This window comes from Herpailurus yagouaroundi, unplaced genomic scaffold (genome assembly GCF_014898765.1).
Source record: "Herpailurus yagouaroundi ecotype Mexico unplaced genomic scaffold, PumYag 530, whole genome shotgun sequence".
Taxonomy (NCBI): domain Eukaryota; kingdom Metazoa; phylum Chordata; class Mammalia; order Carnivora; family Felidae; genus Herpailurus; species Herpailurus yagouaroundi.
In genome coordinates this window covers 9,790,808-9,848,107 of record NW_024412747.1, presented here as the reverse complement: position 1 = coordinate 9,848,107, position 57,300 = coordinate 9,790,808, and the positions used below count along the sequence as shown (strand labels likewise).

Genomic DNA, 57,300 nt, shown 5'->3' with positions numbered 1-57,300 from the left:
AAAAAAAAATGCTTGAAGTATCCAAAACTTGTTCCCTGCTTAAAGATGATTGTTTTTATCAGGTCTCTTTGTCTCTGTGCACCGCACTGGTCACTGATTTCCTTTTCGGGACAGTTTTGCACGTTGGGAGAATTCTTTCTGTTTTTATGTTATTACATCACGTAGAAAGCAACTAGGAACTCACAGCTTCAGTGCTGGTGGCTGACCAGGCTCATTCACCTGCTAACTACCTTGCATCCACACCCCCGGGCCCCACAGTGGATTTGATCCAAATGAGGTCTTCTGCAAAATCACAGAGCCCGTCACCGGACCTTGAGCAACCATCAGTCTGTGGTGCAAATGTTAAATCCACAGACGTCACGGTTCCTCTCTGCTGGCATTTAACTCAGAGTACCAGAGTCGGGCTTTAGGCTTTGCCTTCTTTCCCACCTCCCTTGCCTTATTTTTACCTGCCCTTCACAGGTCACGTGTTCTTCCACCGCCCAAGCCATCTCTCTCTCCCAAGCCAACACTTCAAGCTTTTGCAGCTTAATTCCTGCCTGACCAGCGTTACCAGAACGTTTTTCTCTTTGAAGCTCGTGCCATCTTGCGTTCTGTGCCCTACTCGATCCTGCTCATCGCTGTGACGTGATGACCTCGGGGCTATCCCTTATTCTACAAGGTCCCCTGGTGTAGCATCTCATGCCCCGCCCCCGCGCCTCACCGCTCCTGGGTGACTGCAGCGTCCGTGCAGAGGGGTCAGTCCGCAGCTTAGTGTCCATTTCGTCACTTCGTCTCTAGGCACCTTCTCTTCCCCGCCCCGCCCCCAGGTACTCACTTCCCCGGCTGCTCATTGGACACAGTCGCATGGCACCTGCTCCCCTTCTGTCACGTGATGAGCTGCTCTGTCTCCACACGTGATGCCGTTGCCTTTCCTTCCACCCGTCCCTTCTTGGTCCTTCAACCGTGCAGATCCCCGGCCCTGGCTTCCCAACCCGCGTGACCTGCCACCATGCAGACAGCGCTCTTTAGATTAAGCTCACTGCGGATATGGGGTCTGCTTCGAAGGGGCTCTCGGTAGTACTTGGCGATCCCCTCTCATCCTGGCCATCTTGCCCTTTGTCCCCACCTTCACTAGACCCCTTGTCTCCTGTCCAGTAGAAGACAGGGGAGAACATGCCACGCCCAGGAAACCACCTCTCCTCCCCTGCCCTTCTCCAACCCGTGAAGTGACTTACCTCCACGCTCGCTCGTCCTCTACCCTTCTCTTGCAGTCTTGGAAGAAGGGAGGTCTCTCTTCCTGTCTGCGACCAAGCCCTCCCTCCCACCTTGGACTCACCCCGAGTCTTCAGACTCGCACCACCGATCCACCCTGGAAGTTCCACTTTGTTCGCCCTACACTCTGCAATCCCCCCGGACGCCCAGGCTCCTTGTAAGGCTGTCAGTACTTTTCATCCACAGCGTCCCGCCTCTAAATCTTCAGCTGACTGGCTTTGCCCCGTCTCAGGCAAGGATGAATTCACCTGGGGTGCTGGAGCCTCCTCCCTTGGGAGCACCGCTCCCCCCACATCTCCACTGTGTCGGCTCACCGGTATTTTAAATTTCACCTCTCTGTATTTGCACTCGTTATTTTGCCACGAAATGGATTCCTCTTCCAAACCTTCAGTATCTCTTACCACAGGTGTTGGTGTCCCACACCAGCTGGTTGCCGAAGCCAGAAACCAAGGAATCCTCTCAGATGGCCCCACTGTTGCAGCACGCCACATTTCTTCTGCCCGGAAGTGAAACGTGGAACCAGTCCTGTGGCCCGGGCCACCAGCCCTTGCCTCCTTTCTGACCTTTGGAAATCTTAAATGCCAAACCATTGCTCATGGGAGAAACTAGGAAGGCAAAGGCCATCTTGTCTGCTCACTATGACTTAATTTTCTGGAAGACTCAAGGTCATCGTTGGCAATCAATTGCTGAATAAGTTTGCTGTGCTCTTAGAGGCACTTCCTGGCTCATTTCCTGGTCCGTGGTTGCCTTTGCTGTGAGCACTTGATTGTCCTTGTGCCTGAAGTTCACAGTCCTACTTAGTATATATGCTTCTAACCTGCTCTGGTCTGAGAAGTTAGAGGTTCTTGAAAGGAATGTAAAGACAAGTCAGCAAGTCCCCAATGAGTGAGGTTTCTCCCATAGAGTTAATCCTTTGGCTCTCTGTTAGCTATTTCACTTGGCATGGAGGCCATTTGTTCCTGATCTGTACTTTGTCCGTGTTCCTGAATTGCTGACTTTTAAATAGGAACTGATTTTTATTTATGTGATACCTTTCCTATTATCACATTTAAATTTCTTGTGAAAAATTAAAAGTTCATTGGTAGCATATATTCATTTTAGATTTTCTACTTTGGGATATGGTCTTTCTCCCACTTCTAGGCTTAATTCATGCCAAGGAAACCCTCATCAGGTGAATGTAATTATCATAGATTCGATGCAGAAAACTTCTTTGTGATTTTGAGCCCCCAAGTTAGCAACCATTATAATAAAACTACATCAGGTCTGCTTGAAGTAAACCTAATTATTTCACAAGTTCTCTTTAGGTTATCTTATACAACCCACCTGGGCATTTTTCCTTCCTTAATTACTCTGTAATATGGTTAGTTACCTGCTCCTAATTAAAGCCTTTTGTAGCCGTTAAGCACCGTCCGCTTGACATATAAAACGTATATGTGCTTTATATTTGATGTGTATGTCCTTCAGTTTCAAAGAAAAGAGAAAAAGAAAGTAAAACCCCACGGTGATAAAAACAAAATAAGTCAGTAAAATCAATTCAAATTCTACCCTACCATGGACATGGGGGCATGAGGCCATCAGACCTCAAATACTACCTCTCTGAAGAGAGAACATCAGGCTGTACTCCTGACCCCGGGGTTGAACATGAGCACACGGGGCTCCCGTCTCCTGGTGCTCAGTTACAAGGAGGTGTGTGAAATCCAGATCCCCTTGTAAACAGGAGGGGCATTAGCTGAAACTCCTCACAGAGTTGGATTCTTCTCACCTACAAAGAATAACTCATTACCCATTGTGGTGCTTGGTTTTATCTGTGTTGGCCAAACACCTCTATCTCCAGGCAGAAAATAACATACTGACTGGACCGCTTGGCTTTGTAGCTGCCCCCCTTCCTTCTGGGTACCATTTCCTTCTTGAAGTACATCCGTTGGTAACTCTTCCAGTTTAGGACTGTGCATAGTAAACTTATAGAATCATTATTTGATATGTTACCTATTCTTTTTTTTTTTAATTTTTAATTTCTATTTATTTTGAGAGAAGGAGACAGAGAGCACATGCAAGCACAGGGGAGGGGCAGAGAGAGAGAGGGAGAGAGAGAATCCCAAGCAGGCCCCATGCAGTCAGCACACAGCCTGACATGGGGCTCGATCCCCCCAAACCCAAGATCGTGACCCAAGCCAAAATCAAGAGTCAGATGCTTAACCAACTGAGCCACTCAGGCGTCCCTATTGTTTTATTTTTTTATAAAGCTTTTTATCTTGAGATAATTATAGATTCACATGCAGCTTTAAGCAAAATTACAGAGATCTCATGTCCCCTTTGTGTTTTTCCCTGGTGGTAACATCTCGAAAAACTTGTAAGACACCACAACCAGGATATTGATGTGGCCACAGCTGCAGGTACAAAACATTCCTATCAGCACAAGGATCTATTGCCCTTTATAGGCACACACTCTTCCTTCCTGCCCCCACCCCCTCTGGAGGCCCTGGCAACTACTAATCTGTTCTTTATTTCTGTAATCTTGTCACTTCAACGATGCTGTATAAATGGAATCATGCATGCATTGCGTAATGTCTTGGGATTGACTTTTTCATTCAGTGTATTTCTCTGGCGATTCCTCCAGGTGACTGCATATGCCAACGGTTCATTCCTTTTTACTGCCCAGTAGGATTCCCTGGTATGAATGTACTAGAGTTTGTTCACCTGTTAAAGAGCATCGGAGTGTTTCCAGCTTGGGGCGATTACAAATAAAACTGCTGTAAACATTCATGTGCAGGGTTTTGTGTGAACATAAACCTTAATTTTTCTGGGATAGATGCCTAGGAGTGCAATTGCTGAGTGATACGGTAGTTGCACGTGTAGTTTTTTAAAAACTGCTGTTTTCCAAAGCAGCTACACCATTTTACATTTCCACCAGCAGTGTGTGAGTGCTCTGGGTTCCGAGCATTCTTGCCAGCATTTGGTGCTATCACTATTTTTTATTTTAGCCGTTCTGGTAGGTGTGTAACAATACCTCACTACTGGTTTCAATTTGCATTTCCCTGATGAATGGTTAATGATGAGAGACATAGTTTCACATGCTTATTTGCCATTTCTCTATCTTTTCAGTGAAATATCTCTTCGTATTATGTGCATTTTCTAATTGGATTATTTGAGTTTTTATTGTGGAGTTTTGAGAGTTGTTGTTTGTTTGTTTAACGCATATAACCTAGATGCTAGTCCTTTGTTGGATATATGTTTTGCAATCTTTTCTTCCATCCTGTAGCTTATCTTTTCATTCTCCCAACAAAACTTTCTACAAAGCAAAAGTTTACAGTCTTGAGGAAGACCATTTGATCAGTTTTTCCTTCTCTGGCTTGTTTTGGTTTTTGTTGTTGTTGTTGTTGTTGTTGTTTTTCCGAGTCAAGTCTAAAAACTCTTTGCTTTTTCCATAGATCATGAAGAATTTTCTCCTAATTTTTCCTAAAAGTTTTATAGTATGATGGTTTTTTTTTTGTTTTTTTTTTTTTTCAACGTTTATTTATTTTGGGGACAGAGAGAGACAGAGCATGAACGGGGAAGGGGCAGAGAGAGAGGGAGACACAGAATCGGAAACAGGCTCCAGGCTCTGAGCCATCAGCCCAGAGCCCGACGCAGGGCTCGAACTCACGGACCGCGAGATCGTGACCTGGCTGAAGTCGGACGCTTAACCGACTGCGCCACCTAGGCACCCCTATAATATGATGTTTTACCTTTAAGTCTGTGATCTGTTTTGAGTTAATTTTGCATAAGGCATGAGACTTAAGTCAAGTGTCATTTTTTCCCCTTATAGATGCCCAGTTGCCACAGCACTATGTGTTGAAAAGGCTAACTTTCTGGCACTCAGTTACTTTTGCAGTTTAACATCAGTTGGATGACTTCGTGTACGTCTATTTCTGGGTTCTTGATTCTGTTCCATTGATATGTGTCTCCTCATGTCAATACCATTCAGTCATGATTACTGCAGCTACATAATAAATTTTGAAATCAGGTTCAGTGGTTCCTTCCACTTTATTCTTCTTTTTCAAAGGTGTTTCATCTACTCTAGTTCCTTTGTCTTTCCATATAAATTCTAGAATAAGCTTGTCTGTATGTACCGAAAAGTCTTGCTAGATTTCTAGTAGAAACTTTATTAAACATATGTATCAATTTAGGGAGAATCGACATCTTTACTGTGTCCAGTCTGCTAATCCATGAACATGGTATATCTCTCCCTTTATTTAGATTTATTTTGGTTTTTTTTCCATTATCATTGTATACTTGTCAGTATAGAAGTCCTCTACATGTTTTCTTATATTGAGACCTAAGTATATTTTTTGAGTGATTATGAGTGGCATTATATTTTTAATTTTGATGCCCACGTGTGTGCTGTTAGTATTAGAAATACAGTTGATTTTTATATTCTCTAATCTTCACCTTGATGAATTCGCTTATTGATTGTAGGAGGTTGTTTTGTTTGAGAGTCCTTGGATTTTCTATGTATACCGCCATATCGTCTGCCAATAGGAACAGTTTTATTTCTTTTTGATCTGTGTGGCTTCATTTCCCTTTCATGTCTTATTGCCCTGGCTGGAACTTCCTGTATGATACTGAATAATAGTGGCGGCAGCAGATATCCTTACTGTGTTCCTCATCTTGGGTGGGGGGAGTAATCTTTCATCATTGAGTATAAGGTTAGCTGTACAATTTTTGAAATGTTCTTGATCAATTTGAGGAAGCTCTATATTTATTTTTTTGAGGGTTTTATCACAAGTGAGCACTGACTCTGGTGAAATGCTTTTTCTGCACCAATTGGTATGATCGGCTGGCTGACTTCTTTTTAGCCTAAATAGAGTAGCGACATTGATTTTCAAATATCGAACCATCCTTTTATCCCTGAAATAAAGCCTACTTGGTCATAGTATATAATTTTATTTAAATTTGTAAATGTAAACATTACCGAATTCAGTTTCCTAGTATTTTGTTAAGGATTCGTGGGAGATATTGTGCTGTAGTATGTTTTGTTTTAATACTGCCTTTTTCCGGTTTTGGTGTCACTGTAATATATGTAAATAAAAATTTTTAATATTTTTATAATATGCAATTATGTATTTAATACATACTTAATGTATTTTTAAGCTTAAAATATGTATATGTATATGTATATAAAACATAACATTTAATATATAACATTAAATATATAACATTAAAATATTTAAATAAAAATGTATAATAAATCAGGTAATAATAAACATCAGCTTCATAAAATGACTTGGGAAGGGTTCCCTCTTCTATTTTCTCAAAGAGGTTATATGGAATTGTGTTCTTTTTTAAACATTTGGTAGAATTCTCTAGTGAAAGCATCTCAGCCTGAATATTCCTTTTTTGTGAGTTTTAAAATTACAGATTCAATTTCGTTAGTCACTGGAGGGCTATTCAGATTGTCTATTTTATGTCGGGTGAGTTGTGGTACTTTGTGTTCTCAAGGAATTGGTCCATCTCATCTAAGCTGTCGAATTAATGTGTATAGAGTTGTTCGTGTTATTCCTTTGTTATCTTTTTGATGTCTGCAGGGTCTCTGGTGACATGCCCTGTATCATCCCTGAGACTGACTATTTGTGTCGTCTTTTTCTCCTTGTTATAGAAATGGGTTAAAGATGGCCCTGTATATTGGTCCCTCTGTTGTTTTCTTCCTCCTGGCAAGCTGGGACATCCGTTCAGAGTCTACCAGCACTAACCTCAAATTCTTACACACTCAGTTGCTTAAAATTCAGCCCAAATAAGCATATTTTTAGCCATTTAGAGACTTCCTGCTTTGCATACCCTGTGAAATTACAGGCACCATCTGCTAACCTTTGACAAACTCAAGGGCTATGAAGGATCTCAAGCTGCTAGCTGCCCCGCCAGACTGCTGGTGACATCATCTAGACACATAAATCCCCTCTCAAATCCCTTCTCCCCCAAAAGTCCCCTTGCCCTATTCGCCTTCTGGGCATCTTGTCTGGAAGTTCTCCTGCTGAGAGGGATATCCCCTCCGATGCAGCCTGTCCAAGTGTGCCCAAAAAAGTTTATTGTGCCATCTCACAGTCTTGCCTTTTTCCTTGGTCAGACCTTAATTCCTTGAACTCATTACGGTTTTGCCAGAAGCTTATCAATTTTATTGATCTTTTCAAGGAGCTAGCTTTTGTTCATGGGTTTTCTCTTTTGTTCTCCTATTTTCAGTTTCATTGATTTCTGCTCTTTATTATTTCCTTCCTCCTGCTTGCTTTATTTTGCCCTTCTTTTTCTAGGTTCTTGAGTTAGGAACGTAGATAATTGCTTGTGACTTTCTTTTTTTCCTAATGTATGCATTTAGCGCTCCAAGTTCACCTCTCGGCACTGCTTTTGCTGTATCCCACAGTTTGATAGGTTGTATTTTTTCTTCCATTCGGCCCAATATACTTTTTCGATTTCCCGCAAGACTGCTTTAAATCATAGATTATTTAGAAGTGAATTATTTAGGAGCACCTGGGTAGCTCAGTGGGTTGAGCATCCAACTCACTTGGCTCCGGTCATGATCCCAGAGTTGTGGGGATTGAGCTCCACGTCAAGCTCTGTGCTCAGCATGGAGCCTGCTTAAGATTCTCTCTCTGTCTCTCTTTGTTTTCTCTTTCTCTGTCCCTCTTCCCCACTCGAATTCTCTCTTTCTCTCAAATAAAAATTAAATAAATGTTAAAATTTTTTTTAAAGAAGTGGATTATTTATAAGTATCCAAGTATTTGAAAATATTCCTTCCGTCTTCATCTTATTGATTTCTAGTTTGATTACATTGTGGTTGTAGAACACATTGTATATGATTTCAGTTCGTTTAAATGTGTTGAGGTTTGTTTTACGGCCCAGGATATAGTCTAACTTGATGGGTCCCTGAAAAGAATGTGTGTGCTCCTGTTGGGTGGCATATTCTATAAATGCCAGCTGGGTCCTGTTGGTTTACTGTGTTTTTGTTCTTTATGCTTGCTGATTTTCTGTCTCGTTCTCTTGGTTGTGAAGAACTCTCGGTGGTGTTGAAGTCTCCAACCATAATTGTGGGTTTCTCTGTTTTTCCTTTAAGTTCTCTCAGTTTTTGCTTGATAAGCTTTTTAGCTCTGTGATATACACATTTAGGATTCCTAGTCTTTTTTTTTTTTTTTTTGAGATATAAATGACATAGCATTGTATTAGTTGAAGGTGTGGATTCCTGCGTCTTACTGGTCGATTTATCCTTTTATCGTTATATAATAACCCTTTTGGTCGTAGGCAGTTTCTTTGCTATGAAGTCTGTTTTACCTGATAATAATATTGCTTTCCTTTGATTAATGTTTGCATGATACGGCGTTTCCTATCCTTTCACCTTCAGCCTGCCTGGGTCATTATAATCAAAGTGAGTTTCTTGTAGACAGCCAATAGTTATGGCATATTTTTAATCTAATCTGCCAATTTTTGTCTCTTAATTGCTACACGCATACATTACCCAATTATTGTAATTACTGATACATTAGGACTTATTTTTGCCATTTTTATTCTGTTTTTCATTTCTCTTTCCAGTGTTCCTGTGGTTTATGTGAACATTTTTAAGAATTCTTTTTTATTTATGTATACTATTTTTGAGCATCTCTCTGTATAGCTTGTTTAGCGGTTGCTCTAAGTATTACATTGTGTATACTTCTCAGTCTACTGGTGTCACCACTGTATGCATTTGAGGGAAATACAAAAACCTTACCTTCTTTGACATCCCTTTACAGTAACCCACCTTTAACAAAATTGTCTGAAATGTTTCCTGCACTCATATTTAGAATCACATTGGACAGTGTTAATCATTATTGCTTAAATAGCCAGACATAATTTAGAAAACTCAACAGGACAAGAAGAAAAAGCCTATTGTAGTTATCCATGGTTTTGTGTCCCATGGTCCTCCTTCCTTTGAGGATAGGTCTGTTGCTGACAAATTCTGTAGTGTTCCTGCCCCCCTCCCCAAGAACGTCTCGATTCCCCCCTTCATTCCAGAAGGTCACTTTCACCATATATAAGATTCTGGCTAGAGAGTTCTTCTGTTCCAGCCCTTGAAAAATATTGTGCCACTTCTTTCTGGCCTCTCTGGTTTTTTTTTTTTTTTTTTTTTTTTTTTTTTTTTTATTTTTTTTTTTTTTTGTTTTTTTTTTTTTTGGAGAGAGAGAGAGAGAGCATGAACGGGGGAGGGGCAGAGAGAGAGGGAGACACAGAATCGGAAACAGGCTCCAGGCTCTGAGCCATCAGCCCAGAGCCCGACGCGGGGCTCGAACTCACGGACCGCGAGATCGTGACCTGGCTGAAGTCGGACGCTTAACCGACTGCGCCACCCAGGCGCCCCTGGCCTCTCTGGTTTTTGATGAAAACTCTGCTGTCATTGGATTACTTTTTTCCCTGTTAGGTAAGCTGTGATTTTCTCTGGCCTGTCATTTTTCTCTGGCTGCTTTCAAGATTTTTTTTCTTTGTCTTTAGCTTTCAGAAGTTTAGTTATGATGTACATTGGCATGGATTTATTTGGATTCATCTTCTCTGTGATTTACTCAGCTTTTCAAATCTGGGTTTATGTCCCTTGCCCGATTGAGAAAGTTTTCAGCCATTGATTCGTTGAGTATCTCTGCAACCTTGTTGTCTTTTTCCTCTCCTTTTCTGACTCCAGGGACACAAATATTAGAGCTTTTTTTTTAGAGTCTCAAAGGTCTGTGAGGCTCTACTTATATACTTTCAGTCTATTTTCTCTTTGTTGTTCAGAATTGGATATTTTCTATCATTTTGTTGTCCAGTTCACCAATTGTTTCCCTGCCCCTTTCCATTTTGCTGTTGAGCCCATCTGCTGAACTATGTATTTCAGTTACTGTATTTTTCAATCTAAAATTTCTATCTGATGGTTCTTCCTTATGTTTTATTTCTTTGATAAGACCTTCTCTTTGCTGAAGATTTGTTTTTCATTTGTTTAAAGAGCAGTTAATGTGTAAAAGTTTTCTCTCTTGCCAGGTTGCCCTTGCCTAGTCCTATGGCCAGAGAGAGCTGACTTTTGTTTATGTTTTTTATTTAATGTTTATTTTTGAGAGAGAGAGAGAGAGAGGCAGAGCGTGAACAGGGAAGGAGCAGAGAGAGAGGGAGACACAGAATGTGAAGCAGGCTCCAGGCTTTTAAGTTATACTGAGCAGGAGGAATAGGGAAAAGTCTCCTATTCTATCTCTTGGAAGCAAAAGTCTACCGTGGCATTGAGTATAATAGTGTGTGCATTGAATTCTACATTAGACAGTTTTTGGTTTTGTGCTCCTTCCTTCAGTACTGGGAAGGTATTATCTCATTGCCTTCTCCTGTTTGGGGTAAGGAACTTAGTTTCTTTATAGGGAGTTTTTCCATTCTTTCTGATCGCCTTTATAGTGTTTGTCTGTAGTTTCACTATGGTAATGAGGTGTTCAAGTGTGGATTTACTCTCCCTGACAGTCCCGTATCTGGGCCCCTACTGCTTTTTTTCTGTTTCTTCTCTGTTCCAAGCGCCTAGAATTTTCCTTTCTTTCCTGAAAACTCCGCTGTGCATTTTTGGGGGGGGTGGGGGGAGCGGGAATGTGATCTATTTTATCCAGCATTTCTAGATGGTGACACAAAAGGGCTTTCCAGCAAAAGGGTTTTCCACTAAAGTATGAATACTTAACCTGTCTGAGCTACAAGACAGAGTATAAAGAGTTTTTGGAGGAGCTTTTACATCTGGAGACTACATATCTTTTGTCCAGCAAGGTGCAGCTCAGTGGATATGTTACCCTTTTGCCTTTTGGAGCTATGGGACAACCCGGGTAGCAGTTACCGTAGTAAAGTACATTTAGCAAAATTTCCAAAGGAGAAGAAAACAGTGGAACAAGAGTCAAGCCAAAGTCTATGTTTAGCTGTCCGAGTTTTTGTTCCAGGAGCACGTAGATTTGTGATCCTCAGTTTTCTGCGTAGACATAACACATAAACATTTCAATTTGCGTATACAGATTCTTTTCTTTTTCAGTACTTACTGTTGCCTGCATATTGGCAGCATCTTTATTTAGCCCTCACCCTTTTCTGTTTCTAACTTATAGGGTTGACTCTCGAACAACACAGGGGCAAAGGGTGCCAACCCTCTGGACAGTTGAAAACCTTCATAGAAATTTGACCACTCAAAAACTTAACTACTAATGTCCTCCTATTGACGGGGAGCCTTACTGATAACATAAAATACCAGTTGACATGTATTTTCTATACTGTACGTGTTATATATCACGTTCTTATGATTAGGCAAGCTAGAGAAAAGAAAACGCTACTAAGAATATCACAAGGAAGAGAAAATACGTTTACAGTACCGTACTGTTAAAAAGATCCACACGTAAGTGGACGCACTCAGTTGTTCAAAGGTCAACTGCACAATGATCGGGCTTTATATCTTAAGAAGAAGAAGATATTGAACAAGATTGAAAGATTCCAGTGTTTTCATTTTAACCTGGCAATCTTAACCATCTTCCCTTCGACGTCGTAGGTTATAGAAGCTGTTTGATGAAAATGATTAGATTTGGCATGTTTTAGTGTGTGTGTGTGTGTGTGGTAGAATTACGTAAGATTTGCCGTTCTCCCCATTTTTAAGTCTGCAGTTCATCTGCATTTAGCACATTCACATTGGAGTACAACCGTTACCACAGTCTGTCTCCAGAACTTTTTCATCTTTCCAAACTGATGCTCGTTTCCCCTCTTCCCCAGCCACTGGCAGCCACGGTTCTACTTTCTGTCTCGGAGTCTGATTACTCTAGGTACATTATAGAAATGGAATCATACAGTATTTCTCCTGTCGTGACTGGATTGTTTCCCTTAGCGTAATGTCTTTGAGGTCCATCCGTGTTGTGACATGTGTCAGAATTTCCTCACTTTCAAGCCTGAGTAATATTCCGCTGTTTGTATGCACCGTATTTTGTTTATCCATTTATTTATAAATAATGCTTCTTTCTGACTACTCCGAATAATGCTGCCGTGAACCTGAATGTGCATGCTTTCAAAACACACAACGAGAAGCATGAAACTTGTTATTTTTAAGCGCCGACAATTCTCATAGCACTATCCACTAAGCTCATTGCCTGTAACCTTGTGGAAATCGTGAGAGGTTGAATCGGCTTAATCTGGGAGTGATGATGAATATAGGTCTTAAGAAACAGGGCTAGGCTAAGCTTCAGCAAAGAAATGGGCTGTTTGAGCTTCCTTGGGGGAAAGAGGGAGCCAGGGCTCGGAGCGCTTGGTCTGGGTTCGGAAAGGATGTATGGAGGCAACACTTTCAGAGGTGCAAACCAGGGAACCCGCAGTACAGACTCATCAGGGCCACGCAATGAGTCCAGCAGCACGGGGGCTAGCGGTCGATGGCTTCTGATCAAAGTGGGAGGGGTCGGGGTGGGAGGGGTCCTCTGCAGCACCTGGGCTCCGCATAACTCAAGTTCTTTGCTAACAGCAAAAGCAAAATGGATTACTAAGGCATCGTGGGGCTACCGATGCTACATCATGCTGATTAAATAACAAATTGCACTGGAGAGTCTTCATTTCCATTTCGTGTAAAATAATATCCCAAATTAAACATATTACTCTGTAAAGAAGAAATGAGAAATTCTTTCTACGCTGAATGAGACAAATTTCACCCTTGGAATACTGACTCAAACTTGGCTCAAGCTGTCCTTCCCACAAGTTACAGACAAGGGGATAGAAGCAAGACCACAAAAATCCGCAAGGGCGGGAGGAAGCGTACCTATTTTTTTTTTATCTTTTTAAAAACTTTTTTTAATGTTTTCATTTTATTTTTGAGAGAGGGACAGAGTGCGAGTGGGGGAGGGACAGAGAGAGGAGGAGACAGAATCCGAAGCAGGCTCCACGCTCCGAGCTGTCGGCGCAAAGCCCGACACGGGGCTCGAACCCACAGAGTGCGAGATCACGACCTGAGCTGAAGTCGGACGCCCAACCGACTGAGCCACCCAGGCACCCCTGGAAAGCATACCTATTTTTAAAAGGAAAGGAGTGAACTTCTCAAAGCCTAGAAGTTTCCCAGGGTTTTCCGTTTGTACAGAAACACTTGAAATTTCTAGGCTATTTTTTCTTGTCACTGCTTATGCGTATTTCTTAGAATAGTGACTCGCAAAGGGACAAATTTTATACGTTACAAGAACAGTCGCCAGACTTGCAACATGAAAGGAAGTTGTCCCAGGAGCACAGTTTGGGAAACCACTGAATTGGCATGTAAGCCAAATATCCAAGAGGTGAAAAGGTAAGTTGACACGTGTATTGTTGTTTTCACAGGGTAGTTACCTCTCTTTTCTGTTAAGTCGGGTCTTACTAACTTTTCTTTTTTTTAATCATAGTCTAAGAATAAACATAGCACGTTTTAAAGGTTTTTTTCATAGTCTCTTTTTGTTTTTCAGATTTTTTGTTTAAGTTCTTGGTTATTGGAAATGCAGGAACTGGCAAGTCTTGCTTGCTTCATCAGTTTATAGAAAAAAAATGTAAGTGACATCAAACGGTCAGTGTTTCGTGCATGTCTTTTTCTGAGAGTGCTCCCTTGCTCAGATTTGTTTGTAGTAAAACTTGTGAATATTATTTCAGCAAAGAGTTCTAGTTTAAAATGTGTTAAAATAACGTTAAAAGTTTATGTCGTATTAAGCTTTCAGCAACATGCCTGTGGTTTTCGTCAAGTTATTTCAGTTTGATGATGGCTCATCATTCGGCATATTATCATACCATCCATTTTCCCACATACTCAGATACATTCCAGACACTGAGCTACAACATGGTGAAGCGGAAGGCAAAGGAGGAATGTCATTCCCTGACAGGGAGCCAGCCGCCCAAAGAGCCCTAGCGGCACATTGTAGATAAGCCAGTCATGTGGGGTCCTCGGCAGCCTTGTACTACAGTGAAGGCAGCTGTTGTCCTCAGTTCCGTTCCGCAGGTAAAAGGCGTAGGTTTAGAGAAGTGGGTGTGTGCTCTTGGGACGGTCATCCCACCACCTTGGGAGGGTAGTTGATTAGACTCAAGCCCGGACCTTTTGACCACAGACCCATCTTTTTGCCATTGACTTGGCGCTCTTTTGGTAAGGGAGGTTGGATTTTTTACTCCGAGGTATTGTAAGAGACTTGGTTAGACCTAGAGACCCTGAAAATAAACAGTGCTCTTAGAGCCATGGAAAGAATGGTGGGGAATGACCTGTTTCGCGGCAGGTGGGTAAAGGCACGGAAGCAGAATTAACTGCCCTTGCTGAAGTGGGGGTGGGTAAAATGGGCAAAGAGACGGCAGAGGGTATCCAGGCAAAGAGCTTCGAGGAGTAAAACTGTAGAAGCGTATTCCGCTATTTCCATTTTCAATCTCCAAGGACTTGTTGGAACCTCTGTCCAGTGACACGGCCCCAGCATGGATTAGTCACAGAGCCAGTCCTTACCGAGTGGAACACATATTCCCCCCCCCCCCGGGGGCCCAGCCCCCCTCACAGGTTGCCAACACTGCATTATAGCATCTCAGAAGAGAAGGCCCCCAGGACATTGGGCCCACTGCCCACCTGCTTATTAATCCTTGTGTCCTCTCTCTGTGGCGAGCTCTCCCTTGATCGTCCTCCCCTAAGGCCTCGCCACAGAGACCGGTACCTGTGTGGTGTTAGTCCACGTGGTCTAGAGCATCACGGGAAAGGTTTCACTTTATTCCTCTTGTGGCCATGTTGTAATCAGGATGCCCTCCGACCTTAGCCATCACCCTTTGAGCCTTTTACTCCAAGGTTTCTCGGTAGCTTGAATTCTACAATGTCCACACTAGCTCCACACTGTCTGGGACAGGCCTGTGTGGTCAGTATGAACCTGTTTTGTGCACCCACATGCGCGCGCGCGCGCACACACACACACACACACACACACACACACACCAGGAAACTCAGCACCCCGTCACGTGGCATCCCTGACTTTGGCCCTACGGCTGTAAAGTGGAAGCCAGTCACAGGCCATGGAGCCACAAAGTGGAAGCCGGTCATGGGCCGTGGAGCCATCCTCGGTGTTCATCGCCACAGCAGTGTTCCTTCACAGACCGCTTACTCAGGGTGGGCTTAGCAAGCTGCTTATTTTGCCCGCCTCCTGGCACAGAGAGTATTGACTTCTCCAACAAGTTCACTCCAAGTTATTGCCACACAGTACTAAAATCCACGATAATATGCATAGAGGCTTTGGGTTTGGGGTTTGTTTGTTTTTGTTTTTGTTTTTGTTTTATCTTTTCCTCTTTTTCCCTTCATCTCTGGTGTCCATCAGGTTTCTTTTGGGGGCTACAGTGTTTTTCCTCCCCTTTGATTTCTTTGGAATATTTATCCATTCAAATAGTGGGAATTCTTACCTCTTCATTACTGACTGAGGTACAGTGGGCCATAAGCCCTTTCGGGGGGCACCCGGGTATTTTATGCAGTCACCATTTGTGAGTACCCTCCCCGTGGACGGGTAGATGTGGTTCTCATGTGATGTAGCCATTTCCAAGCCTAGACTTTAAAATGTATGGTTTGTTTTGGGGGTTTTGCAAAAGAGCCTTATCGCCTCCTTCAGAAGAGGAAGTGTGTGTGTGTTCTGTTTAAAACAGTGAGTGCTTCGTATCAACTGACTGTTGGAAAAATGAAAGGCTACAGTAAATTACATTTCCGTTGACTTTAACCCTTGATTTCACTTGTTTAAATCTGTAAGCCTGTTTCCTTAATGTTCTAAAATTAAATACCTTGTTCTTTTTCTTTTTCAGTCAAAGATGACTCAAATCATACAATAGGAGTGGAGTTTGGTTCAAAGATAATAAATGTTGGTGGTAAATATGTAAAGTTACAGATATGGGATACAGCAGGCCAAGAACGATTCAGGTAGCTTTCTCTCTACCTTAATAAAAATATTTGAAAATTGGATTTGAAATAACCAATTATCGCCTTTTAATATGTGTAGTTGTCTTCTCCCCTACACAGATTTCAGAACCTTCACCTCTGGAAGCTTAAAGAGCAGCTTCTTGTCTTAAAGGACTGTTTTCTCCAGGTGACACTGACTTGCTAAAGAACGCGTTAGAATCTCTCTTGAGCGAACGCATCCTAACGTAGAGGCTGAGTTATTCTTTGGGATTAGCGAGTACATTTGGAGGACGTGACCTTGTGTATTCTGCAGTATACTTTGAGATTAAAATTAAGGCAAAGTAATAGCACAACAATTTCTTCTCTGTCTTCCACTTTTAAAGGAAAATTTTTAAAAACCTCTTTTGCGGTTTTCTTTTGTTTTACATTAACTAGCACGTGCTGATGGCTGGTATACGTTCCACCAAATATTCTCTCCTGCACATTTTTATTACACTATAGTCATAATTGATGTTTGAAATTATGACCCCAGATCACTGCATAGGAGGTTACATGTTTAATAGTCTGTAACTACTAAAGCAAGAAAGTAGATTGATATTTTAGGTGTGTTTTTTGAACAGATACACAAAGTCAAAACAGAACGGATATTCACGGTCTTAAAATTCAGTTAAGTAAAACTCACTCTCACTATACGCATTTCATTTCATTAAAGTCAGGAGTATATTATATTTTAAATGTTCAATAATTGTTTGCTTCAGAAATATCGAAACCATTTTTAATCACGATCATTCTTCTGGAACCACTCATCAAACACGCAGACTTGTGTTTTCTCAGCCCCGAACCCTCACCGGAATGACTATAAAATAACAGAAATGGCATTAACTCGCAAACACCCAGAAAGGGAGGGTACGTGATTAGTGGATGGTGACTGACTAAAAGCTACATCTAAGTGCCCATAATGGGGGAGGCCAGGGAGCTGGAGGCCACATCCTCCTGCTGAGTCCCGAGAAAGGTCAGGATTTGGAAGCTTCAGGTTCTACAGGAGGGAGGTTTAAAGTGTTTCTGTATGTGCGCACACACACACACACACACACACACACACGATGAGAAGTTCAGTCTCTGAGTTAAAGCAGGGTCTAGACGCGAAGTCATAAGGCGCAGCAGAGGACAGGGACGAGGGAAGGACTGAAAAGAAGGAAATCGGTGAAAGTCTGCGAACCCTCGCCCTCTTCTCCCACCTCTTCCCTGGCTGCTGGCCGCCAGGTGCGTATTCAGGAGAAACAATTTTTCTCTGCAGAAGAATGAGTAGCCCCAAAGGAAAGGCCTAAATATATTAACATGTTGGCGTCTCCAGTGGAATAGCCCAATCTCTGTGATTTTTCTACTGAAGAAATGAGATTCCAGATGTATCGGGCCCGCCTTAGACCAAATGCAGATGAATGGGGCAAAAAAATCCCAACTAGCGTGCGTGTCGTGTGAAATTTCAGAGGACAAAGAGGTAGTGGCGATACAAAAAGACCCCCGGAAGAAAACCACAGTCACATTAAAGGAGCAGAAATGGGGATTGCATTTCACCGTTCAGCAGCAGCAGGCAGAAGTCAGAAGATACTGAAGCCTCCCGTTGCCAACTCAGCATGAAAAAGCCCATTCCGACCTTGGAAACTTAGCCAAACTATCAATCAAGTGTGGCAGATACTGAAGTCAGAAGACCTTCAGATATTCAAGACTAGGGGAAACAAAGGTCTTTCACACACTCTTTCTTAGAAGCTTCGGGAGGGTATGCTTCATCAGTACAAAGAAGTGAACCCTGAAAGAGGATGGTGAAGTCCATCCACCCAGCTGGGGAGAAGAACAAGGAGGCACTGCAGGCCGGTTGGGGGCAGGCAAGGGTGCTCCCCGGGAGGAAGAGGAGACGGAGGGAAGGGGGTGGGAGGTCATGAGTGTGCTAGATTCTTACCAAAGCAGGAAAGCAGTAAGCCCTGAAACTCGCAAGTCGAATAGTTTCATAAGCATTTTACAGAAAGATGAAAGCAAATGCCGGAGAAAGGAAACGAAGATCCACGAGAGTAGGGACGTTTGTGCGTTTCTTTGTTGCTTCTCCAAAGCCCCGGGGAGAAGATAGCACGTAGGTGTTCAACATGTATTCTGTTAGTGACTTCATTTCGGAAAAAAGTCAAGTGCAAGGGAAGGAACTCGCCTTGGGAGTGGGGCTCCCAGGAAGAGTGAGGCGGGAGACAGTGGAGTTTCATGTTGAGACTTTCAGCGCTATTTCCTTTTGAAACTATGTACCTGTATTACTCTGTTTTAAATGACTTTTGAGAAACACTAACTGCCTCAAAAAAGTACTCTTAAATGCTTAAATTTGTATACTTGAATAATTTGTTAGACACCACATGTCAAAATACCGTGTTTTAAAGTGAATGACGCAGCCGATATAATTCAGTTTATCTTGAGGAAAACTCTTACCCCTTTCTCTGGAAACTAGATGTCTGCTAGTTTCTGGAAACTAAAATAGAAAAGAGTTGCCTCCGCGTATGTGGAGAAGAGGCCTCCCTCCAGTCCGAGAGGCGGCCCCAGGAAGCACTCACAATGCGGCCCTTCCCACGCTGCACCTGTCCGCCAGGTCTCCAAGCATATGCCCTGCAGAGCGCAGTCTACGGGTAGAAAGGAAAAGCCTACAAGCTATCTATGTGCCTTTGGAGTTTAAGAGCCGAGAAATACATTTAAAAATAGCTGCCCTTTTCAAAGTATCAAACTAATCATGAGTCATCTTGTTTGTTTTTGATAAGTTCCCCAGTTTTCTTTTTGCCCTAAAGATAGGCACTGTTCTGTGATGTGTATTTTCTGACACCAAACGGGGGGTTTTCCACACCTGTTCTCCAGTTTTCCGATACCAACTCAGTGTCCAACAATTCAACTCCAATTCTGACTCTCTCTGGAGTTAGCATCCGACCCCACAGGCTAAGGGGTCCCACAGACGTGCTCCCACTTCATACACTAGTCCTAAATTAGGTGCCCAGGCCATCCTCCCTTCTGCCCAGCAAAATACAAATTCACAGGTTCCCACAACACATCCCCCAGGTTCAGTAATTTGTTAGAACAGCTCACAGAACTCAGGGAAGGACTGCATTCACTGTCACCAGCTTATTATAAAGGGTACAACCCAGGAACAGCCAAGAGATGCATTGGGCAATGTATGTGGGAATTGGGCGCTGAGCTCCCAGGACCTCTCTGGGTGCTCTGCCCTCTCTGCCCCTGCAAGTGATCATGAACTCAGAAGCTCTCCGAACCCTATCATTCAGGGGTTCTTACGGAGGTGTCGGTGGGTGAACACGGTTGATTCAATCATCGACCGTTGGCAGTTGAGGTCCATTTCCAGCGTCTGAGCACAGGAAGCCTTGTAGGTGTTGACGAGGAATTTGGTTGCTCAGGAAAATGGACCAGGGGACGCAAGTGGCCGTGGGGACACGCGTGGTAGTGGGTGACTGCAGGGATCCAGGCGGAGACCGGTGGTTTGGGTTAGGATGGCCCTGGTGAAGCTGGAAGAACATGGACGATGCAGGAGACGTCAGTTAGTGAGCCAAGACCTGACTGGTGGGTCCAGTGTGGAGAAGGTTGAGGATAAAAGCAGAGTTTTCTGGCTGATAAACAGAGGGGCGGTGGCGTTCCCCACCCCCCAAACCAGAATGGACGTGGCGGGTAGGAGCCAAGACGTCCTGTCTTGTAAATGTTAAGTGTGACATGTTCATTAGGCAGTCACGAGGGGGTGTTGGGGCAGCAGCCGGATCTTCCAGAAGTAGCCCGAGCCGCAGATTACTCTCGGGTCAAGGTGTGACTAGAAGAGAGAACCGGGGACTGAGCCCCAGCTCCGAGGAACCCTGGGACAAACAGGGCAGGCTGGCTCGCGAGAGTGTGACCCCGAGCTGAAGGAGGAGAAGCGGCCAGTGAGGGAGGAGAGGGGGGCGGCTGGTTCAGGGAGGGGTGAGGCGGGGTGGAGCGATGAGGACCCAGAAATGCCGCCGGACTCGGAGGAGCGGACACGGACTCCAGAGCAGTGGTGAAGAGAAGGAAACAGCTGCTGGGGACAACTGCTTTGGAGGAATTGGGGTGCAGAGAGGAACAAACAGCGGGACGGTAGCCGAAAGGACTGTGCCGCACGTCTTGCTGTTCGAGATGGGACGTAGCGGAGCACATTTTATGTTGCTGATGGGGGGTGGAATCTAACAGAGAAGGAGAGACTGATACTGCTGGGGAGAAAGCGGGTTACTGAGAGAAAATAATCCTGAGGACCGTGAGAACGGGTAAGATGTGTCAGCGGCACTCGGTTGGCATAGGCGAAGCGGCCTTTCCTTGTTAGGAGTGGGGAGGGGAAAAGAAGGTGAGTACGGGGCGGGGGGGGGGGGGCAGTGGCTTCCCGGTTGGAAGATGCAGTGGCCTCCCACCCGAGGACTTCCCTTTTCCCGGGAAAAGAGGGGGGCAGCTACGCAGGGCCATGGAGAAGGCCTGAAACTCCCCAGAGGAAGCAGGGCAGGAGTGCGGGGTGCTGAGCGCCCGCCTAGGGGTTCTGATGGCTCCCTAAGACGCTTTGCCCCTCCTTGTAAGTCCAGAGCCTATCTTGGGTGCTGGGGGAGAGCTTCATCTACCTGTTAGGAAATGTCATCGTCTCAGCCGCACGTCCCCCCACCTCCCCAGCGTTTCCGTGACGTGATTTCAGACAGACGAGCCGCCCCCCGTGCGCTCGCTCAGATGTCTGCATCATTTCTGTTTGAATGCAACACCTGTCCCTGCGCGGTGGTCTGCAAAGCAAAAAGAGGTGACAGTGTTCAGTGGGAGAGGGTCTTGATTGGCCGGAAGTAAGAGTAGTGTAACTCTTTCAGGTCTGTGACGAGAAGTTATTACAGAGGTGCTGCGGGAGCACTCCTCGTCTACGACATCACCAGGTAACGTGGACCCCCCCCCCCCAATCCCCACCCCCGGTGGAAGAGGCAGCCCTGCTCCCCGGAGCCTGGTCTTGCCAAAGCGCACCTACGTGCAGTGTGTGCTTTGTGCCTGGGATTCTGGAATCCCCTCGGCCCCTTCATCCGGGGCTTTAGAGGTGTCTGAGCCAGCCGCTGCCGCCCCTTTGCCACGTAAGGAAATGCAGCAGTGAGGTTTTAGATAAAGCATCCCCAGCGGTTCATTAGGTTTCTTAGCTTGATGCTTTGACACATTCCTCAAGGTTCCCAAAGTGAACGTTTCCGTGTGGTAAATTATTAGAAGTCATCGATGTCGACGAAAGGTGAGGGCCCAGGCTCTGGGCTCTGACCGCCCGGGTTCGCATGCAGCTCTGGGCGGCTAGCTGGGTGGTCCTCGGGGAGGGTGCCGTAGCGTCTGGACTTCAGTGTCCTGGTCCGTTACAGGGAGCGCTGATAATTGCGTAAGACTTGGGAGGTTTGCAGCTGGTTAAATCGGTTGGTGTTAAGGCTCTTGGCACACCATAAGGATCTGAGTGCACTGTCACCCACGTATCACGAATTAAATTCGAAATCTGGTTCCTTAGTCTCACTTGCCCCACCTCGAGGGCTCAGTAGCCTCACGGGACTGGTGGCTGCTGAATTGGACGGTACGGATTATAGAACGTTCTTGTCCTTGCAGAAGTCCCATCAGACAGCACTGATCTCAGTGTGTGCCGGCACCACCTTAAAAATGTCATCTATACCCTATCATCTGGCAGCTCTTTCCGGTAGGAACTTGCCCAAAGAGTGTCACCTTGCTGCTGTGACACCCGGTCTGTGTGTTCGGAAGGAGGCACCCTGGCAATGAGGTGGGCAGCTCCTGGCCCGGCCCTGCCGCACTTGCTCAGGCAGTGAAAGGCTCAGCTTGCCAACTGCAAAGTCATCAGGCTAAGTAATCTGCCCGCAGGGCAGATGTGGCCCTGAATGTATCAGGACAGAAGACGGCAGATGGCGGAGCTGGTCCTGGAGTCCGACGGACCCAGTCAAGTCCTGGCTCCGCCACTGGCTGCTTGTGTGACTTTGGGCAACTTAATTAATCTCTCCGGGCCTCAGGCTTCTCATGGAAGAGGGAGGTAGAGTTTATGCACAGAGTCTTTATAAAGAATGTGATAAATTCTTACAAAGTACGAGCACGCCGCACAGACCTGCTACATGATAGCAGCTACCTGTTAGAACTAGAACTTGCTTCCCCACGTTGCACACAACTGAGCCTAGAGCTAAGAGCTCAATAAATATTAGCAAAATGAATAAAGGAACTTCTGTTTCCTTTTGCACCGATTGGGCAAAAACAAATAGCAAAATGTCTGACTTGCTGTCGCCATTTTTCTGGAAGGAAAAGAAACAAACCCTATGGCGTGGTGTGTAATTGAGCATTCGGGTTACCTGAGTAACCTTAAAGGTTGTTGACATTACCCTGACATGTTTAAAAGCAGTGTGAGTAGTGTGAATGATTGGAAAGAGTTGCTAGTTTTATAAAAAACATGTATTATTTTCACAATCTTATATCATGCAGCCGAGAAACCTACAATGCGCTTACTAATTGGTTAACAGATGCCAGAATGCTAGCGAGTCAGAACATTGTGATCATCCTCTGTGGGAACAAGAAGGACCTGGATGCAGATCGTGAGGTTACTTTCTTAGAAGCCTCCAGATTTGCTCAAGAAAATGGCAAGTGACCTTTTACTTAATACTACCGCTTTTCAAATGGGCGGATCTGGGGGTAACAACATTGCTTTGGGTTTACCGTATCTACTGAAATTTTAGGATTAAGCCGTACTTAAGAAATGTGAGATCTCCTGTGGTTTTTAGTAAATTTAGACTTACTTAACCTATTTTCACTGTATTCTGCCCGCCAGGTTACGATGAGGATAAAAGCAAGTGTGCTAATACCGTGTAATGACCTTTCAGTCCAAGGTCTTTGAACAGCCCAGGCTTTGGTCTAAAGTGAAATTTATACTAATAATTTTTAAAGGCCCTAATCAGGTGATGTCCTGTCCTTTTTTTTTTTTCCCCCCCTCTCTAATGTAATTTGGAGCTAAGTTGGTAAAATGTTAGATCTAAATAGAAGAGGAAGCAGTGGAAGAGATACTAGGCTTATTGGCTTTATTTTAGTTACATTAAATTAAAGTCATTTGGTTCTAGATGCCTTTGAAACCTCTATGATTTTCCATACAGAACACCAGAGAGCGACACATAAAATTAATGGTTGCTTATAGATCACAAAACGATCAGAATTTAGACATTTTAAATAATTTTTAGAACCAGTCAAGAACTAAAATATCCTAGCGCCAATTGTCACTTGGAGTCTAGGACTGCCAAATTATACTCTTACAGATTGGCGTTGTGCTAAGAAAATAAGCATGGGAGAAGAACCTAAGCCATCGTGAGTTTGGAAAGAAACCATTTAGAAATACAGAAGCAAGGCGAGCCCGCCTCCCCACTGGGGTAGTAAGCGCCCTGGTGGATACGAAGAGTGTTAATTCATAGAAGGCCTCTTCGCCGTCAGAAAGACAAGCTGCCGTGTAGTCCCCTCCAAAATGAAAAACCTTTCGGTTGTATCCATGGTGACATGAAGAATACTTGGAGGATCTCCATCTCGTGTCGACAGCTGGGCCCTTTCTAGCAGCCTGCTTCCTTACCGAACGCTGGAGCTCGCACGGTCTCTCCAGTAGACTTAAGTGCTAGCACAAGGCGTCTCCCGCTTTTCAGGAAAGCGTAGATGTCTTCTGACATTTAAAAAGCCGTATTTAGGGGCGCCTGGGTGGCGCAGTCGGTTAAGCGTCCGACTTCAGCCAGGTCACGATCTCGCGGTCCGTGAGTTCGAGCCCCGCGTCGGGCTCTGGGCTGATGGCTCAGAGCCTGGAGCCTGTTTCCGATTCTGTGTCTCCCTCTCTCTCTGCCCCTCCCCTGTTCATGCTCTGTCTCTCTCTGTCCCAAAAATAAATAAACGTTGAAAAAAAAAATTTAAAAAGCCGTATTTACATTTATTGATTTTATTTGCAGAAATATGTGGTTCGTAAGTAATAAATTGCTTTTTTGCCTGCCGTTCGAAGAGAATTCTGAACAGGCTGTCCATTATTGAATTGTGATCGTCCTCTAAACATGGCTTCATGTTTTGTTTGATGTCACTTTTAGAGCTGATGTTCTTGGAAACAAGTGCACTAACGGGGGAGAACGTGGAAGAGGCCTTTGTACAATGTGCAAGAAAAATACTTAACAAAATTGAATCAGGTAAAAAGTTTTCCATCAATAAACTTTTCTTCAGCATATTTTACTGTCTAGCCCGGTAGTATCACCTTTTAGTTTTCCAGGAGTGATTTAGTTCCGGAGTATTCTCTCTACATCCGCCAACCTCAAATTGCCACTTATGGTTTTGAAGGCGTTGTGCACATGGCTGAGGTGAAACCCCACCCTTGTTCATAGTGGCTTCCATGGCCCACTGGTGACAGAGGATGGGCAGTCGGGGCCTCAGTGGGTGTTGGCTTTCAGAACCCCGGCCTTTTTGGGATCCATCGCTTCGAGGAGGAAGATTGGAGCTCTGTTCGCTCTCTGACAACAGCTTACTAGCCCTGCTGGGCCACGGTCATGTGGCGTGATGGTGGACCGCCTGCGTGAGGTTAAGGAAGTTATGGGTACATGCACGATGTTGGTACTTGCAGCTTGTACCTCGTGGATAATTTATTTCTGAAGCTAGCCGAGCATGCTTCGGTAGTAACGCGTCTCGTTATTTTGTTGTATTTGTCGCTTCAGTAAAAATGAGTTTAAAATAACCTGGGGCTCCGGGGTGGCTCTGCCAGTTGAGTGTCCGACCTTGGCTCAAGTCATGGTCTCACGGTTCGTGAATTCGAGCCCTGCTTGCGTTCTCTGCTCTCGGTGCAGAGCCTGCTTCAGATCCTCTGTCTCCCTCTCCTCGCCCGCTTGCACACACTCTCTCTCTTTCTTTCTCTCTCTCAAAAATAAACAGTTTTTAAAAAAAAACATAAAAAAATAAAATAACCCTGGTTTAGGCAGCCGACAAAATAGTATGTAGTTGTCATTATTAAAGTTGAGTTTTGTGGGGCGCCTGGGTGGCGCAGTCGGTTAAGCGTCCGACTTCAGCCAGGTCACGATCTCGCGGTCCGTGAGTTCGAGCCCCGCGTCGGGCTCTGGGCTGATGGCTCAGAGCCTGGAGCCTGTTTCCGATTCTGTGTCTCCCTCTCTCTCTGACCCTCCCCCGTTCATGCTCTGTCTCTCTCTGTCCCAAAAATAAATAAATGTTAAAAAAAAAATTTAAAAAAAAAAAAAAAATAAATAAAGTTGAGTTTTGTTAAGATACCGAAATTATATGTAGACGTTCACTTTTTAATCGATTCACTCAAATATCCGAAGGTTGGTTCTTTGTCAGGTGCTAGCATACAAAAATGAATTAATCACAACCCTTGCCCTCAAGAAACTGTCTTTCATGAGACACATCAAAAGATCATTACAATACGGTGTGGAGGATACAATAATTGGGAGGCGCATAGAATCCTGGGGTCGCACAGAGAAGGGGACCCTGCCCAGCCAGGTCACGGAGGTGGTGACCCTCCAAGAGGAGGTGATAACCGAGCCCAGTCTTTCAAAATGTAGGAATGAGCCAACCTAGGGAGTGGAGAGGAGGGTAGTCCAGCAGAAGGGACAGCAGGAGTTGAGACTGGCAGAAAATGACCGCAAAGTTGAAATCACTAGAACAGTGGGGGGGGGGGGCAGAGGAGAAGGTTGGAGAGAGGCACCTGCCAGGCCAGTGATTCTCATCCAGGATCTGGAACTTTGTCCTGTGGGTTACTGAGTCTCACCTCTGGCTGTCCACTAGAGTCACCTGGGACACGAAACTTCAGATCCCAGGCCCCACCTCTTGAGATGCTGATTAATTGGACCAAAGCGTAGTCTGGGCATCAGCATTTCTAAAAGCCCTCGTATGTGATTGACTCTAGCGCTCCTCCAGGATTGAGAACCATGGCTGTATGGGATGGGAAGCTATTCAGGGATGGGATCAGTGAGTGGTAAGGTCAGGTCGCGACCTGAGATACATCATGCATGTAGGCGGCCACGTCGAGGACGGAGTGAAAGAACAGGACTAGAGACCAGGAGAGCAATTAAGGCATTTTTGAGTGATCCAAGTAAAATATGACTGATTAAAGCTTTAAGGAGGATGTGGAAGTAAAGATAAGGAGATATAGAGGAATCTAAGAAATATTTTGGTAGCAGCGTCATGTGACTCCAACGCTAAATAGTAGGGCAGTTGGTTTTGGGGTGAGGGGCGCGGTGAGGCGGTGGGGTCAGGAAGGCATGAGGAGCCAAGGATAACTAGATGTCACACTTGGGTAACTCGGTAAAGAGATGTCATTAAGCCAGAGGATAAGCGGGCTCAAGGGAATGAAGGGGAGTCCGTTTCTGATGGGTTCCCGTTGCAGTGCCACTGGCACAACAAGCACGTGCAGTTACAAGCTCTGGGGAGAGGTCTGGGCTGGCGGTATCCATTTGGGAGTCATCAGTACGTTGGAGTAGTCGAAACTACGGAAGGAACGTGATCATCCGAGAGCAGTTGAGAGTGAGAAAAGCAGTGATCAGAAGCAGAGCCTTGGAGGGGTGCCTGGGTGGCGCAGTCGGTTAAGCGCCCGACTTCAGCCAGGTCATGATCTCGCGGTCCGTGAGTTCGAGCCTCGCGTCGGGCTCTGGGCTGATGGCTCAGAGCCTGGAGCCTGTTTCCGATTCTGTGTCTCCCTCTCTCTCTGCCCCTCCCCTGTTCATGCTCTGTCTCTCTCTGTCCCAAAAATAAATAAACGTTGAAAAAAAAATTAAAAAAAAAAAAAAAAAAAGAAGCAGAGCCTTGGAGACCGAGAGAGAAGAGGAGGAACCTACAAAAGAGAAGGAAACGGTCGGAGATGTCTGGAAAGAGCCAGGGGAAAGTGGGTATCATTTCAGCCCAAACACTAAGCGAGTCAAAGACTTGTTCGCGATCGAGTGAGATGGAGACCAGTCTGATAAGCTAAGAACTAAGCTAAGAAATAGCCACAGGGGTGGGTAATAGGAAGTCACTGATCATCTTCATCAAGAACAGCTCCAGCAGAATTATGAAAATAGAAGACAACAAAGGAGGAACAAAGAGGAAGTGAGAAAGCAGAGTGAGTTTTCATTCCTCTCTTGAGGAAGAAGGTACTGGTATGGCAGGGTACAAAGGAGTAAAGAGGTTTCGGTGATGGAAGACATTTTAGCATTTCTAAGTGCCGAGAGAGAAAATGAGGTAGAAAGTAAAGGAGAGGAGGTAGGGAGAGGGCATGACAGAGAAAGTAGGGCACTGGGTGAGGTAGTGGGAGAGAGGGTCGAGGGCCCAGATACAAGAGAGGGAAACTTCATCCTTCTGGATTTTCTTGATCTGAGAACAGAATATTTTTTCTTTACGAAATTTGGCACAAAAACTGTTACTTTTAAAGACTCTATAACATACGTTGTTATTAAAATTGACTTGGTGTTGAGTGTTGTCAAGCTCAGCCTGAGATTTTATTTAATTACCTTGCCGCCTTAATACTGCATCCATGAATATAGTACACATAAGTTGACTCATATAAAACTTTCAAGGTCTATTTCTTCTGAGATCCTCAAAATCATAATTATGTCTAGGTGAAAGAATATGAAGATATTAGTTAAAATTTTTCAGCAGTATTTTTTAAATATGGTTCAAAAGCCATCATTTCCTCCTCTTTTTTTTTCTTTTTGTACACAAAAGTTAGCATACTATAAATTCTGCTGCATCTTGCTTTTTGTACTTACTAGATCTACGGATTTTTACAAATCAACATACAGAGACTTCCCTATACATACATATGCTAAGGTACACATGTACGTATTTTGTGTGCACATGTAATATTCAGTTGTCTGTGTTGCCATAATTTATTTAACCAGTCTACTTTGGACATTTGGATTATTGCCGACATCTTGCTGTCACAGATAATACTGCAGTGAATAACTTTTTATATTCTCGTTTCGCATGTGTGGAGTGTGTAGGATAAGTTCCCAGGAGTGGAATTGCCAGGTCAAAGAACCTAAGCATTTGGATATTAGGTCGAGGCTGTCACATTCCTGCTATATATGAGGAATGGAGCCCCACTAGAATGAATAGAAGTGCTTATTGCACTAAAGCCACGCCCACGGGGGATATTACCACACTTGGGTTCGTACCATTCTGGTAAGCAGGCAGTGGTCTCCTTGTAGTTTAATTTGAAATTAATTTAGTTTTGTGTACATACTACGTTCACATAATTCCAAATTCAAAAAATACAAAAGAGGATACAGTGAAAGTCTCCCTCCACACCCCTCTCGCGGCCCCTAGCCATCTAAAACTCCTTTTTTTTTTTTTAACGTTTATTTATTTTTGAGACAGAGAGAGACAAAGCATGAATGGGGAGGGTCAGAGAGAGGGAGACACAGAATCTGAAACAGGCTCCAGGCTCTGAGCCATCAGCACAGAGCCCAACGTGGGGCTCGAACTCACGAACTGCAAGATCATGACCTGAGCCAAAGTCGGCCGCTTAACCGACTGAGCCACCCAAGCGCCCCTAAAACTCCTTCTTAAAGCCAGCCGTTATTATCACTTCTTTATATATCCTTCCAAAGGTATTTTTATGCCCATGCGAGAAAATGTGTATATGGTTTTACTCCTTTATTCAAAACATTGGGTTTTTTTTTTTATGTTTATTTATTTATTTTGAGAGAGTGTGAATGGTGGAGGGACAGGGAGAGAGGGAGTGAGAATCCCAAGCAGGCTCCACACTGTCAGTGCAGAGCCCGGTGCAGGGCTCAAACTCATAAACCGTGAGATCATGACTGGAGCCAAAATCAAGAGTCAGATGGTCAACTGACTGAGCCACCCAGACCCCCCTCAAAACACTGTTTACACACAGTGTTCTGCACTTTGCTTTTTTCACTGAATGTATTTGGGGCACCACAGAAACATAAAAACTTCTTTTAAAGAAGACTTGCTTGGTCCTCAGGTGAGCTGGACCCAGAAAGAATGGGCTCTGGTATTCAGTACGGAGATGCTGCCTTGAGACAGCTGAGGTCACCACGTCGCGCACAGGCCCCAAGTGCTCAGGAGTGTGGTTGTTAAAAGCAGCACGGGAGTGCACAGGTAGGTGCTCACATCACAGCATCTTTGCTGACACAACCTTGTACTCTTCGTTACTTGGGCGTTCTATACATGCTTAGCTGTAAAGGTTGCTGTCACTTTTTGCAGCTACGTTGAAATGGAGAGGTGATTGTATAATTAAAATTAGGTATTTTCAACAACAGCGTTGAAACATTCTTCTCAAGCTCACATGGAACATTCACCAAGATAGACAACATTCGGAGCTATAAAACACACCTTAACAAATTTAAAAGAATAGAAATTACACAGTGTCTTCTCTTAGACCGCAATGGAATTGAACTCGAAATCAATAACAGAGAGATAACTGGAAAATCCAAAATCTGTGGAGGTTAACACAGTTTTAAATAACTCGTGGGTCAAGGAAGAAATCTCAAGAGGAACTTAAACACATTTGGAATTAAATGAAAATCAAAACACTGCTTATCAAAATGTGGAATGTGGTGTAAGCATTGTTAGAGGGAAATTTATAGCATTGAATGCATAATTAGAAAAGAAGAAAGATCTCAAAATCAGTCATCTAAGTGTCCACCATCAGAAACTGGAAAAAGAAGAGCAAATTAAATTCAAAGTAGGCAGAAGAAATAATAAGAACTAGAGCAGAAATCAATGAGATGAAAACCAAGAAATCAATGGAGAAAAATGAACAAAATCAAAGCTGATTTATTGAAAAAGATCAATACAATCAATAACCTTGTAGCCAGGCTAATTAAGAAAAAAGAGAGACATAAATTACTAATATCAGAGATGAAAGAGGGGAATCACTGCAGAGCCTATGGACATGAAAAGGATAGTAAAAGAACACTATGCCCACAAGTTTGATAATACAGATGAAACAGACCAATTCCTTGAAAGACCTATTTGCCAAAACCCAAGAAAAAAATAGACAATTTGACTAAGTCTACATCTATTAAAGAAACTGAACCAATGATTAATAATCTTCGAAAATAGAAAGCACCAGGCCCAGATGGGTTCACTGGTGAGTTCCACCATTTAAGGAAGAAATTACACCATTTCTCTACAATCTCTTCCACAGGACAGAAGCAGATGGGATACTTGCTACTCGTTCTACGAGACCAGCGTTACCCTAATTCCAAAACCAGACAAAGACATGACAAGAAAACTACAGACCAGTATCTCTCATGAATATAGATGCAAAAATCCTCAATAAAATTTTAGCAAATCGAAGCCAACACTGTACAAAAAAGAGTTCTATGCCACTTCCAAATGGGATTTATCCCAGGTATGCCAGGCTGGTTCAACATTCCAAAATCAGTTAATGTAATCCATCATCACATCCATGGGCTAAAGAAGAAAAATCACCCGATCACATCAAGAGAAAAATCATTTGACAAAAATCCGACACCCATTCATGATGAAAATTCTCAGTAAACTAGGAATAGAGGGGAATTTCCTCAACGTGGGGAAGAGTATCTATAGAAAACTGCTAACATCCTTAAACTTGAAGCTTTCCAATTCATAACAAGAAACAAGGAAGGATGTCTCTGCTCACCACTCCTTTTCAGCATCATCCTGGAAGTTCTAGCTCATGCAGTAAGACAAAAAAGGAAATAAAAAGTACACAGATAGGGAAGGAAGAAATTAATGTCTCTGTCCGCAGACAACATGGTTATCTATGTGGAAAATCCAAAAGAATCCACAAGCTCCTACGCAAGCGGTTATACGGCAAGGTTATATGGCAAGATACAAGGTTAATAGACAGAACTCAATCACTTCTCTATGTACCAGCAATGAACAAGTGCAGTTTGAAATTAAAAACACAATACTGTGTATATTAGCATTCAAAAAAAGGCAATACTCGGGTCTAATTCTAACAAAATACGTGTAAGATCTGTATTAGGAAAAACCAAAGTGATTCTAAAGTTGACACGGAGTGACAGAAGACCCAGAATGAGCACCACTGTATTGAAGGAGAAGAACAAAGCTGGACGACCATAGATCCTGGACTTCAAGACACTATACAGCTATGGTCGTCCAGACAGTTTGGTATCGAAAGCATGAACAAAGAGATCAGTGGACCAGAGCAGAGAGCTCAGAAATACACCCACGTCAATACAGTCAGCCGATCTTTGATGAAGGAGCAAAGATGGTCCTTTCAACAGACGGTGCGAGAACAAGTGGCTAGCCACGTGCAAAAAATAAATAAGACTCTAGACACCACACACACACACACACACACACACACACCCCTTACCCCCCTTTTCACAAAGATTAAATCAAAATGGATTACAAACCTAAATGTAAAACATAAAACTATAAAACCCCTACAGGATAACGTAGGAAAAAGCCTAGGTGATCTTCAATGTAATGATGACTTTTTAGATACAGCACCAGAGGCACCATCCACGAAAGAACCAGTCAATAAGCTGGGTTCCGTTACAAAACTTGTGCTCTAGGAAAGACACCAAGAGAGTGAGAAGACAAGCCACAGACTGGGAGAAAATATTTCTGAAAGACATCTAGTTAAGGATTGTTATCCAAATAATACAAAGAAGGGGCGCCTGGGTGGCGCAGTCGGTTAAGCGTCCGACTTCAGCCAGGTCACGATCTCGCGGTCCGTGGGTTCGAGCCCCGCGTCGGGCTCTGGGCTGATGGCTCAGAGCCTGGAGCCTGTTTCCGATTCTGTGTCTCCCTCTCTCTCTGCCCCTCCCCCATTCATGCTCTGTCTCTCTCTGTCCCAAAAATAAATAAACGTTGAAAAAAAAAAACCAAATAATACAAAGAACCCTTAAAACAGGTGGCAGTGAGTATACGAAAAGATCCTGCACATCATATGTCATCAGGGAAATGCAAATTAAAACAGCGATGAGGTACCACCACAGCATACTTACTAGAATGGCCAAAATAAAAGACGCGCACAACACCCGATGCTAGCGAGGGCGTGGAGCAGGAGAACTGTCATACGTCCCCACCGGGAATGCAAAATGGTCCGGCCGCTTTGGAAGACAGCGCGGCAGCTCTTACAAGACTAAACATTCTCCTACAATGTGATCCGGCAGTCTCACTTCTTGGTATTTACCCAGAGGAGTTGAAAACACAAAAATCTGCACGTGAATGTTTAAAGCAGCTTTATTCATAATTACCAAAACTTAGAAACGAGTAAGATGTCCTTCAGCAAATGGATCACTGAAGTATGGTACATCCAGGCAATGGACAATTCAGTGCTAAAAAAAAAAAAACCCCAAAAAACAAAAAAACTCTCAAACCATGAAAAGGCTACATATACTGTATGCTTCGAACAAGATGACATTCTGGAAAAGGCAAAACTATGAAGATAATTAAAAGATCAGGGGTTGGGGTTGGGGGGGATGAATAGGCAGGGCCTAGAGGATATTTGGGGCAGTGAAAATACTCTCTATGATACTGTAACGATGGATACATTTCATTATATATTTGTCCAAACCCATACAATGTACAGCATCAAGAGTTAACCATAGTGTAAATAATGGACTCGGGGGGATGACGATGTGTCAGTGCAGCTTCATCCCTGGTAACACATGTTCCACTCTGGTCTGGGATGCTGATCACGGGTGAGGCTCTGCATGTATGAGGGGCAGCGGGTATTTGGGAAACTGGGAAATCTATGAACTTTCCCCTCACTTTTGTCGTGAACTTCAAACTGCTCCCAAAAAGTAAAATCTCAGTAAGAAGAAAGTCCTAAAGCAACCACTACAATAACATGACGAAGAGTTTTGGCTCATTAACCAACATAGGAATGAGAAGGAAATAAACACGTAATTAATCTAAATAACCAAAAAGAAGGCAGAAAGAGGAAAGGGAGAGTGAGGAACAGATCAGACAAATAGAAAACAAATAGGAAATGGTAGATTAAACTCTACAAATTAAAAAAAAAACGTTCTGCTTAAAAGAATGTAAACTATAGGCTCTTAGAAAGGAAGGAAGGGTGGTCGTTGATGGGAGTAATTGAGATAGAGATTCTTCTGCCTTTGTATCAATACGGAGAGGTTTTTTGGTTAACTGGAGTCTAAATGTGTCTGTTGCTAAAATAGGCTTTTTTTTTTTTATAAAATTTGCAAGTAGAGATCGTAGCTTTGTAAAGCTTCCCTTTTCCCATTTGCCACGGTGGACTTTTTTATGCACCTGCAACATCGTCTAACAGGTGTACATGATGTTTAAGTGGAGTAGGCAGATCTGTTCGCCAAGTCCCTATGGGACTTTAAGCTGTATTTGTCTGCACATTTATAGTTATGCGGATTTCTAAATTGTTCTTCATATTTTTTAGGTGTTCAGGTGTTATTTGGGGCACAGTTGTCGGAGCTTGAAGAAGAAGTTTTTTACCACCGTCTTTTTCTACTTTATACAGAAGTAGATATTCCTGCGAAGAAGAATAATTTGGGGTAATATGCAAGCTAGTAGATGTGGCACAGCAAATCATATAATAAATCTCATTAAATGGACAGTACCGTTAGAGGTATACATGTATGTAAAAATTTTCTGGTCCATATTTTCCCTTTCATTTTTCGTTTAAATCCTCACTGTGTGCTGTATATAGACTCTTACTCAATACGTCTCCACGGCATGGTATCTGATGTAGGATCTGATAGAACGTTGCTCCCAGTGCAGTCTAAAATTTTATTTTCCTTAATCGTCTGAACTAAAACCTGTCGATGGCGAGTGTACTTTGATCATCCTGTCAGCTACATTGCACAGTTGGTTATATTGATGACCCGGTATTCGAAGACTCTGGCATTGACGGCCAGTGAGATGCTTATTTACTTCCCATTTGCCACGGTCCACAAAGTGTTTACGTAACCCACACTTGAAATACTAGACCAGTAGTTACTCAGACACGGAAATAAAATGGAAAATGGAGTTTTTCCATGAACTTGACGCTTTCCAGCACTCTGTTGATTTTACAGCACCTTCGTCCAGATCGATTCAGGAAGTGTAGCCAGAGTACCTGCTGTGTTTTAGGCACTGTGATCAGCACTAAGGATTCTGTTACCTTTACCCAAACTTACCAGGAAATCGATTCTACTTTCGGCTGTTGGTAAATGCGACGGATGGTATAACTGGGGCCGCTCACCTGTTCCCCGTTTGCTGCTCTGTCTGGTCTCCCTGCTGGAAAACACTGTTCGTTACTGTGCTTTTCCTAGGATTCGGTGTATGACGTCACTGCCTCTTTTTTCAGTCTTTTATTGTTTCGTGTTCATTTTAAGGAAACCCACTAAATCAAGTTAATATTAAAGGAATACCACTCATCAAGAAATTTCTGTATAGCTTTTGCTGAATACTTAAATGCCTTACTACGGTTATCGAGTTGACATGTTTTTAATTCACATAAGGTATATCGAAGTGTAATATATATTGTATTACAAAGACTTGTTCTAATATTTTAAAATGTCGATGCAAAAAACGTATAACAGAACTTTTCTTTAAAGTTGAAATACAGTATTACTTAAGGCCAAAAGGTTAAAAAGCATTCTTCACCTTATATATGTTCTTTCACTGTGACTTTTCGCTGCAGACTGACTGGTGAATTTCACTGCCTTTCAGTTAGAAGCTGCCACTGCTTTTGTTGTTCGATTTAATCAACAGAGCACAGTGGCACTAGAAACTCTGGGAGGTGACTTGGGTAAAAAGATCAGTATGTATCTGTGTTAGGTGTCTTAATTTTGCTTTTTTTTTTTTTTTTAATGCCTGGAATATTTTTGTTTTGAAAAGTCAGAAAATGAAGTAAGTTTTCAGACTGAACTACTACATGGACCTCGCTGGAAGAATGTTCGATTCGGCGTCTCATTTATGATAGTTCTGCAGGCTGCTCACTTTTGAACAGCTCTTTGCATGGGATAGGAGCATGTCTGTTCTGCCACATCGCTTGATTCAAAAGCAAGAATTTTTAAAATAAGATGTTAACTTGGTTTACAAATGAGCCTATTAATTAAACCACAGGTACTGCATAGAATTCCACATCGTTTGACCAATAAAAGTTGCTGGAGAACCAAACCATGGTGGTTCTTAATAAAGGCCTTTCAGGAAAAATGAAGAAGGGAGATAATTTAGTATATTGGTCAGTGGAGTGTTTTCCAACGCCCTCAACCAGTTCTCTGATTCTCCAGAGGTATGAGGGGGGCGGCCTACAATTCAGTTCCAATATTCTATACCTAGAGATAGCATCAGATCCCGCAGGTTACGGGCTTCGTCTGCCCCACCCCAACACACACACACACACACACACACACACACACACACACACTTCAGATACCACTAGCACAAGGATGTGTTCTTGTTCCCCAACCTGGAACCTCATCACATCTTGTTGTTCAAGAGTTCAATCTCCAGCCTGCACCCACCCTTCCCAAGTTGAGGTGGCGGGCCTGGAAGTTCCAGCCCCTCTAATCGTTTGGTCTTTCTGGTGACCAGTCCTATCCTGAGGCTCACGGGACCCCACCCTAAGTCACCTCATTAGCATAAACTCCAATGTGCTCCAAAGTGACACTTGGTGATTAATAGCAGACACCCCCATCGTGGAAATTCCAAGGGTTTTAGGAGCTCTGTGCTGGGAATCAAGGATGAAAACCAAATACACGTTGTTATATCATACGCCGCTAAATGTTATGTGTACGCTTTCCACAACTCACTACGTTTTCAGGATGCTCTCAATTCACATTTGTAGAGAAGCGTTTTTTCAGTCGTCCCTCCAAAATTCTCTAAACTCCATTTAGACTTGAAATTGTTTATTTTACAAGCCCAGCATTTAGTGAAAATGAGAGCATCCCAGGGTGGGAATCTGTAATGGGTTTTTTTTTTATTAAAAACATTTTTTGGGACTTATAAAAGAGTCTTTGAAGTCTCAAGGAACAGTGATATTACTCAGAGTGAAGAATCTGATGTTAAAATAAAAATAAAAAAAAAAAAAAAACTTAAATGATTAGCAATTCACACTGCAAGCCAGTAGGGGGTTCTTAATTTTCTGTGAAGTTTATCCGTTTTTGGTTTTTTGGGGGTTTTTTTGTTTGTTTGTTTTTTTGTTTGTTTTTTTGAGGAGAGGATTAGAAGGACTTTAAAACACCTGTGAACTTTTTCATAATTTTTTTTCTGTGCCACTTGTAGAGTGAATCTCTTTAAAGACTAATCATTCTGCCTGTCCGTGGACAGTCACAATTTGTCCCAGCTAGCCGTTGCTTGGTTAATTCCCAGTTGTATGAAATTCTTCAAGGAGTTGTTTTTAGACTTTTAGATTCAGCCGAGAACACTCACCAGACTCAGGAAGACCCGTGGCTGAGGAAGTGACGGCCATCACCCTCTCAGGTTAGAAAATACTGCTTGTTGGAAAAGAACAGTGTGATCAGGGGATCACCTTTGTTTTACCGACCTTTGCCCCACATTTTAATGCTGTAGCATTGGGAAACACCCAAGGCATCTGTCGTTTCACCCAAAAATAGTTGAGTGTGCATCTCTGAAAAGAGTTTGTGATTTTATATAACACCAGAGCATTGGGGACTTCTCGAAAGATATTGATAACAAAGCCAAGAGTGGTTATGTTTATTGTTACCTTGCACTTACGTAAAGTTTTCTGCCATGTGTGGAAAAAGCAAAATGCACGTCTTTCATACAGTATTATCAGAGCATGTGGCTGATTGTACCAGAAGCTCTGTCCCTCAGCAGGGACAGCAGGGCAGCGGGCCTGCTCCCCACGGCCAGCATAGCATCGGAGTGGTTGGTGACCTTGCCGTATTGGTTAAGTATTTCCAGTATCCCCTCTGCCGGTGCAGTAGCATGAGAAATACTTCATTGAAATCATCCTAATGTGCTTATATCCCATTATGAAGAATGCATTTGACTTCGACTTATGCCAGCCAACTATGAGGTGGGTTGAGCCACACCATAAACTTGCAATAATGTCAACTTCTTTGTGTTAGAGGACATCGTCCCTAAACTTCTGTGTAGACAAGCCTCTGCTCTGACTACTCGTTTCTGTAACTTCTGGGTGATGTGTTTCATTTTAAAGAAAGTTGGTGTGAAGCACACAGATTGCTAAGTTTCTGAGTATTTTGCAGCCCCAAATATGGAAAATATCCAAAACATGGAAATAATTGTGTTCACTAAATATTTAAGGACCAGCTAACAATGTATGAAGGTGACATGCTGATTTCTTTATGTTGGGTGGAGGGCCCTCAAATCATTTTACATTGAATTGTTTTGGTAAGTCAGAGTAAGTCTCCCACATTATTCTCTTTTCCAGAAAAGTCATTGTAGTAGTTTCCATGGCCATAAATCTACATCACATACCCCATAGTACCTGTTAGGCCCATTTCCTGGGGAGAATGGTGCTTTTATATGACACTCGTGTTTTTCTGAATGCCCCCTGCTTTCTCATTGCTGCGGTGCCTTTGCATGGACTGTTCTCCCTCCCTTGGAACGCACCCCACTGGCTCTCCAAGTCAGGTAGTGGCCCTGTTGCCCGATAGGGGGCAGCGTAGAACTTCTCCACTGGGAGCTTTCTCTAAGCCCCTCCCACCCCCGGACACCTGCAGACACGCTCTGCTCCTGTCATTCTCTGTCGTAACCTTTCTTCTGTCGTAACCTTTCATTTATGTATATGTTATCCTTATTTGTCTTCTCTCCTGGGCTAAGACCTCCCTGGGACAGCGCTGCATTTGTGCGCCCGCTGCCTGGCACGTAGGAGTGCTTGTGGGAAGGACACATGATGAGTCAGGTCTGTCCCCAAGGCTTTCTAACGTACTTGGATGTCCAGTCTGTCCACTGCAAGATCCCCTTGTTCAGACTCTCCAAAAGGTGGTCATACGATCCTGCTTAAATTCCTTTCTGTCTGGGAGGGAGTTTCATAACTCCTAGCTCGCCTTTCCAGATGAGAGCACCGAGACGGTGCAGTAGAAGTCCCCAGCCTCTGTCCCCCAACAAAGACCGACTTAGACAACATTAGACAACTGTCCACAAAATCCATTCCAAGCGATCTCAGGAGTCCACGGAAAAACTCCAGCATAGTGGGACAAACAGCCTGAGAATAACTACAAAAAAAGGGAAGGAAGAACTTCATTTTGCCTCTGTCATCTCATCCTCCAAGGAGGAGTGCCTCCAGCACTGGCTCAGCACCGAGAGAACTCCCCAGCCTTTTGGGGCACCACACAAAGGACCCACTTCGGGTCCCCCTGCCCCCAGACGCTAGCAACACTGAGACCTACGGGCATGGCTAAGAACGAGGAAGGGGGACAAGGGCTATAGTAGCAGCCACTCTGCAAGAGTAACCACGGTTGCCAGTGACCTGCTCTTCCGGAGGACCCCAGCGGCTTTCACCACTGAAGAAGTAAACAGCCCTCCCACCTGCATGGAGCCCCTACACATTTCGTCCTTTTTTGCCCCCGGGGCCAGATGCCTGAGTCCTGCTCTACTCCTTCCCGGTGCCCCCACCAGAGCCCTGGATCTGCACTGGCAGCCTGCCCAGGCCTCTGCGGCTAAGAGTGCAAGATGCCAGCCCGGATCCCCTACCCCCCCCCCCCACCCCGGCCATAGTTGACTCCCACTGCCATGTGCACCCTCGTGGCTAGCCCCACCAGCGGTGCATTTGCAGACTGCCAGCCTCTCATCACTGGCCGATCCTACCACCGTGGAAGTGCACACCGACAGCCAGGGACCCCCAGCTGCTTGCTTATGGGCCCGCAGTTGGCCTGAGCCCTTGCTGCTGGCTGCGGCCCCAGCCCCTGCCACCACACGGGCAGCTGCAGCTGGCTTCCACGGCCAAGTGCGTGCACACCACTAGCCTGGCCACCACTACTGCCCGCCCTGGTCCCTAGCTTCTCAACCTGGAGGCGGCACTGAGGATCCAAACAGCCCTGGAAGCCACTGCGGAACCCCCACGGCGTCCGCCAAGGCTCATGCGCTTGATGCTGCGGACCTCGTAGCAATGCAACCCGAACCAATGCAGCATCAGACCTGGAGCTGCCACACGCCCTTGCACTTGGACCTTGCACCCTGCGCTGCTAGCCTTGGAGACACAGCCTGCTCCAGAGGCCCCCACTCGCAGGTGAAGGTCTTTCCTTACTGAAGCCGGTCCATAAAGTTTGGAAGAGGTGACTGCTTCCTCAAACGCCTACACAAGGTAACGGGGATCACAAAGAATAGGGGGATCATAACACCACCACAGGAATACCATAAACTTCCAGCAACTGACCCCAAAGGAATGGAGATCTATGAGTCGCCTGATAAAGAATTCAAAACAGTTGTTCTAAAGATGCTCAAGAGGACGCAAACGGTAACAAAATCAGGAAAATACAGGAACAAAATGAGTCCAACAAAGAGAAAACCTCAAAACCAAAAAAAAAAACCAAAATTTGGAGCTGGAGAATACAATTATTACACCAAAGAATTCAGTAGAGAGCTTCAATAGCAGACGGGGCTGAACAGAAGACAGAATCCATGAGCTTGGAGGCAAGTGGTGTGAAATTACCCCGTCAGAGAAGCAAAGGGAGAATGAAAAGGGATGAAGAAAGTCTACGGGACTCACAGGACGCCGTTAAGAAACAATCTACGCGTCACTGGAGTCCCAGACGGAGGGAGGGAGGAGGGAGGGGGAGAACGCTTATTTAAAGTAGTGGCTGAGAACTTCCCAAACCTGGAGAGACATTTGCACATCTAAGTTCATGAAGCTGATGAGTCACACCAAAATTTCTTCTCTAAGGCACATAAAAGTGTCTAAAATCGTATCTCCTGGTGCAGCCTACACCCTTTCCACAAGTTGGGTAATGAACATAGGTACCCAGTTATTTTAAATTCTAGGGGCAAGAGCTTTGACTCTGGGGCAGCAGGTTTTGTTGTTTGGACTAGCGTTCTGTGTACCCTTGGCTAGCCTCTTGGCACCTCACGGCACAGCCCGTGGGCAAGCAGGTGGCCAAGGTCCACGCACAATTGTCACCAACCTGCTGCTGCAGTCACCGAGCTTTAGGCTTGAGGGCTGTGGGAAGCCATCGAGCATATGATCACCCATAAGCCCCTGCTTTCAGGCCTAGGCATGCTCAGCTGTCTAAGGATTGTATGCTGGGTCCTAAATGCTTGGGGCTGCAATGTGTCAAATCTCTCCACTTTGTTAATCACATAACCCTGTTAACAACAGACAAGTCCCCGTGTTGGAGGAGCCAGGGCTAGAGTCAGATCTTGAAAACTCAGTACCTGCAGCCTTGCCAAAGGGGTAGAGGAATGGCAACGTTCAAACTTTGTATTCTCCTTAAATTGTTTATACAGGTTTTTGACTGGTTCTCCGCACCTTCACCCTGAGCGATGAGAACTGTACTTTTGCACTTGGAGAAATCCAGTTCCCGTTGCCGAGCGCTCGTTGGGTCGTTCACGGTCTCTCTGATCAAAGTGCAGCCGTCCCCCCATCATCCACGGGTGTACATTCTAAGACCCCCCAAGTAGGTGCCTGAACCTGCAGCTATGGGGCTGAGCCCTACATACTGCGTTTTCTCCTGCGCGTACATAGCTACGATGAGGTTTAATTTATAAATTAAGCACAGTAAGAGAATGTCCAAATTGCCAGCGTCACCACCCTTGTGCTTTGGGACCATTATTAAATAAAACAGTACTTACTTGGACGCAAGAACCACGGTACAACAGCCAATCTGATCATCAAGTCAGCCAAGTGACTAATGGGCACGTAGCGTGCACAGCCCGGATATGCTGGAAAAACGGATGATTCACCTCTTGCGTAGGACAGAGCAGATTGGCACAGGATTTCATCATGCAGCTTAATTTAAAACTGATGAATTATTTATATCTGAAGTTTCACGTTTGGTATTTTTGGACCAGAGTGACCACAGGTAACTGAAACCGCAGATGGCTGGCAGGACAGGTGGTGGTGGTGGTGACCACTGATTCTTTAAAAAAGAGTTTATTGGGGCACCTGGCTGGCTTAGTAGAGCGCGTGACTCTTGATCTGAGGGTTGTGAGTTCAAGCCCTGCGTTCGGTGTAGAGATTAAAATCTGTAAAAAAAAAAAAAATTGTAAAATAAAAACACTCGTGAAATTACCAGAAAATTTAGTTTAGCAAGCTCATTTTTTTTAATTTTTTTTAACGTTTATTTATTTTTGAGACAGAGACAGAGCATGAACGGGGGAGGGGCAGAGAGAGAGGGAGACACAGAATCGGAACCAGGCTCCAGGCTCTGAGCCATCAGCCCAGAGCCCGACGCGGGGCTCGAACTCACGGACCGTGAGATTGTGACCTGAGCTGAAGTCGGACGCTTAACCGACTGAGCCACCCAGGCGCCCCAGCAAGCTCATTTTTAATACTGTCAATTAAAATGTCCATAACATTAAGCCCTGGAGAGAGCTCTGCGGTTTTTTGCAGCGGAAAAGTATTTTCACATTAACGCCTGATTTAGCCTTCAACACAGCCCTTTGCAGTTAGGGCCCAAAAGGCAGAGGGTAGCAGCCGGCCACCCCTAGGAAGTGACAGGAGGCCCTGAGTGCAGGCTGTGGACCCCACCGCACAGCAGTTGGAAAAGGCACTGGGATTTGTGTTGATTGGAATCCTTTCTTCCCTCAAAATTTCAAACACACATTTACTGGAGTTTTTAAGAACTTATAAAGAGTTTTTATTTTACATAGTAAAATTTTTTATTTTAAAAATAATCTTTAGTGGGGCGCCTGGGTGGCTTAGTTAAGTGTCCGACTTTGGCTCAGGTCATGATCTCGCAGTGCGTGAGTTCAAGCTCCGTGTCAGGCTCTGTACTGACAGCTTGGAGCCTGGAGCCTGCTTTAGATTTTATCTCCCTCTCTCTCTCTCTCTATCCCTCCCCGACTTGCACTCTGTCTCTCAAAAATAAATACACATTAAAAAGAATAATAACCTTTAGTACTTGAGGCGCCTGGGTGGCTCGGTTAAGCAACCAACTTCGGGTCAGGTCCTGATCTCCCGGTTCGTGGGTTCGAGCCCCGCATCAGGCTCTGTGCTGACAGCTCAGAGCCTGGAACCTGTTTCGGATTCTGTGTCTCCCCCTCTCTCTGCCCTCCTCCTCAGGCACCCTCTCCCTCTCTCTCTCTCAGTGAGTTGAAAATATTAGCAGGTGAAAAGTGCGTGACTGAAAGCGCATGCTAACTCTTTTCAGAATGCTTGTCACAATCTTCTCGTTGGCTCTTAAAGCTGTCCAGTCCTTGGGGTGACTGGGTGGTGCAGTCGGTTAAGCGTCCGACTTCAGCCAGGTCACGATCTCGCGGTCCGTGAGTTCGAGCCCCGCGTCAGGCTCTGGGCTGATGGCTCAGAGTCTGGAGCCTGTTTCTGATTCTTTGTCTCCCTCTCTCTCTGCCCCTCCCCCATTCATGCTCTGTCTCTCTCTGTCCCAAAAATAAATAAACGTTGAAAAAAAAATTAAAAAAAAATAAAAATAAAAAAAAAGCTGTCCAGTCCTGAGGTTGTTTGCGAGTTAAATATTTCTTTGGCAAAGGTAAGAATGTGCCTGTGAGGCCTGTGCTAACGGCGGTTGCCCCCCTCATGAGAGTGTCCTCTACCTTATACCTGGGGCTTACATCCCTCACCGCAACATTTCGTGTATTTCCTGTGGCCACATTCCTGCGCCGTGGGTGTGTTTGTGTGTGTGTGTGTGTGTGTGTGTGCACGCACGCGCAATAAACTCTGGACCCAGGCTAGTCATAGCCTCTGCTGCTTCTCATCTCTACTTATTTCACTTAGTCTTCGAGCAAGAGTAAAAGAGAAACCGCCTTACTTAGGATTTCACTTAATCTATACCTATCGGATTATTCTACTTATCCCCTTTTTATTTCCGGAAGTAATTTTGGGGGGGAGGTGCGAGCCTGTTGCTTCAAACTTTTACCAAATGTAGTTATATCTTGGGACCCGTCTAGTGACCTCCACTGTAGCCCAAGTCTGGGATTTGTTCACAGGGCTCTCCCGTTGGCGCGAGATTTTACCCCCATGTCGGGTCTGTTCTGTCACTGGGTGACACAGCAGAGTCCTCGGCTGCGGGTAAAGTAAAAGTCCAGTCCAGCGGGTGTTGTAGAAAGCAGGAAGGGCGGCAGGAATCAGGCACCAGTGAGCAGGGTGCAAAAGCCCCGGGTGCTGAGCCGGCGTGCGGGGCCCGCCCAAGAAGCAGGTGGCCATCCGAGCGTGGTGAGCCACTCGAGGAGGCTCTTAGCAGGAAGCAAGCATTTGATCCCAACTTCCCAGGGTTCCTCTCAATAGCAGGGCAGCACAAAGACAAGGTAACGCCCCAGTTGTGAAATCCTCAAGCCATAAGAATGTGAGAGAGAAACCGATGCTGTCATCACAGATATTAGTCAACACCTACGCCATAAAAACTAAAAGATAACTTAATGGCAAGGCCAATGGTTAGAAGTAGTTACTCTGGCCCGGGTCGGACTATCTGTCATAGTTCAACACAAACTGAAACCATATACACATAGCAAGATTCCTGCCCCAGGCTACCCCGTACATCTGTGAGCAGTTAGCAATGGTGCAGGGAGCCTGTATGCTTCAGGACTGCTGGGCACTTTCCTTTCTTCATCCCCGCACCACCCCCCCCCTCCATTGGTCTAGTTCATGGCGAGAGGCAGGCAGTCTGCCCGCTGTGCTACCCTGGTGAATTCCCTCGGCCAGCACACCTGCACTCAGGGATATACCAGGAAGTGCTTAAGAGTGGACCTGCCACGTCAAAGATGTGTTCCGATAAGGCCAAATTGCCCTCCAGTGAACTTAACGCCAATTTATACTCCCACTCCTAGAGCCAGAGGCCCAATCTTAAATCCACACATTAGAAAACAACAACAACAAGGTTTATATTTTGTCATTATTAACCTAGAAAAGGTTAGTCCTTTTAGTGAAAATTCAGGATTTATATCTCACTATTCAAAAATCCCAGTGTAGGGGCGCCTGGGTGGCTCAGTCCGTTACGCGTCCGACTTCGGCTCAGGTCGTGAACTCGCAGTTTGTGAGTTCGAGCCCCGCATCGGGCTCTGTGCTGACAGCTCAGAGCCTGGAGCCTGCTTCAGATTTTGTGTCTCCCTCTCTCTCTGCCCCTCCCCTGCTCATGCTCTGTGGCTCTCTGTGTCTCAAAAATGAATAAATGTTAAAAAAAAAAACTTTTTTTTAAATCTCAGTGTATACTTTGTTAACAGTGCTGCTGGATAGACTGCTATTTGCGGAGTGGAAGTATACTTTCTTCGTGACTGCTACAGTATTTATGGAAAAGCTAAAATGTAACAAAGACGAATCTTCAGTGGGAGGACCTGTCTTTGGAGAGGGGTATTTCGTTTGTGTTCTCTCTAGGACTTCTTTAAATACCGAATACGTTATTATCGTTCAAAAATCAAAACGGTATGAAACGTAAACATTGGCCTCTCTCCCCAACCACCACTCCATTCCTTCCCTCACCTCTATAGGTAACCACTTGTTAGTTCGTGCCTCTTTCCGGTTTCTTGATGTAGAGACAGATATTTTTTATTCTTTTTTTTTTTTCTTAAATAAAAGGTAACGTATGACCTACTCTCCATCTATACTGTATCCTGGAGCTCTTTGCCTAAACGCTGAGAGCTTTCTTCTCACTAAAGCTTCCCTTGTGTGCATAGACCATGTTTCTTTAACCAGTTCCTAACCGATAAGCAATTGGGTCATTTCCAATTCCCTGGTTCTTTGGAGGTAATTCCAAAATACTCAATTCGACAGCATTGTTAATTTCTCAGTCCTCGCCTACGTTCTCCTTCCCTCATTTATCAAAAAAGTAATAGCGTTCCTTTCACTTTAACCCCTTTCCTATATATAGGAAAGAACCATTTAGAAAATTTGCTGGAAGGGGGTGGGGGAGATCCAGCAAGAAACGCACAAGACATTTTTGCTGAAGACTTTTGAAATAAATATAAGAAGATTAACTCAAATGGAGACATACTATATTTGGGGATAGAAAGACCCAGTATTATTAAGATATGAATCCTTCAAAATTAGCAAATTTAATGCAGCCTTAATAAAACTCCCACATGGAGGCACCTGGGTGGCTCAGGTGTGCTTGGGCATCTGACTTCGGCTCAGGTCATGATCTCACAGTTCGTGGGTTCAAGCCTCGCGGCCGGCTCTGTGCTGACAGCTCGGAGCCTGGAGCCTGCTTCGGATTCTGTGTGTGTGTCTCTCCCTCTCTCTGCCCCTCCCCTGCTTTCACTCTGTCTCTGTCTCAAAAATGAATAAATGTTAAAAAAAAAAAAAAGTCTTTTTAAAGCTCCCATATGGAATTTTAGAATTGGTAAGTTCATCCCAACGTTCGTATAAAAAAAAAAGAAGATTGCCAAGAAAAGCAAAGAACAAGATGGGCGTAGAGAGGCTTGCAACACCAGATACTAAAGTATACTGCAAAATTAAATTAAACCAGTGGCAGGAGCTCAGATGTAGACAAATTGATCCACAGAAGAGCAAGCATCTAGAAACCTCACGCATCCGTGGCAATTTATGAAAAAATACGATGTGACATTTTATATCAGTAAGGGCTCTTCACTGGGCAGAGTGCATAAACAGGATATTCATCAAAGAAATGGATGATCAATAAACATGAAAAGATGCTAACCTCACTCTTATCAAGTAAACTGCCAATTAACCGCATTTTATTCCTGCTACTGGTAATACATGACTTGTTCTTTTCTGTCAGTCTGCCTAGATGTTCATCAACTTTCTCATTCTTTTTGCAAAACCTGCCATTTATTTTCTGTTTTTGTTTTCAATTTCATCGATTTCCACTCTTTGTCTTTCATTCTACTCATGTGGGTTCATTTGGCTCATCCTTTTCCGGTTGCTTAACAACTGGAAGCGTAGGTTACTGATCTGAGATCTTCTTTCCTAATATTAGTACTCAAGGCTCTAAATTCCCTTCTAGGCACTGTGCTGTTAGCTGTGCCCACAAATTCTAATATGTTGTAATTTCATTTTTCTTTCATGTCAGTGTTTTTTTATAATTTTTTAATGTTTATTTTTGTGGGGGGGAGAGAGAGAGAGAGAGAGAGAGAGAGAGACAGAGCATGAGCAGTGGAGGAGCAGAGAGAGAGACACACACAGAATCCGAATCAGGCTCCAGGCTCCGAGCTGTCAGCACAGAGCCCGACATGGGGCTCGACCCCACCGACGGTGAGATCACGACCTGAGCGGATGTCGGTCGCCCAACCGACTGAGCCACCCGGGGGCAACCTCATTTGAAGTATTTTTAAATTGCTTTTGAGACTTCTTTGATGGATTTTTATGAGTGTATGGTTTTTAAATTCCAACCGATCTGAGATTTTCCTGTTATTGTCCTCTCACTGATTTCCAGTTTAATTGCATTAGAGTCAGAAACACACTTTACGTGGTTTCAATTATTTTGCATTTGGCAATGTTTATTTTATGAACTCGGATATGGCCTGTCTTGATGAACGTTCCATGTGCTCTTGAAAAATGTTTTTCTGTTGCTGGGTAGAGTGTTCTACAAACGCCAGTTATTTGATAAATGATGTTGTTTAGCTCTTCTAACATCTTCGCTTATTTTCTGTCTAGTTCTCTTACCGATAGCGTCGAACTCTCCAACTAGGACTAGAAATCTGTCTACTACTCCTTTCGATGATCAGATTTGCCTTCATATATTTTACCCAAGCATGATCTTCTTTGCAGTTTTCACCTTTTTCTGGTAGCTCAACGCAGTCTGCCCCCCCAGAGCCACTCTTTCCTGTCAGAGCCCCGCTTTCCCTGGCCTTACAGAGAGATTCCTCGTCTTCTCACGTGCTGTCATTTTGTAGGGATGATGCTGGCCACGTTTCTTACAGAGGTCCGCCGGGTTTTAGGAACATTCACTGTGTCCATGACAGCACTATTGGGACAGAAGCTCATATATTTTAAAGCACTGTTGTTAGGTTCTTTTTTTTTTTTTTTTAATTTTTTTTAACGTTTATTTATTATTGAGAGACAGAGGGACACAGAGCGTGAGCAGGGGAGGGGCAGAGAGAGGGGAAGACACAGAATCCGAAGCAGGCGCCAGGCTCGGAGCTGTCAGCACAGAGCCGGACGCGGGGCTCGAGCTCACGAACCGCGAGATCGTGACCTGAGCCGAAGTCGGTCACTTAACCCACTGAGGCGCCCAGGCGCCCCGCTGTTGTTAGGTGCTGAGGAAAAATTCCTAATATGTGTCTTCTCTACTCTCAGTACTCTAACCAGAGCACTAACAACTTCACTTCTGACACTAGATTTGGGGGTTTTCCACACATCAGGCAGTTTTGTGACACCAGCGGTAGGCTACAATTCAACTCAATTCTGACCCTACCTACCTGAAAATAGCATCAGACCCCACGGGTTGAGGGCTCAGTCCCACGAGACAGCCCTTCTGTCTCCACTGCAGACGCTGATCACAACTCCAGATTGTTCCCTGTTCTTCTGTCTGACCAACTATAAACTGGAGGGTCCCATGACACCCTCCCCGGGTTCTATTAAATTGCTAGAGTGTCAATATCACTCATCACCACAGAAACTCAAAACCACACTGAGCTATCTTACACCTGTCAGAATGGCTAGGATAAAACAGACAAGAAGTAACAAGTGTTGGTGAAGATGTGGGAGAAAAAGGAACTCTCATCCACTGTTGGTGGAAATGCAAATTGGTGCGACCGCTGTGGAAAACAGTATGGGGGTTCCTCAAAAATTGTGAAAAAGAAACACCATCCGACCCAGTAATTCTGCTTTTTGGTATTCACCCCAAGGATACAAAACCACTAATTCAACAAGATATATACACCTTTATGTTTACTGTTTATTGTTATTCATAATAACCAAGACACCGAAGCAACCAAAGTTTCCATTGATAGATGAACGGGTAAAGAAGATATTCACAGCGGACTATCAGTCAGCCTTAAAAAAAAAAAAAAGGTGCAATCTCGCCACTGGCGACAACGTGGGTGGACCTAGAGTGTTACGCTAAGTGAAGTAAGGCAGAGAAAGACAAATAGCCTATGCTTTCACTTCCATGTGGAACATAACACACGCACACACGCGCACGCACACACACAAAGCAGAAAGAGTCCCATACATGCAGAGAACAGACCGGTAGTTGTCGGAGGAGAGGGGGTGGGAGGGAGCAAAATGGGTGAAGGGGAGTGGGAAGGACAGGCTCCCAGTTTACAGAATGACTAAGTCACAGGAATGAAAGGTACAACGTAGGGAATAGAGTAAATGGTAATGTAACGGCGTTGTGTGATGACAGACGGTGGCCATACTCGCGGTGAGCACAGCACGGTGTACAGACTTATTGAATCCCTGTGCCGTACCCCTGAAAACCGATGTAACAGGTCTTTCCTTTCTTTCTTTAGTATTTTAATGTAACTATATTTTAATTGTTTTTAAAAAAAGAGAGAGGCTTCTGGGGAAGAAGGCAGAGGAGGACTGTAGGCCCACCTATCCCATGGATACAACTCAATGGCACCTCAGTGTGAATAACCCAGAAAAATAATCCAGAGATGGGCAGAGCAAACTTCACAACCGAAGGTAGAGAAGAGGCCACATAAAAGAGGGTAGGAAGGGTCAAGGCTTGAGAATTAAATGGACCCTCGGGACTGTTCATGGGAGGGAAGGATGCCACGGGCATAGAGAGGGGAGAGAAACAGACCCCCACCCCGGGGAGCCCACGCAAGGAAGATGAATCCCCACAGCGTTTGGCTTCGAAAACCAAACGGGCCAAATTTCAGGAATCCTTACAACCAGTGGGACTTAAAACTATAATTAAAAAAATTAGTGGGCTCCGCTCTGGGAGGGCAGGTGGGCAAGAAGAGGCGGAGTCCCCGCCCTGAAAATGACAGCACAACAGGGACACCTGGGTGGCTCACAGGTTAAGCGTCTGACTCTGGGTTTTGGCTCAGGTCGTGATCTCACGGTTCCTGAGCTTAAGCCCCAAGGTTGGGCTCTGTGCTGACAGCTCAGGTCCTGCCTGGGATTCTCTCCCTCCCTCTCTCTCTCTCTCTAAATAAATAAATAAATAAATAAGCATTAAAAAAAAAAAAAAAAACACAACAAGTAGCCCGCGGAGACCCTGCGGCAGTTTGAAAAACACCTGGGGCATATGGGAGGGAGAGTTATTTACTAATCTCAGAGCATGCCCCAGAGGGACAGAAAGCACTGGGGACTTCCTCCAGGAATAAAGGAACCAGAAGGCACCATTTCCCGCCCCTCCCCCTGCCAGCATAAACACACAGCCCCCCGTAGAACTTACTAGCACCGCTGCTGTCCCCACCCACGCTGTGCCTCCCTCAATCCACCATCCTGGAGAGCCTGCCTCAATCCAGGCACCGCAGGGCTCCCCGTGCAGAGGGACAGCAGGGAGGCCAAACTTGCTGGCGCCCACCCCCCCCCCACCCCACACCCACCCTCCACCCAACCCCCCAGCACTGCCCCTCTGTGCTATACTTTGGTGGACCCGCCCTCTCGGATACACTCTTGACCAGGGTCCACACACAGCACTATCCCAGTCCTGGTGGGAGCGCGAGCAGTCCCTACAGTGGCCAGCGCCACCCCACAGTGACTCCTGCCCCAGAGAGAGAAAGAACGACACACGCCAGTCAGACGGAGGCCCCAGCAGTGGACTGGAGGCAGACAACTGGTCTGACTTCAGGCCCCACCCACCAACAAAAGCTTCCCCGGGGGGACAACACAGGAAAAGTGCCGCCACAGTTTAGTGCGGGGTGCACACAGGACCCGCAGGAGAGACCCCTGAAACGGCAGGTTCTAGCGAACAGGGGACCCTGCACAACAGGGGACTGCAGGACCCCTTCTTCAGAAGACCATTACTTTCAAGGGCAGGAGACGTAGCCGTCTTTCCTACCACACAGAAGCAGATACAGAAAGTTAGACAAAATGAGGAGGCAGAGGAATATGTCCCAAACAAAAGAATGGGACACAATCGGCGAGAGACCTAAACAAAATGGAGACAATACGCCTGAGAGAATTTAAGGTAATGATCATAAAGATACTCATTGCGGGGGGGGGGGGGCTCAGTCGGTTGAGCGTGGGACCTTGGCTCAGGTCACGATCTCGCAGTTCATGAGCTCTGTCCCCCTCTCTCTGCCCCTCCCCCACTTGCACTCTCTCAAAAATAAACATTAAAAAAAAAAAAAAAGATACTCACTGGACTTGGGAAAAGAGTGGAGGACATCAGCAAGACCCTTAACAATTGGATAAACACGAACCAATCAGAGCTAAAGAACACAATAAAAAAAAATTAAAAACATACCAGATGGAACAGTTTACTAGATGAAGCAGAAGAGCGAATCAGCGACCTGGAAGAAAGAGTAATGGAAAGTAGGGAAGCTGAGCAGGTAAGAGAAAAAAAAATTATGTAAAACGAGGATGGACTTAGGGCATTCAGTGACTCCATCAAGCATAACAATATTCACATTATAGGCATCCCTGAAGGGGAAGAGAGACAAAAGTGGGCAGAAAATTTATTTGAAGAAATAATAGCGGAAAACTTCCAGGGCACCTGGGTGGCTCAGGGGGTTGAGCATCCAACTCTTGATTTCAGCTTAGGTCCTGATCTCACAGGTCGCTCCATTATCCACAGGCTCCATTTTACTGTGGGGGAGGTGTCTGAGCAATTCAATTTCCTCTCTGACCTCCCCTGACTCTTTTTAAATGAGGAGGTTGGATTATATGAGCTCTAAGCCCTAACATGGATTCTCGCACCGTGAGAACGAAGTTCACTTCAAAGTCAGCAAAGGAGTTCGAGCAACATGAGGAGACCTCAGGGTATAAACACTATGTTCTCCAAAGGGACAATAAAAATGGCGGACACGTTTAAGGAATGTTTTTGGTAATAATAAATTGCTTCAGCGGCTCACAGAAATCAGGAAATTTTACATACTAGATTATTGGTTTATTGTAAGAGGCTAGAACTCAGGAACAGCCAGATGGAAGAGGCGTGCAGGGCAAGGTATGGGGGACGGGGTGTGGCGTTACCACGCTCTCTGGGCACACCACTTTTCCCACATCTCCCTGTGTTCACCAACCCAGAAGCTCTCTAAACCCTGTCCTTCTGAGTTTTTGTGAAGGCCTCATTACACAGGCATGATTGAGGGTTGGTCCTCGATGACTGAACTCAATCTCCAGCCCCCTCCCCTCCCCAGAGGTCAGGGCGGAGGTTGGCAGTTCCAACCCCCCAATCGCAGGAGTTCCTCGGGCAACCAGCCCCCCCGTCCTTGGGCACTTCCCAAAGTCACTTCATTAACCCAAATTCCGGGTGTGATTGAAACGGGCTAGTCATGAAGACAAGCCTTTAAGGTTCTGGAACTGTTCCGGGAACTGAGGGCCAAAGACCGAATATTATCATTGTTGCTTCTTCTTCACTCCCAACGGTCCAAGTTTCCTCTTTGGTCTGAAGAACATCTTTTGGCTCTTCCTTTAAAGCAGATCTGCCAGCTATGAATTCTCTTAGCTATTCTCATCTGAAGATGTCTCCATTTCACCTTCATTCCTGAGGGATATTCCACAGGATATAGAATCCTGAGTTCTCAGTTATTTTCAGCACTTTAAGAGATGTGTCCCTTTTTCTGCCCTCCTTAGTTTGTGATGAAAAAATGGACTGTCATTTGAACTATCCCCTATAGGTAACGTTTCGTTTTTTCCCGGCTGCTTTCAAGATGTCTTTTAGTTTTCGACTGTTTATGACGTGTCTGGCTTGGATTTCTTTGGGTCGAACCCGTTTCCCGTTCACTCAGCTTACTCGGGAGGTTGTCAGCCCCTCATTTCCGCAGATGTTTATACAGCATTATGCTTGCTCTTCTCGTGCTGCGACTCCTACTGATGGGGTTTGGGGTGATGGCGGGGTTCGTGGGGTCTGGAGCCGATGGCCAAGAAAGAACTCTTGAAGATGCCTTTGGTACAAAAGGTGATTTCATTAAAGCATGGGGACAGGACCCGTGGGCAGGAAGAGCTGCCCTGGGGTTGTGCAGAGTGACTGCTTATCTACCGTGGAGTTTGGAGGGGAGGTAAAGTCAAGCGTCAGTTTCTTAACGGGATTCCCATATGCTAAAGAGGAGTTACAGATTACTGGAGGCCTAGCTGTTGTCAAGCTAAGGTTGTTTTTCCCTCTAGCGAAGCATTAGCATTAAGGTAGTGGGGAGTTCCTGGAGATCTATTGATGAGATATTTGTAAACTGATGGAGACTAGCTGTTTAACCATTTGCTTTCTGTCCTTTCCTTTGTTCTTGGGCAGCCAGGAGCGCCTGAGGAACATCACACTTATCCCACCTTGGTGGGGCGGGGGCGGGGGTTGTGCTAGCTTGTGCTTGGCCCTCAACTTGCCTTATGGTCCCTCATCGCTATGACCTGACCCTGAAATTTTTCCTTTCTTCTCTGTTGATCGGAATGGAGGACTTGCGTTGAACTCTACAGTAATCCTAGGCATTTTGAATGTTGCATGAGGAGGTGGGAGCCAATCCTGTGGAGAACGCTGAGCTTTGTCTTGGCAAGTAATCAATCTGGTTAGGTTTGGGCCATGCGTTCTGTGAGTGCTGGTTCTCACGTCAGTGTGGTTTTCAAAGCCTTTGCAGTGCTATTTGGATCTGTCACCGTCTTGGGACCCCTGGGAGACCCGGGGAGGGAATCTTCCTATCAGCTCAGGTCTCGGATGTGCTTGGTACGCCAATTAGGACCAGCTCCTCGGGTGCACAGCGTGAACAGGTGAGCAGGTCAGGGCTGAGCCAGAGCCCGAGAATAACTTCGCGGAGTCACTTGTGTGAGCTCTTCCCTTGCTACTCTCTCCCTAGCACTTTCTGGGTCCTCTAGCCCACCCCTTCCGGCCCGCTCCTGTAACCGAGCCCCGTCCCTGAGAGAGGAGGGCGAGCACACGGGCTCAGCCTTACCTCCTTGGTGCCACAGCTCTACCAAATGGAAGACAAATTCCCTTCCCTCAGACTCTTGGCTCCTGCAGGCCTCCTGTTGGCGGCCGGGGGAGGCCTCGCCTGAAACATGGAGACAAAGGAGGGGAAGAAGCCGGCATTTCCCCCACTCTTTCTGGGCTCTAGCATTTGGGTTTGTTCCTCAAGACTGGCTTCTCTAGGATCTCGGCACCACCGTGCCCACTGCTGCATCTGGGGCTGCGTTGCGTTACGGCTGGGAGAACCAGAGGAACACAAAGCGGGCACACTCACCACCTCGGGGGTGCCTGGAATTCTGGGGTTCTCCCCAACCTGCTTGGGGCTACTTACTTCTTCGTGTCGTCCAGTGGTGGTGCCATACATTCTGTCCGGGCTTCGCAGCCGTGTTCAGCGAGAGGGAAAAGGAAGGCGTGCGCTAACTCCACGTAACCCGGAACAACAAGCCTTCCCCGCGATATTGAGAGAAAGGTCTAGAAGGCGTATGGCACTATTGCGTATTTGTGCACCGAAGAAAGGGTCTGTGTGGCTCCACAGGTAAGTGCCTAGGGAAGAAGGTCTTCAAGCTTACCTACGCAACCTGACCCGGGTTTCCTCGAAGAAGGAATTTCCGCGCAGGGGTGGTATCGAAAGAACTTCCACCTTTTACTCCATACCTCTTTTCGAACGATTCTAAGCATGCACGCATTATTGCTTTTGTAATTTTCAAAACGGGAAGACGTGAGCGAAAAGACGACACAACACTTATCGTTCAACTCAAAGCGGATATCCAGAAAGCATCTTTTCCTGGGTGTAGTGTATCTTGGTAACATTTGTCTGAGGGAAAAAAAACCCATTCAGGAGTCAATGTGATCATGCATCGTACACACAGCCATTGATCTACTACTCAGAAGTATTTCCCACAGAAGTTTCAGCCCATAATCCTAAATTTATTCACATTTTTCCAAGTAATTGCAATATTAAATAGAAGCTAAAAGCAAATACATAGTTCTTCGAAAAGACAACCCAGAATTCTCATCGCCTGAGCTTTGGGATTGTAAGTAGGCCTTATATTCCTTCAGAATGTTAAAGGGAAGGCACTACTCAAAATAACCATAAAACAACATGGCGGGAGGGGGGCAGGGGGTTGGGACTGTTCTTAAGTACAGTTTTGCAAATTGTGAAAGAAATCTCAAGAGAAGCTTCCAATGTCTTCATGCAGGTGTCCTGACTTTCAAAATGGAAATAAGTGTTAAAGAAGCAATTTATTTCCCTTTTACGCTACTAGGCTTGAAGGGAGCAAATCTGGGCCAATAATCTCGACATAGCTCCTTGCCTAGAATTTGGGATTAAGTGTGTTCTTACACTGTATTACTCCCTATTCACTCTGCTGTCCAAAAACTCCATTTCAAAAGCATTTGAAATGATCAGGTCACATTTTTAGTATTGCTTTTTAACCAACTGAGCCACCCAGGCGCCCCAGTATTGCTTTTTAAATGTTAACTTATCACCAAGCTATATAGCAGGGGCCTTATGAGTCAGGCATTAGCATTTTAGTATCAAACCAAACACAGAATCAAGATAAAGAAACATTAGCACCATTTTGTATCTAATCCAGTGTAAAACTATTTTTTACTCAGAAAAGTTGTTTTCACTTCTAACATATGCTTCGCCTCTCTCCCTCCTTGCCAATAATACTTTTGAACATTTTAAATACCAAGTACGATAACATTCCATTTTTAAAGTTTATGCTCAGTACAGCATTTCAAGTCAAAGGAGGAAGGTTATCACTAGAATTTTTTTTTTTTTTTAACTCTGCCAATTGCACAAAATTCTGTTTGGGGAGGAGAGTTGTTTTTTTTTGGGGGGGGGTGACGTCTACGGGCTCACAGACACCATTCTTCCGTGCAGTTTACAGAGTTTGAGTGACCTCACACACACACCTTTCAAGTTATTGGCAATTTTTATTTAATGAAACAATGACAAAGGTATTACATATGAAGTACCATAAATAGGTACCTACTACATCATGAGCAATTCAGAGAATCTATACCCTATTATACCTTTAGTAAACTTTTAAAAAATGTATATATGTACTTAGAAATGTTACCGCGGTGGAGTTTATATATATATAGGAGTGTATGTATGTGTGTGTGTGTGTATATACATATATATATATATATATATATATAAAACCCAGAGGTACTAAGTATTTTGATACCTCCTAAATAAGAGCAGCCTTTTAGTTTAAAATGAAAGAATAGGGGCGCCTGGGTGTTCGGTCGGTTAAGCGTCCGACTCTTTTGTGAGTTTGGCTCAGGTCATGATCTCGTGGTTCGCGAGTTCGAGCCCCGCATCGGGCTCTGTGCTGGCAGTGCGGCGCCTGCTTGGGATTCTGTCTCCCTCTCTCTCTGTCCGTCCCCTGCTTGCTCTGTCTCTCAAAATAAATAAAGATACACTTAAAAAAGTATTTCAAAATATTTTTTCAAAAAAAGAAATAGATTTCTATTCACTTGTCATTTGCCTTGGTCCAGCAGAGTTGCTAGATGTTACTTAGTATCCGATTGCTGCTCTTAATAAAAGTAACACAGAAACCATGTTTATGGCAAACTTTTAATTTTAAAACCAAAATTTAAAAAAGAGAATCTTAGGCAGCAATTATTTTATTCCATATTCTCACCGGATTTTCCGTTTCAGACTTTTCAACATGAAAGGTAATTTTAAACTAGCCTGCTGTCTTCCACGCTGTCCCAAGAATTAGGAACACGATTTATAAGAATTAGGAACATGAGTTTCTAGAACGAAGGGAACAGTCGGACCATCAAATTGTTACCGCTTAAAAAACGTCATGGGCTCCAAAGGTGATTTTCCCCCCTAAAAAGACACCCTCACCAACTAATGACTTGGATACGGGAAGGGGACTCACAGTTAATTCAGGCTGATGTACTCATTGTTCATGCACACGAAAAGTACTTTAAAAATCCTGTCCATTGGTCTTCTACTTAAAAAAGGGGTAAAACTGGCCAATATTGCCTTCTAGGTTTTGTCTCCATCTGGAGTTGCCAGTAGGAAGCACATTAAATACGAGTCTGTTCCCTAAACGGGAGGGAGTCCGGCGTGGTAAAGCCGAGAGGAAGCTGGGTTTCTAAGGCAGCCCGTCAGTGGGGACCCTGACCTACACCCAAGGCCATCTTCCCGGAGATTGTCAGGTGCAACAGGAACGCTTGAGCTGGATGCCTAAACACAAAGGAGCACGAAGGGCTTTGGAAGGAACAGTTTTCACAGTCGGCTGCACCATCACAATGCCACGTTAATTTGATCGTTAGGTACCTGCAGTGTTTAAGGACTTTAATAATGACAGTAACGTTCACCAGGATTATTAGCAGGGTTGTTTTGGACCGACATATAGAACTTCCTGTTAAATACCCATCTCAATGATTAGGAGAGCTCTCTGTGTAAAAGGATTCACCTCAGAACGATGCAAGTATTTAAAAAGTCTTTTTTCTTTTTTTTAAAGCTCACGATTCTTGAGTTTTCAAAGCTTATACAGTTGTAAGAGGACATCGTGTGAAGATTTTATGTGGAATACAACATATTTGTGTTCTAAACATTGACTATGGGGGGCTTGGTTGGCTCAATTGGTAGAGCATACTCTTGGTCTCAGGGTCATGAGTTCTAGCCCCACACTGGGCCTGGAGCCTACTTAAAAAAAAAAAAAAAAAAAAAAAGAGTAAAAATTGACAACACTTCAAAGATCCAGAGTAAAAACAGCAAGGAAATGTTCAACCTCACACCTAATAGCAAATTTTATTCACCCATCTACAGGTGCTAGCCTGGCCCGGGCAAAGGACCTTTTTTCCCTCTTCCAGAGAATTCGGCACTCTTCCTTCCTGTAGATTCCTGTATCAGCTGGATGGAAACCAGGATTCCTTAAAACCATTTTGTTCTACCCCAAAGGAAATGTACCAGGGAAGGAGCGCTTTATTTACATGCTCAACATCCGTGCCTAGACAAACACCACCATCGTCTCATTCCACTGGCTAGGAATCCGGGAGAAACGCATTTCAGCGGAAGTCTGAACAACGTACATCGTCAAGGCTTTGTTACGAATGAGTTCTGTAGAGGAAAAAGTGGAGAAAGTAGGGGTAAGCCACATCTCTAACTGGTATCTGGATGTCATCCCC

The 57,300-nt window shown here is 44.7% G+C and overlaps 2 protein-coding genes and 1 long non-coding RNA gene across 4 annotated transcripts in view; 2 read left to right on the top strand and 1 right to left on the bottom strand.

Annotated features, from left to right (window-relative positions):
• The first annotated feature begins 16,017 nt into the window (after nucleotides 1-16,017).
• Nucleotides 16,018-16,839, top strand: LOC121023212 (uncharacterized). Its single transcript, XR_005787293.1, has 2 exons — nucleotides 16,018-16,132; nucleotides 16,212-16,839. It is a non-coding gene; the product is annotated as an uncharacterized LOC121023212 (long non-coding RNA).
• Nucleotides 16,840-21,361: 4,522 nt separating this feature from the next.
• Nucleotides 21,362-35,294, top strand: RAB4A (RAB4A, member RAS oncogene family). Of its 2 annotated transcripts, none has more exons than XM_040464951.1 (5): nucleotides 21,362-21,389; nucleotides 22,657-22,773; nucleotides 24,241-24,336; nucleotides 29,115-29,251; nucleotides 33,531-35,294. In XM_040464951.1, exons 1-4 carry the CDS (start codon nucleotides 21,377-21,379, stop codon nucleotides 29,228-29,230), a joined length of 342 nt encoding a protein of 113 aa, XP_040320885.1. In that variant the 5' UTR covers nucleotides 21,362-21,376; the 3' UTR covers nucleotides 29,231-29,251; nucleotides 33,531-35,294. The 2 variants fall into 2 exon arrangements, with proteins under 2 accessions (XP_040320885.1, XP_040320886.1); XM_040464952.1 differs by lacking the exon at nucleotides 33,531-35,294 and adding an exon at nucleotides 30,303-31,433.
• Nucleotides 35,295-55,710: 20,416 nt separating this feature from the next.
• CCSAP (centriole, cilia and spindle associated protein) overlaps nucleotides 55,711-57,300 on the bottom strand; it is a 37,016-nt gene continuing 35,426 nt past the window's right edge. Inside the window, exon 5 of the mRNA XM_040464918.1 lies at nucleotides 55,711-57,232. The gene's annotated coding sequence lies outside the window, so the exon portion shown is untranslated. The remainder of the gene's footprint in view (nucleotides 57,233-57,300) is intronic.

Coding starts and splice junctions, on each gene's coding strand:
- RAB4A (XM_040464951.1), top strand. Junction 22,774..24,240: donor CAGATTTGCTCAAGAAAATG/GCAAGTGACCTT, acceptor TGTCACTTTTAG/AGCTGATGTTCTTGGAAACA. Junction 24,337..29,114: donor ACTTAACAAAATTGAATCAG/GTAAAAAGTTTT, acceptor CTTGGTCCTCAG/GTGAGCTGGACCCAGAAAGA.